This window comes from Pezoporus occidentalis, unplaced genomic scaffold, assembly GCF_034315485.1.
Source record: "Pezoporus occidentalis ecotype Australia unplaced genomic scaffold, CSIRO_AGI_Poc_V1 ctg182, whole genome shotgun sequence".
NCBI lineage: Eukaryota > Metazoa > Chordata > Aves > Psittaciformes > Psittacidae > Pezoporus > Pezoporus occidentalis.
Genome location: NW_026913662.1, coordinates 1,711,362 through 1,783,450, shown reverse-complemented (window position 1 = coordinate 1,783,450; position 72,089 = coordinate 1,711,362). Strand labels below are relative to the sequence as shown.

Below are 72,089 nucleotides of genomic sequence, written 5' to 3'. Positions count from 1 at the left end.
TAAAATTAAAATCAATTCACCAAATCTCCTAAGCAGCATAAATGAAGGAAGATTTGTAAATGATCTGTCCCATGCTCAGCATATCTGTCAGCAATAGAGATGTTCTGCATGGCAATGTTTGCTTCTATTTTTCCAGTTGATCTGTAACTGCCCTGGAAAAGAGTGAAAGTTAGCTGAAATACTTGTATTGCCACTTATTTTCCTATTTGATTTTTGTTTGTTTATGTACTGAACAATAAGGTTCTCCTTTGGGCTTCTTGTTCTATGACTTGTGTAACATGCTGCAGAACAGAAAACATTAACCCCTTGACAGCTGCTGTACTGTCTTATCATAAAGCTGCTTAAAACATGTGAAAGTGAAAGAAAGGCTATCATGTAGAAGACAGACACAGGACAGCTTAGGGTGAGAAGAAGTAATAGCAACACCTTTGCAAAGCAGAGTTTAGTGTGAAGCAGAAAAACACATGCACATGGATTTGAACATATGACTAAGAATAAGAAGCACAAAGATTCTTTTTGTGAGGAAAAAAAGAAATCAATGGGACAACCTCAGCTGGAAGAGCATATTCATTAACTTTCTGGCAGTGGACTCTCAGTGGAATAAAGAAATAGGTCTCATTTCTGACAGGACAAGCCACAGTGATGAGTGGCATAAATGCATAATTCCCTAGGAAGATGACAAAAGCTCTTTAATGGCTGGCTACACAAACAGAAATATTTCCAGTAGAGAAAACCTCTGGCATCATTGCAAGGGGGTACCTAGAAGTCTATTGTTGTGCTATTTGCTCAATATACTCTCAAATTCTAACAAAATACATGGATAGCTGATTCCCAAAGGAGTATGAATTGTCCTGATTCCTGCAGCTTGCACTGCTATCTAATTTTCAAATGGAAGGAAAATACATCTAGCTGGTTCTTTGTACCTTACCCTTTTCACAGAAACCTACTTGGGTCTGAATGTCTGGCATCTGAGACCTGCACTGATTAATTTCCACCGCAAGGTCCTGTGTAGACCTTCCTTCAGGGTGACCATGAATTCAACCAGTACCAAAAGAAGCTCATAACATCCAGTTGTATTACAGAGACAGTAACATTAGCTGCTTGCAGACAAAAAGGGGGGTGTGAGCGTGTGTATGTATCTATGTGTGTGTATATATATATATACATACACATGCACCAAAATCTCCAGTTCAGACTGACCTGATCTATGCAAAGACCACTGTAATCAGTCTGCTGTTGTTTGTGTGGGCATGTCCCAGCATTATGGCAGATGCACCATCGGTGCAGACATTCAAGGCCAGGCTGGATGTGCTCCTGGGCAAACTGATCTAGTTGAAGATATATCTGTTCATTTCAGGAGGGTTGGACTGCATGAGCTTTGAGGGTCCCTTCCAACCCAAAGTCTCATATAAGTCTATGATTTAAACTGGTCATGTAAGTTTGCATCAAATACCATGAGACAGTGGCCATACTACACACTGTGTATGGAGGACCATCTAGCTGTGCTGCCCCCTACCTCCCTACCCCTGGCAGCTGAGGAGAGAAGACGACCCTGGCAGCTGCCAAATCAGTCAAATAACTCCCTCACTGCATGGTATTATCCCTAATGCAACACAGAAATGAAAACTATGCATTTTTGCAAAGGGAGTTTCAGAATTTCTTCAGAACTGGAATAAGAATAGGGCAAAATGGTTCCCCACAGTGTAGAAGAGAAGCTACTTTAATACTGTGGGGCTAGAGTAACAGTACCACCAAATTTCTAGGGACTATTGAGTAATCAGCAACACCATTTCCATGTAAACTCAGACAACCAAACAGGAAAATGACTGGAGTTACTGAATTTCACTCACCAAGGCCAAAATTTGATACTCCACGCAAGAGGACAGTTGTGGTTAGTGCAGAATAGTGAGGGATGAAATCACAGCACCAGAAGTTGTTCAAACTCATCTAATACACTCACAGAAGCTCTGCTAGCTGGTAGTCGTAAAATGGATTAAGAACTGACATTAACTCATTATTGAGGAAACAAAGTAATGTTTTCCTAACCGTGCCTCCATCAGCTCGGGCTCCAACAGCTGGCAAGACTGATGAGGTACAAGCAAGGCTACTCAATTCACAACACAGAAGGGAAAGTTTCAGTGAGGGGCTATGGAGGTCAAAATAATACACATCTACTGGAGACAAGCATTACTTCAGTTCTCATCCTACCTCTGAGTTAGCCTTAGGACCTTGTCTCTTGCTTTTCACCCAAGGAGTTCAGATGTTGCCTGTGGAATGTTTAGTTCCAGCTAAAGAAGACAGATAAGCCCTCTAATACACATACACACTCTAGGTGCACTCCTAAAGGTTTTTTGGCCTGCCAGACTATGAAGAGAAAGTAAATAACAGACTCAGGATGGCTTCTCATTGCAAGCACCCTCTTCAGAGGGTATCAGACTCTGTCCACAACAGCAGAGTGTGTCATTTCCTGGCAGACAATTATGATCACTTCAAACAAGCTGGTACCATTGCTTGTTGCTGTCCTGGGGTGATAGTTTCAGCATTATCAGCCACCTGCATAGTCCCCCAAATCTAACCCTTCAAACTCCACTGCAAGATTTGACAGACAGTAAGATGGGGAGTTGCCATCCCCCCGAGTAAAATGAATCCCATATCTCTGCCTTTGAGGGCAATGACGAGAGCCGGGGTATGGGAACTTCCAACAGAGCTACATTTAACCCTTTTTCCCAAGATGAAAGGAAGGATCTGGCTAGTGATGAGCACAGCAGAATGGATGCAGGAATCTCAGTCTGCTCTTCCCACTTCTTTTTCCACTCAGAGCAGGGGTGAGTCTTGGGTGAGGAGGGGACAGAAGAATTAGGGACAGGAGGCTTTCAGTGTGTAGGAAGCACAAGTGCTGTACAGCCATGAATCCAGGGCTGACAGCTAGCATGGCAGGCCTGTTACGTTCATCACCCTGCCTTTAATTACCTCACTGCCACATCCTTTCTACAAAAGCTCTTTCACACCTTCTACAAACATGTAACAGTAAACAAACTCCCACTATGAGTAAGTAAACTCCACCAAGTGTAAGAAACCTCAAGTAGGTTTTCTTAAGCTGAGGAAAAGTGCAGTTTTGCTGGCCTTTTAAACTGCATGTGCATAAGGACTTTGTGACCTGCTCCCACCTTTCACTGTCCTGTCTTCCCACAGGTTTTTCACAAGTGTCTTGCAAAGCACCGGTTTTACTCCTTTAGAAGCAAAACATCTTTTCTTCACCAGGATTTGCTCTACAACAGGTCAAAGTCATTCTCCATGTTCTACTTGTGGTGTCTCCAAAACTGAATGGAGAATTAAACACTATCATGTTTGGGCATATGCTGAGATTTGGTGGGTACAATGGCATATCCATAGGATGACCCAAATTCTATTGCTTCTTTGATTTATTTCTAGACACCTACAGTGAGGTGGTTAAACATGTGAAAACAATTGGCATTTTAATCCAAGTTTTAAATTGAACATTTTCATCATTTAAAATTGTATCTTTCAATAACATGTAATAAAGTACAATAAATGCCCTCTGACACAAAGCAAAAAACAATCTACAAAAACCCTGTATGTTTCCAGCAACTCAAATGCTGGGAGTCCTTGGGCCCAATGCAAGCTGCATGCACTTTGGTTTGTCTCCTGTTCTTCAGGGTATTTCTGTCTGAGTGTTAATGCTCAGTAGGAATTAGATCATGAAATGAACTGAAAGAAGGGTCAGAGCATCAAGGTCTATATATTCACCAAAAAGTGGTAGAGAAACTGTTGCTGTGAGAAAACACTTCAGCCTTGCAGCTGGAGTAGAAAATAGGGAAAAAAGTTTCTCAAAACTCCAAGAAAGTCCTTTACTACATAGACATATTAAGCTGACGCTGAGTTGAGAAGGGATAAAAGGCAAGGTGAAGACACTCACACAGGAACACCACTTACACCACATGGTTGTTGTATCACCTCTGCTTTGCACTGCAGAGAATACCTGCACTACAGACAGTATGACTGTGGCAGGTCCACACACACTGCTCCTACCAGTGGTCTTTCTACTGGTCAATGAAGGGCTTGGGGGTTGTCTACATGAACTTCTCAGATCTATGTAGCAGCAGAAGCTTCAGGAGAAAGGAAGTCATTGCTTTGTGAAAGCTGGTTGCAAACACAGATTGCTAGTGCTTGGCGCAATGGGTGCTGACAAAGGTACACTTTGGAAACAGTGCCTTGCTTTCTCCAACAAAGTGTCAAGCTGAGGGCAAGATACATACAGTCACTGCTTCTAAAAGGAGGATGTAAGCCTCCAGAAACAGAAAGTAGGGCCACTTTACTGAAGATTTTGGCTGGGAGCACTCCTGCTATAAAGACACTCACCAGTACAAAGGAAAAGAACTGCTTGGTTAACATTTGAAAAGACACCTTGATCTGTCAGAGGTGAGCAGAAAAGGTAGAAACTGTTGAAGAAAAACACCACCTTTACTACTTGAAGAACACTGGGGAACACTGGAGCTATGGCAGTGTTTCAGGTCTTGAAAAGCAGGTGTAAGAGAAAAAAGAGAGCATTTGTTTCAGCTAGACATGGAGTGCAGACTAATTATTTTTCAAGGCTATAAAAGAAACATTAAAAACAAGCAGAAAAAGGTGAAGAGCAAAGACTTTTTTGGCAGGTCCAAATCCACAAAAGAACAGAGATAATAATGGATGGGTCATGAGGAAATGAAAGGATCTAGCAAGCCCTGTCTGTTTAGAGGCTGTCTGGGATGCTTCTGACACCAATGACTCGATGAGCTAACACTCACCAGCAGGGGAGAGCTGGCAACTTCACTGTCCCCCTGCCTTCCTGTGTCACACAGATGCAGGATGGGTCCAGGAAGTGGGAAGAGTTTTGCTGAGGGAACTATCAGATGCCACCATGCTTCCCTCAGATTAGATGTTTGCAGATGTTATAGATCTGTTCCTGTTTGAGAGGGATAAATAATGCTGTGTTTCAAATGGTTTAAGAGCAGGCAAGTTTCAGAACTCTCATCTTTCAAAGAAAGATATGAGCCCAAAATGAAGAAGTTCCTGTAAAACTAACCTATTGAGCATCACACATGCACTTCTTTACAATCCTCTCTGTCATTGCAGGCTTGAAAAAAAATGCAGCAGCTGGACAAAATGTGGCTTCCTTTCCATCCTGTAGCTAAAGTTTCATTATGAAACCATTATAGGATCACATTAACCTTTGCTAGGAAAACTGCAGCATTAGCATATTACCTGATGAAGATATCTTCACTGAAACAACTATAATCATCACTTTTGTAAGTGCAGAGAGGGACAAGTCATGTTTAATATGGCACCTGGCTGTGATTAGGACTCAAGTGTTTAACTGAGCCCTGTAACTGATGGCCTTGTCATCGCCTATGGCACAGTTTAATACTCTGGTTATTGCATACGTGACTGCAACAACCGACTATGACTCCTTCCTTCCTTTACTACCTAAGCAAATAAAAAATTGTTGTTTTAACTAATGGTTCTTCCTCAGAAGAGTCTACCAGAGACCAACGGGTTGCATAAAACTTTACACAGGGAAATTGTGCCTGACCAATTTGGTGGCCTTCTATGATGGGGCTACAGAACTGATGGATAGGGGTAGAGCAGTTGATGTCATCTACCTGGACTTGTGTAAAGCATTCGGCACTGTCCCACACGACATCCTTGTCTCTAAATTGAAGAGACATCAAGTTGATGAATGGACCACTCGGTGGATACAGAACTGGCTGGATGGCTGCACACAAAGAGTTGTGGTCAATGGCTCAATGTTCGGCTGGAGACCAGTAATGAGTGGTGTCCCTCAGGGATTGGTGTTGGGACCGGTCTTGTTTAACACCTTTGTCACTGACATGGACAGTGGGATTGAGTGCACCCTCAGCAAGTTTGCTGATGACACTAAGCTGTGTGGTTCGGTTGATACACTGGAGGGAAGGAATGCCATCCAGAGGGACCTTGACAAGTCCCTCTTACAAGTAAGGTGGGACTGATTCCAACTTCATGAAGTTTAACCATGCCAAGTGCAAGGTCCTGCACCTGGGTCAGAGCAATCGCAGGCACAGCTACAGGTTGGGCAGAGAAGAGATTCAGAGCAGCCCTGTGGAGAAGGACTTGGGGGTGTTGGTTGATGAGAAAATGAACATGAGCCAGCAGTGTGCGCTTGCAGCCCTGAATGCCAACCATATCCTGGGCTGCATCAAAAGGAGCGTGACCAGCAGGTCGAAGGAGGTGATCCTGCCCCTTTACTCTGCTCTCGTGAGACCTCACCTGGAGTATTGTGTGCAGTTCTGGTGTCCTCAACATAAAAAGGACATGGAACTGTTGGAACAAGTCCAGACGAGGGCTATGAGGATGATCAGGGGACTGGAGCACCTCCTGTATGAAGACAGGCTAAGAAAGTTGTGGCTGTTCAGCCTGGAGAAGAGAAGGCTGCGTGGAGACCTCATAGCAGCCTTCCAGTATCTGAAGGGGGCCAATAGGGATGCTGGAGAGGGACTCTTCATTAGAGACTGTAGTGACAGGACAAGGGGTAACAGGTTAAAACTTCAATAGGGGGAGTTTAGATTGAATACAAGGAGGAAATTCTTTCCTGTTAGGGTGGTGAGGCAGTGGAATGGGTTGCCCAGGGAGGTTGTGAATGCTCCATCCCTGGCAGTGTTCAAGACCAGGTTGGACGAGGCCTTGGGTGATATGGTTTAGTGTGAGGTGTCCCTGCCCATGGCAGGGGGGTTGGAACTAGATGATCTTAAGGTCCTTTCCAACCCTAACTATTCCATGATTCTATGATTCAGCAACTTACCAAATAGAATGAGTTCTCCATTTCCATCTATCACTTCATTTCCTCAGTCTTTCTAGTACTAAATTGTTACAAATGTTTCATGCAGGTCCAGATTACATCATCTGTCCCAGGGAAGAAAAAGATAATGTCAGAATAGTGAGAAGATTTTGGTTTCTCAGAAGGCTACAATGAGTTAAACAAGTGCACTGTTCATGGGAGCAGCGTTCCAGTTTGTACACACAGACTGGAGGACAGTGCCACTGCGATGCACATGGTGAGCTGTGTAAACAAGAAGTTCCTGTTCTGCATCAGCCTGCTGATGTGCCACTTGCAAAAGGGCATCTGCAGGCTGATCATTACCAGTCTGCAGCCCAGCAGTTTCCATCATTCCATCAGCACTGACTGTATAAACAGGGAAAAGGCACTGTACCCAACCAGCCTCCTCTGTTCTTTCAGACACGGGGAAGCAGGAAACCTACACATTTATCACTCAGAAATGAACTTTGGTGAGAGAGGAAAATATTACACATAGCCATAAAAATAGTTATATCTTCTACCCAACAACAACATTATTTCAATGTGACGGATAGCTTAAACCAAATAAAGTTGTGTTCAGAGATGAAATTCAGCCCTCAGGGCTCTTTATTAGATATGTAAGTTCAATACAACAGGGCTCTCAAGCAGCTGTTTAAATGTGCACATAGTCTTAATGAAGTCAACATTGCTCATGCTGTGCTTCAAGTGCTCTTTGCTGGATCCACAGAGGTGTTTAATAGGCTACCTGCAGCCACAGATGCCACATAGAAGCTGTCACCAATTTTGCCACCCAAAGGGAGATGGGTGTGTACTGTGGACCAGGTTCAAACTGGATTTTCAGCTTCAGTGAAGCTACTTCTATTCCAAATATTAAGACCAGCATCAGAGAGTTGTGCCTCTTCCCAGAAGTTAAAATGAGCTTAGTTATTGTTCATATATTCTTCACATATTCATCTGAAAAAATAACCCAGAAGGCAAAACCAGTGTAATGCTCAAATGGCCTGTTTTATTACCATCACTAGTAGTAGACTGTATGACTTACACTGTGCATACGGTATCAATATATTTTTTGCTAGGTTATAATTCTCAGTGTAAAACCACACACAGCCAACAGACATTCACAGTGTGGAATATATTTTAGCCGTAGCCTTGAAGAGGGTCACTATAGCTGGCTTTATTATATATATGAAATTCCAGGTGCACATCTTACTAAAGTGCCTACTAGTATTTTCAGCCTGTATGGGATGCCTAGCAGTGATGTTCCAAAACACCTTCTCCAGATTGCTACCAGTCTATGCAGCTCATTCTTCCTTCTTTTCACTCTTCCTCCTTTTATCAACGAGAATAGGGGCATGATTATATTTACACAAGCTCATTTGCCATCTCAGCCGGGGAAAGACTGAGCTCAAGATGAAGAACATGCCTGTGACAGTGTCTAGTTGCTTGACCTGCAAACAGAGGAAATCCAGCCAGTGCAGGCTCCTGGAGTCCAGTGTTCTAGCTATCCACCAGATAAAGCCTGCTTCAGACAAGCAGAAGCTCTCTCTTGGCTCCATTGGTCATCAGTGGGAGCTCCATGGCTCAGTTCAGTTGTCTAATTATGGACATCTGATGCCATCTGAGATTATGGAGGATTTCCCTGCTTTGGCTTTTTACTGCTGCTTCAGAACAGCGCCGTGAGCCATGCCTGTAAGTCCCTACACTTGCCTGGGATGCCCTAGGAAACTCACCGCTTATTTATTTCAAACTTTCTTGCTCTAGAAGAGATGCTGTGTGTAAAGGACCAGAAGATTTTACTATGTCCTCACAAGAGAGATGTGCCCAGTGTGACACGTTTACCACTGGATTATCCGATAACAGAAGTAAGAATGGTCTTTGCTTTGAAAAAGAAAATGCTATACCAAAATGCCCTATTGTTTCTGAGAGCTATTAGTCAAGCTCTGGTTTTAAACCTTGGGGGTTAACTGGTTTCTTAAAAACAACATGTCTAATGGTCAGACAATCAAAAAAAAACAATACTTTCAAAGCAAGTCATTCACAATATCTAAAGAAAGTCCACTTTAAATGTATTGATGAGACTGTGTCCTCCAGGCCAGCAAGAGTTTGAGACATTCAGCAGTCCAGAAACAGAACAGACCACGTAATTTATTTATCTGATCTATGCAAGCTAACATAACTAGGAGTTTAAATAGCAATTTATTCATAAGCACCTATTTGTGAGCACCAGAGTCCCCTGAGATATGGCATACTTCTTCAGACATAAGAGGGCAGAGAGTTAAGACAATCTGAGAGAAGAGAGGATGCAAACACATGTATTCTTTCACATTATTTTTACAAAGCAATATAGAAGACACTGAATTAATACTAAAATATCACTTCTCTATATGGCACAATCACTGTCCAATGTTCTGTTCCTGGATGCATGCCTGACCTCTAAAAAGCATTTTGATTTGCTATACTTCAGTTTCTTCAGTGGAAAATAACTATTCTGATGCTATGAAAAAGAAACACTATAAGAATTTTTATTAAGCTAATAATCTATTATCTCTAGTTCTGCTTACAGCCAGTGAGGTTTGTTGGCACGGCAGACTTCTGTGGGTCAGGAAAGCATTCTGTTTCCCTGCACAGGCCTGGAATGATAGTTTGCAGAGGTGGGTGTGTGGGTTTGCAATTATAGTGCTGTTGGCTCTAATCCATCTGAGAAAAGACAGCATGATTTGTACATAGCTCTGAAAAGAGTCCTTGTCAGGCTTGCTACCATCTGGGTAAAGAGTCATTCCTCAAATGGAGCCAATCTCATCAGCTGATCGGGAACACTAACCAGAATAAGCAAAATTTATGAGAGTAAAGCACAAATGGGTAGGTAACTAGTTTCAGGACAAGCAGGCTGGCAATGTAACCTGAAAAGCTACTGATGACATGCAAGGAGATAGCTGGACATTCCACTGCCTGGTCAAGGTGAAGACAGGTAGGAAGGTGGGCACCTTATTCCATGAAACTAAAACCCAGGCAAAACTGATCTCTGCTTAGATTTGATTACAAGCATGAATCTCAGGTTAGGTTTATTGAAGTTCACTGGATATGAGCCGAGTATTGAATGAAATGACCACTCAGATTTCCAGCAGAACTGTTAGTCATCCTAGCCTCTAGGGTTGAGGATCTATGGCTGCAGAAAGGAAGGGACTGAACCTGAGTGGTTTTAATCAGAAACTAGTCTAGCCTAAGATCTGGAAAAGTGCTGCTTTCTGTTTTTTGGTTATATGAAGAACAGAACAGTATCAGAATGAAAAAAGGTTTACTAGTAGAACTGCTTGAAATTGGAGACCTGTATGATTTTCCTCTGCCTTTCCACAGGTTTTGGATATGTGTTCAAGTCTTTGTTAGCATACACTGAAAATTGGAGGGGAATTCTGATTTGTTTTGTTTTGTGGGCATTGTTATGTTGGCATTTCTTTGGCTGCTATCCACTTGCCAAATTTGGAAGTTATATCAACATTTGCATTTTTTACTCTTGTTTTAAGCCATATTGCTTTTAAACGCAGGCTTGCTTCAAGGCTAGGGCTTGAGATCTTATGTGTATTCCAACCCCCCTTTTTTTTAATTTGATTGAGTGAATTTAACTTTTCTGATTACAAGAAGAAAAAATGGAATATATTATCATTTTAACAGACTTTTCCTAACTACATATACCTAGCAGAGAAAGGCCCAGAAAGGATCACATGGGTTTTGCTCCATCAGGATTAGATACACCAGGAGTGTGCACATAGGAGGCAGTCTTCCAGGCATGCTTCATGCAGTGTCTCACGCTTCTTACAGGTATGTCTCAATTCTTTTGTTAACATCTGTCGCTATGTTGACATCTATGCCTCTAGCAACTGAATAAACAAATTGAGTCAACAGTATCCCCCCTACAGAGATCAGCATGGATCCCACCTCTTCATTGCACCCTGCTGTATTACATGCTATTACCAGCACCAAGAGGGATGCTAACTGTCTCAGGGTAAGGTGCTCCCTTTTTCTCTATAGCTGATGCTCCAAGCCTCTTCCAAGCCACATTGCTGAAGCTCCTCATGTGTCCCCAGCAGCCTGTAAGAGGGTGCATAGGGACAGTGACATTCCTGTCAGGGAAGCAGGAAAACAGGGCTAATGTCTTTCCCACTTGCTGCCACAAAATCTACCCACAGTCCTACAGAATATGCTGTGCATGTGCTGAGCAGCTACGCAACAGTTGAACAAGCACTGCAAGTGATGGGCTTCAGAAAGCACTGCTAACCTCTGAAAGACAGCCTGGGGGTGATCTAGTGTAGTCAGAAGAAAACACAACAGGATTTTACTGAAATCCTTCTACACCTACAACCTCAGAAGACTGTGGGGGGAATGTACAAAACCCAGTGTCTGCTGCACATGGATAGAGCTTGTCACCTTTCATGGAGGTTGTAACAGAAGGGTTTTCCTTTGCTGCTCATATTTTGGGAACACAAGAGCTCTGCACATTCTGCAGTGCTGCAGATTTCATGGGGGTCAGCTGAACTCAGTTGAGCTGTTCACGCTTCTGATGTCAAACCATTCTAGACTTGGTGTTTCAGGAAACTGCTGTCTAATTCATGGAGATCTACTTCATCAACATGGGCTGCTTCTGCTTTTTCTGACTGAACTGTGCAGAGCACCTGTTGCAGTGCAGCATGGCCATTTGTCTGGAATACCACCTATTTATGGTTTTAGATCACTAGATGGCACTCGGGTCAACCTCTACAGCCAACCTCACCAGGACAAGGTGTCTAAAGCATCTCTATAAAATCTTCAAGATTGGTTTTGATGTAAAGGATACTGGATGTTTCTGCTCCGGACTTCACCTGGACCTCCACCAACAAACCAATACTCAGATTGCACTTGCTGTCCTTCCTATCTTTAGTATAACAACACCTTCCCTTCACCCCAGAACTGTATGTGCTGAAGCTGTGAATATCACCTGGCTCCATCCACCTTCTGGTTTCCATTTGAGCAGAAATCCATTCTGATCATTCCAAACATCCAACATGCCCATTCCTGAACTGTGGGAATGTCTCCAGCAAGCTGCAGGTACATTGTGTTCACATCTCCAGAGCACAGCAGCTCTCTTTAGGCTTACTTTGTCATTGCATAACACAGCTACCCACAAGTCAGAAGATTTGCTGGAAAGTAAGAATGGGCAGGTAAAGAGTTCAGCTCACCTTCTGCTCACCTGTTTTGCCCTTGCTGGATGACTGAGCAGGCAGCCCTAGCATGCTGTGTTCACTCGGCCTCACTATGTCATGTTTTATCCAGTTCCCAGAGGCAGTGATAACACATTGAGAAACACACCCTGTGGTTTGTGGGTTATGACTACCTGCTCTTAAAGAACAGTCCTGCCTTTCCTCTGCCCAGCCACATTTCACCCCCACTGTCTGTCAGGTGTGCTACCACCATGTTCTCCACATCTGCAACCCCATTTCTGTGTACACAGGATCAAGGAAGCACTCCAGTGCCATACCTGAGCTTCCCCTCCACATTCCACTCCCACCCCCTCCGCAGAGTTGTGCTGCTGCTTCCCACCAGCAGAAGGTAAACTGCAACACCGGCATATAGTGGTGTAAATAGCATGGCAGGACAGAAGACATGGACCTAAAGTCTCCCCTGATGACCACAGCAGTCTGCAGCAGCCTAATTGTCTCCAGTACTTGAGGTCTTTGCCTGCTGGAAATAATCGATAAAGAAGTATCCCTTGCAGGGTAAAACCTCTGACCATATAGTGACCTCTGTTTTAGTTTCCATCATCTGTGAGGACAGCACTGCTCTGGAAAGCAGTTTGCCAAAGGCTGTGTTGTGCAGAGCAGAGTTCGTCCTCCGGGTCCACCACCAGCCAGCCAGTCCTTTATCCTCAGCTAACATCCCTTTGCTGTGCAGTCTGAGAGTCCTGGTAACCTTGAGGCTTTTCCTCCATGCTCACAAAGCCAGGGTTGGCTGTCATTCATACAATGTAAATTCATGCAAATTCAGATTTCTTTCTTTGATTCCTGTTTCCTCTGGGGCTGCTCCATGCATATAGGCTTGCTTCAACAAAGATAGAATAAGGCATAGATCTCCCAACTTCTTTCAGAGCCCTTCCTGTCTTTTCTTTCTTTTTAATGCTTTTCTGGCATTTCCGCACTACCTAGCTATTACTTTTGCAGGACCCATCTCCCTTCAACTCTAACTTATTTCACCTTTCCTTATGGCTCCCTTTCTAAAGTAATTGTTTTTGGCTTTTCTAATTAATCTCCCTGCAATACTGAGATGCTAGTAAAATCAGAGGGAGAAAGGATTTTGTGGTACCCACAAATCGCTTGAAAGCTAACAACCTTGCTAAAGCAGATTTAAGAGATGTTAGGTACAAGCTTGCTCTGTGTGCAAACCTTGACTCAGCACATATGCAAACAGGATCCAAAAATAGATTGCACTTTCCCAATTCACATGTGATGCATGTGCCGTATTTCTGCACTGTGCTTTCTAAAAATAGCATTCACACACGATTGGTTGGTCTAAATCTGTGAGTGTTTAGCTGCATGTTTTTTCAACACAGGCATCAAAGGCTACACAGCCTTATCATAGAGGGATTTTTCTCATGGGCACCTCCCCCTCTATTCACAAAAATCAGGGTTATGTCCCCTCCCCTGTGCGATTGCTTCACATCCCTGTGGCAACTGCACAAATGCCACACGTGTAGAACTGACATGAGGTATCTGCTGAAATGTATTTTTAGCTTGTTTCCATGTTCTTTAGCGGCTGGAAGCAAAGAGGTAACCCATTACCTAGAAGCTAACCAATTCCCCTGGAACACCAGCAAGGGCTCTGCAGAGCAGTAACCCAGAAACTGCAGTCTGACATGCAGAGGTTGTTTGCACACAGATCTGAACAAAGAGCTGGGTTAGAAACTGAACGAAAGGCTTTTCTTCTGTACTTCAGGGGAGCAAGTGAGTTTCTGGGTTATGTGCAGATGTCTGACAAAGAGAGACTGGGAACCAGGGCTGAACAGGCAAAGCACTGGTCTGGTTAGAGGGATCGTTTCTTTTTGGAATAAACATTTTTTTTTGTGGAATAAAATAGAGAGCTGGGGAGCAACAGCTAGGCCACTGCCTTAAGGATGACCCTAAATCAATGTCCCAGTGCTAGCATGTTTGAGCGGTCTAGTTAGAAACTGCGCAACTCCAGGGCATTACAGATCAAAGGGATGCCTCACAGGTTCCCAGCCACACTTCAAATGTATCTCTGATAGACACCCCCTATACTGCAGGCACAAGAATATTACATAGGAAGAGCCTGTACCTTGTGTAGTAACACTACAAATATGCCTTTAGGAGTCCTGGTGCTAAAGCAAAAATGGCACAACCACATCACAAAATCATGTAAAGTTACTATGCTCATTTGAAGACAGGCTGAGAAAGTTGGGGCTGTTCAGCCTGGAGAAGAGAAGGCTGCGTGGAGACCTCATAGCAGCCTTCCAGTATCTGAAAGGGGCTTATAAGGATGCTGGAGAGGGACTCTTCATTAGCGACTGTAGCAACAGGACAAGGGGTAATGGGTTCAAACTTAAACAGGGGAGATTTAAGTTAGATGCAAGGAAGAAGTTCTTTACTGTAAGGGTAGTGAGGTACTGGATGGGTTGCCCAAGTAAGTGGCAAATGCTCCATCCCTGGCAGTGTTCAAGACCAGGTTGGGCAGAGCCTTGGGCAAGATGGTCTAGGGTGAGATGTCCCTGTCCATGTCAGGGGGGTTGGAACTGGATGATCTTAAGATCCTTTCCAACCCTAACTATTCTATGATCCTATGATTTGAATACACACCAATATGTACAAGATTAATCACATGTTGTCAAGCTTTGTGTCAGAGTAGGTGTTACTCTTCTTCCTGCAACTACCAAAAGCAACTGCCTCACCTGCTATCTATCAATAGGTCAGCAGAAACATGATAAACATCAATAGCTGGTTTCAGACCCAGCGGGTACCGCTAGATGATCCAATAATGCACGGATCCCATATCAGTGGTCATTAATTGTGCAGCCACAGCCTGAGGCGAAAAGGACAGAGGTGATATGTGGCGTATCACTTAGCATATATGGTCTTCAAATGCCACAGTAAGAAGGACAGATATCGATTCTACTACAGCAAAGTACACTTGATTATCTAAACTTGCCTCCCACTGGGCAGGTAACACCAGTAATGTATGTCCTTCAAGTCTGAGGAAAGGAATTTAACTCACAGGAAATATAGCCTGGGCCAACTTTATCTGGGGCCAGCACTGCAAGGTGCCAAGTACTTACTAACAACATAGCACACCTCCCTTTCCTTTATCTAAATAAGCTACTACCACTACTTCACTTATCAAGTGCCGCTTTACACTTCTTGAACTCAAACAGCTTTACTCCTAAATACACGGCATACAAATGTGCTGGCATGACTCAGAGCTGGTATCATTGGTGGTTTTTTTCTCATGTAGCAGGAATGTTTAAAGATAAAAATTAATGCAGCTATTCTGGGGGTAGAGAAAGAAGTCAAGGAACTGGCAGCTCAGATCCCACTAACTGTGGGTGTCTTTCCTGACTTATCACAGGCTGTGACCAAGGGTCATTAACCTCTTCTTCAGCACATGGTGGACATGATTAACTCTTACAGACACTTAAGAGGAACCTTCTCGAGGGTTTACAGTTCAGCCATCTTTACTGCAACACCAACATCTAACACAGCATTGTTTCCCAGGAAAATAGTGAATTATTCCTATCCTTCCCGTCCCAACCCATTGATTGCCATCAGACTTTGAGCTTCCTATAAACCAGTACTTCAGAAAAACAGTGTTACAAACTGCTGATATCTAGTTTGCAGTGGAACAGTGCAACAGCAACATGGGACTGCTGACTGGGCATGCATCGTGAAGGGTATCTAAAAGGAGATGCCCAAGATGGAGGCTGTGCACCATTTCAGCCCTATTCTGCTTTGAACAAAGCAGGTTCATCTATTCATGAAACACCTCTGCTGTTCAGCAGTGCAGACTGAGCCAACAGCCCTGCTGAGCTGGCACAGACTGTGGGGTGAAGCAGCACAAAAGAGTTGGTGTGTGACAGACAGGCTGTCTCCTCCACTCCTTGGTCACTACATAGTGCTGGGATGTCAGCCTGCAGATGTGGGTGGGTGTGTGAGCATACTCTTGATTGCCAGTCCTGCTGAGGAAAGACAGCCTGGTATATGCATAGCCCTGAATAAATTCCTGCTAACCTCACAGCCATCTGCCATGGCAGTTGTAGCTTCAAAACCAGCCAACCAGCTCGGCGGCCAAGAGCATGAACCAGCATTGGTGGCTTCTCAGAGTTTGGGGTATGATGCCAAAATAACTTGAAGTCAGGCACTTCTATTGGGGGCTTTCAAATGATGGCTCTTTGCCTGGTGGGATAAGAAGAAGGATGTAAGGAATCTGCAATGAAATGCAAACCTGGGCAAACCTCCTCTGGTTTGGTTACAAACACAAGTCTCTGGTTAGGTTCACAAAAGTTCACAGGTCTCCTGGTAAACTTGAGATGGGACTTTGTGAACAGAAACTGAATGCTAGGCAGCTTAGAGCCATCAAGCAATGCAGTGGAGTAAAGTTATGAATGAGAAGGCAACAAATAAAGGGGCAGTTTCAAAGAAGAGGAGGTGACTCTCCACGCGGGAGAGCTGAGCTGTGGGACTCCTTGCTGCAGCATGTTGTGAATAGTAATTGTTTACAAGAGTTCAGCAGGCAGTGGGACAAATTCATGGAAAATAAATCCCTTTGAGGTTTATAATTGAGATGAATACCACCAGCCTGTGAAGCTCCTGGATGTTTCATCATTCAGGGAAAGGACTGAGAGCAAGGACTGTGAAAATAACAGAGCCATTCCTTGCCCAGAACCAATAGTGTATACCAGGATTCAAATGTGCAGAAGTATTTATGAGCTCAAATTCTACTGAAACAAGGCAGTTTAGGTTCCTAAATGCCCTTGCAATTCTGGGGGAGGGTGGCTTACCATGTCTTCCCATGACATTCACACAAGAAGCTGATTGAGGAGGTGCTCTGCACATGTCTTTGGCCTATAGACTTGGTTCTCAAAGGTACAGATGAGCTATTACAGCTCAAGGAACCATTGCACATAGGTTGAAGAGCAAGAATTGTTCTCTTGGGCAGTGTTGCCTTCAGGAGGCAGTATAGAAGAGACACTGGGTTAAGCATCAATGAAAGAGCTTCAATACATTGTCTGTCATATTTGTGAGGGTATCAGAGCATGGTATGGGCAAATATTGTGTTAAGCTGCTGTGTGGTAGCTTATGAAGCCACCATAGCTCGCTGGCAAATCTGAGACTGTCTTCCCTTGCAGACAAATATTCCCCCACATCAACTAGTTTGACTGACATCAGTGGAGCAGTGCCAGCTTACACCAGAAGTACATCTGCTCCCACATCTTTACATAACTGTTCCTGACTTTTTCCTTTTCTTTTTTTTTCTTTTTTTTTTTCTTTTTTCTCCACACAGGTGAAAAGAAGCTGTGGTTTTGCTGGATTCATTTGAGAAATGACACTGAAATTGATGATATCACGATGATTACTACTAAATATTTGCTACTGTTCATATTTTAAGTCCTTCAAATTCTTTATATTGCTTTCAGAGCTGAGCTGTTTAACTCATTCCCAATATAAAAGGCAAGAAAAATAGCTTTATGAAAACATTAAATGTGCTGCAAGGCTTGGACCAAACCTGATTTACAGTCACTCTAGATGATCTAATAATGCACAGATCAGGTTCATGCAGCAATGAGCAATCTGACGGTCAGACCAATGCTGTTTCAGAAAAGGGGAAAGTCATGAGGCAAGCAAAAGGCTGCTCTGCGCAAATAAAACACTTCACAGTGGGGACGTATTTGCAAAAACATTTTTCATATTCAACAGTAATGTTTTTCTGCTTTAAAACATTACCTATTGCAAATGATCGGCTCATTTACTGTAGGCACTGTGTTGACACCACCCTAGAGAAAATAACAATGGTTTGGCAGCCAGCGTAGCCTTTCAAAATTAGGCTGTGAAACCCCTGAGAAAACGTCAAGCTCTAAAAATAGGAATGGAGATGAGGGAGGGAAAATAAAAAAAAAAAAAAGAAAGGAAAAAAAAAAAAAACTTTTTTCCTGATGGTAAAGCTCAGGGTCAGCTACAAAACCTGGGTTCCTTCAAGGACACAATGAATCCACTGCAGTGCTATGCAATGAATAAAAGGTTCCTCTCTGATTCTCTCCTGTGCTGCACTGGTCCCTCAATGAGGGGAGAAGGGAGAAAAAGGCAGGATTTTAACAGATTTCAGCAGGTGCAATCTGGGGATTCCCTCCTTTACTGTGCTCACCAAGCATTTGAAAGTGGCGTGAATCTATCTTTGCTTCTGCCGTGGTCCTCTCTCTCCACACACACCCCAGCCCCTGCTAATGCTTCTTCACACAAAAAGGATTTTATGAGCACATCCTTGCTGCACTGGCACAGAGACAGACCTCAGGAGGCTGAAAAAATCATTGTAATAACCCAAATAATTTTAAGCAAGCGTCCCAGATTCTTGATTGTTCGTGATACAGGAAGCTGGACATCCAGTTTTCAATTTGCATGTCAAGCATTAGGATAAGCCATGAGGCTTCTGCAGGATTTTAGACCCCCCTGTTGACCCACAGCAACGGTAATTTTTAGTATCATTCTGTCATGTTTGTGAAATAAAACTGGAGCCCTCCGGTGGCCAAAACTGCACCAGTAACCTTGCTGGAGGCTAACTGGAGATGATCTCCAGGTTAGCTGACCTACTTTACTTTGGCACAACAAACAGCATGGAAAGGTCTTGACAGCTCAAGTCGGTGGGATGTACTGGGGCAGGGAGCAGGAAGTGCAGACAGATGTGTGGACTTCAGACTCATATGGGTTAAAATCCTGGCACATCTATCAAATCTGAGATTCACCCACAGATTACCCCTGGCCAAATTTCATTCTCGTTTCTAATTGAGAAGACACCAGTGGAAAAGGTGAGCCATTTAAAATGGCCATGGTCACTTGTTAGGGATAATCTGATCCATCTCTCAAGAGACTTGCAGAGGGGACAAAACCTAGCCTGACTTCTTGTTAAGACTGCAACAGAAAGGCAAGCTGGTACAGGGCAGGTTGTACACCCCCAGAAAAGGCACTTTGTCACCTTTTCTGAGAATAGTTATGAGCCTTCAGGGCGTTACCTCCCTTTACAAAAGCCACAAAATTCAGCCAAATGAGGTTTTCCCTGTGCTTGTGGAAGCTGCTTTACAAACTGCTCACTGCAGATCTGTTGTTTACTTGAGCACTTACTAAATGTACTTGTCTTTTGCCCAACACAGTGTGATATTTACCAAGGAGTGGACTCCACAAAAGTTGGGCCTCGTGTGGGAGCCACTCTGGGTCACAGGGTCTCCTAATGGTGGCTCCTGAAGGTGTGTGTCATGGTCTAAGCAGAAGCCAGGACAGTGTGACAGCCGTTTGTTTATGGTATCACCTTGTTTCTGTGACCAGATGCTGTCTAATGCAAAAGAAAGGTTTTCTTGCCTATGGTCTCCTTCCTTGAACTTTGATTGCCCTAGTTTTATTTTTTCCCCCAGACCCGTAAGAAAATCGAGTTAACCCTGGAGCCATGGAAGTTAAGTGATGTGCAGCCTCCCAACCTCCCGTGATTGCTGCTGCGCTCCTCACAGTGTGGGGACTCTGAGCAGCAGATCCAGGCATCTCTGGGGTTCTCCAGCTAAAGAATGTCATAGCAGTGTCCTCCCTCACAGGCTGCTAGTCTGCAGGCCTACGTAAACCTCAACCATGCTCCAGCTCTCACTGCTCCTGGGAGAAACACTACAGAGGAACAGGAAGCTTCACCAAGCCTGGAGCAAGCTCTCCCAGGGGAAAAACCAGTTCTTCATCTTCATCTGTGCTACCCACCCGTGCAGAGGACAGGGTGACTTCACCTCCTTGGGCACATTTGAGAGCCATTTACTTGTGTCTCTGCTTGAGGCTTATTGCCTCCAATGTAACTTCATTTCAACAAAAATATCCTAAACTCTTGAAGCTGAAAAACATTTAAGCAATTCACTAGTCACTTGTTTCACCTTGCAGCAGTCACCCTTCTCCAGAGGTCCACAGGCACAACTGGTTCCACACAAAGCTCCAGCCCACCCTTTCCCTGCCCACTAATAGGTGCCAAGAGCTCTATTCTACAGAACTTCTGCCCAAAAGGATGATATTCCCAGCAAGCGCAGTGGACTGGCACTGTTGGGCACCAGAGGTTAACCTTTCAGCCCACATTAAGGCCTTCTCTCACGGATTTTCAAAATCAAGCTTACTGCATAGATGCAAAAACCAAACATAAGACACATGAGCTGAATTGTTTCTGAGAAACCTCACTATACTTAAATATTGCATGTAACCAAGGGGAAAACAATGGAAGATAATGGAAAAACCTATACAGTTGTGCCGAGTTAGGAAGCCTGGTACAGCTCTTTGCAAGTGAAATCCCAAACCACAAGAAGGTTGGTAAGAAGACTCATCTATCCATTCTTTGCTTCCTCTGCCACGGAGGCCCTTGGTCAAGATGAAAAAATGATCTTTGCCTTTGCCACAAGCAATCAGCACAATGAAAAGGGAGCCTGCACTTGGAAGAATTCAAGGAAGCATTTGGGACAGTTTCTAAGACAAAAGGAGATGAACCAGGTGGGGAAGAATAGGGAAAGATGGAAGAAATTTTGAATATTACAAACGCATAGCTGGAGAAACTTCCTGGTGTGAAAAAACACCACAAATGGCTAGGATAGAAAATGTTCAGATGTATTATATCCTGCTTTGAGATCAAAAAGGCAGTGAGGATAAATGAACATAATTTAACCAAGAAAGCAATTAAAGTGTTTTCAAAGACCTTAAAACAAACTGTCTCACTGCAAACTGGAGTTATTCTTATTCTATAAGGTACTATTTACTACAATCTAAGACAATCAATCACTATTTCAAAAAGAACAGCTTGTTCACCATGCATAGAGACAAAGTCAATCCAGTTTAATGACTTGCAGTACATGAGCTCTAGAGACTTCCGGCCGCATTATTCAGCACTGATATACAGCCCTCAGAAGAGCAGAAACAAGTCCTTATGCCAGCAGCATACAGATGATGTTCAGGTGGGCGGGTACAACAGATAAGCAATCACTCAGGAAATGACATCTGAAAGGCAACACCTTGGCTGTGGAGGAAAGCCATCCCAATGCACAGCCTTTCAGCATGGACTCCTCTAGCTGCATCCGTGGCCAGCACCTGTGAAAGAAGTTACCTCTAGTCTCTAGAGGAAATTGTTTAGAAACCTTTCTCCTGGTGCATATCCCATTCATGCCACTGCAGCCTTTAAAGGGAAGGCAAGGACTAAAAAGACAGCTCTAGAATGAATGCCGGGCATAAATCCCACGTGTTGGATGAGACCACTGGAGAGTAACTTGACAGAGACAAAGCTCTGCCATGGGTCTTAAGAGGACATGTTTCATGTGCCCTTAAAAAAAATTCTTTGGCTAGTAGCAAAGAACTTTGTGTTGCTCTAATTAACAGCTTTTGTCAGCCTAACTATCCCTAAAAGATGGTTCAGACAATGACAAGATAACAAACTTTGATGCAGTCTTATTGGTATAACTGAGACCCTACACAAGGCATGTTACTAGAGGTCAGAGAGGAATCAGTTTCCTGCATTGACCCCCACACAAGTGTTGGTGGTGACACTGTCAAATTCAGCAGCAGTGCTGCTGATGCATTTGGTGTAGCCTACTTTAGCCAAGGTAAGAAAAAGCTTTGATCCCTACTTGGCATGACTTATGAAGTAAAACACTAGCTATTTCTTGTTAGCTCCTTGAGAACTTCTTCACACCTTTAGATTCTTCCCTGTCTGAAACAGTTTGTATTTTCTGGAGTAAAACAATCCCTGGATCACTACATGAGGCCATGCTTACTATATTATCCCTAGCACACCTCAGAAGTGAGCTCTGACTGAGTTTGGTGGATTTGTTCTGCTCTCTCTTGCTATACAAGCAATGTTAACTGGAATCGGGTCCACTTACCTGGTTTGTATCAGCTATCCGGAGCAGAAAAATCTAGAATGTCCCACCAGCCCCTTCTCTCAGCCTCTGGATATGTCCTTGTCTGTCCCATACCACCTTAGCTTTTCCAGGCTCTCACAATAGGACGCGGCTGCTCCTTCAGTGAGACATCGGTCCTATTCCACAGGAATCAGCCACTTTCTGACACTAAGAAAGCTTTTAAACACAAGGAGCTCATCAGCCCAGTTTGCTGTCAGTCATTGATTCAATTTGTATGCACGTGATTCTATTCACTTAACTCCCACTGTAACCTGAAGAAAAGATTTTAGATGTGCCTAAATATCTATTACTTCTATTCCCTCCGAACACATTTCCTTCTCCTAACAATTGATTTCCAGCGAAGCCGAGGTGATGGAGCCGCCTCTCACACGCTGAGAAACGGTTGGGTATCCCCTAGTGGCACTAAATAGAATTTCACTCATTAAAACCTGGATGTCTGTAACAGCTCACACCTTTCCCATATTAGCACACATCCTTCCCTGATTATTCATTATCCGCTTTGCTGTGGTCCCTAGCATCCCCAGTCATGGGCCACAGTACCAAATTCTGACTAAGCTCATTTGTAGCAGCAGAAAAGAAAAAGAGTCTATCTAAACACTAGATGTGTTAAGACACCAAGGGTCTGGTTGTTTTGTACTCTCTTGCTGAGTGTGAGCCTGGGCCATACTTGTGTTAGTGGCTTTTAGGAATAATGTTTGTATTCAAAGACCTATGTGACTATGGGGCAAAGACTTGCCAAATACCATAACAAAGGTATCTGTTGCCGCTGTTGCAGGTCCACCACAGTAGCTGGTGTCAGATCAGGGCTTTCGTCCATGCAGTCATCATCCACAGCTAAGAGGAGTAAAGACTTCAGTGTCAAAAAAGCAGAACAGCACCTGCTGCAAAATCTCTAGGCTGCAAATCTGTCTATAAGGAAAGTTCCTGCATTTCCTTATCCATAGAGAGCTTCCTTTCAGTCATCCAAAAACATACGCTTTAGTGTTGGCAAGGTCAGTTCTATAATTACCCAAGTTCCAGAGGGTGAGTGGGAAAGAATAACCTTTCTTTAGCTTTTTTTGCTTCATTCTATAACCTTTAAATTGGAACAGTACCCCTGCTATCAAATTCAATGGGAGATTTCATACAATTTTTTATGAGACTCATTATCTAGGGAATAATCTGCCATCAGTTTTAAAGCCGGAAAGGATTGCCATGATCATGTAATGTAATGTAATTAGAATAGGGAAGGAAACAGTGGAAGCTCAACCTACTGGCAAAGCAGCCCTGTAATGCAACTAGCTCTTCTACAACTGTCACCCTTGCACCTTTCCTGTCCTATAAATCCACAAGTTACTCTAAAAGAACAACCTCAGCAGGCAGACACCTTATACTTCCATCAGCGATGGCTTGACGCCCCAACCAGTGAGGCAAAGCACCCGCCTTTTACCACTGAAATGTAGTTACTAAAGGAGACGCAAATATAGATCAAACCTAAACTCACAAACACAGTCATGTCAACTTCCTTTTCTCACTTCAGGAGTTTTAAAACAGCTGTGCCCCATAAGGACGGATACATGGGCAGCTCCATAGACACTGTCTAATTCATGAACAGCTGGGAAAAAGAAGTAAGAAAGCAGACAGCTACTTAGACTGTGCTAAAAAAGGGAGAAAGAAAAATCTAGAGTGTCCTAGAGGCAGAGCCTGTAGGGACAAGTATTTACACGTCTGAAATAGCGCTGCAGAGGAAAAGGATAAAAGAAGAAAAAAAAGGGGGGGGAATTAAAATCAGGCATTCCAGCTGTCTCCATCTCATCTCAGAATGCATCCTGCGCCCTCTCCTGGAGCACTGCGTTTATCTCAACCGAGCCAGGCCGGAGGGAAAGCCTGCAGCACTTGCAAGAGGTGTGCCACGGGAAAGACCAGGGAAAAGGCTGGGCCATTTAGAAGGGAGGAAGCTCGAGGGATGTAATGTAATGTAAAGCTAATACATGAGTTAAAAATGAAGCACTGTGCAACAGCTGATGTGGGTGAGCTTGTTCCCTACATGGTGCCTTGAGGGGAAGGGACTGACAAACAGATTTGGGGTTCTCTTAGCTCAATCCACAGCAGTTAAGTGAGTAGGCTGCAAAATTCGGATACTACAGCGGAACAGGTAAGCAGGAGGGGGATTCAGGATTGCAAATTTACTAAAAACTCGAGCAGAAGGCTCACTACAAATGATTATTCTCTTGGCAGCAGCAAAACACACTGTAAGTTCACCTAAAGGGTGAATTTTTCTATTAATAAATAAGAAAATTATTCCCCTACAAGTGTGCAAATTGCTACTCAGGAAATGGCCTGGGCTATTAGGAGGTATTAATGTGCACAAAATCAATACACCAGCAGATTGCCTGCTCCATTTAGAGGCAAACACACCAGTCACACTGGCTCAGCTTGGTCTGGGGATGGAATATGAATTCTCCTCCCTTCTAAAAGAGCAAGAGTGTGCTGTACAGCTCTTGTGTTACCTGATGGTATCACCAAGAACATTATCACTTCAGTTCAATACTTTGGGCATGGTATTTAGTGAAGACAAATTTGGCCAAGTCACAAAGTCAGAGAGATCTAGAGCTCTCATCTCTCTCTTGTGAGCAGTTCTCATCACCCTTCTCCATCAACTTCAGACTCCTGCTGTTGTGTCTACTGAATTGCCAGTTTCCCAGTAGTGGGTGTCTACTGCCTACAGTACATTTGAAAAGTAAGGATGAACTCTACACAGTACAGGTAGTATCTATCAAACTGTTGTTCATGACTCTTTAAGGGTCTGTGGACAAATTTTAAGAAGTCCATAGGGGTCACTAAGAAAAACTATCTATTTGTCAGTAATCTGGTATTTACTGTACTGATATTCTCATATCGACCAATAATATTTAGTAGATGTGCAAATCAAAAAAGGGTGGAAGACAGTCATCTAGCTCCATCAGAGCTTGGAAAAGGTAAGAGCTAGGTCCTGTCAAAGGGTCAAAGCTATATATAACCCCATTCAATATCAATTACTATTGAAATCAATCTGATTTTAGTCTAGATATAGGCTTTCCATTCCTGCCAATTTCTGAATATTAGCAAGTCCAAAGAATGACCTCAAGTAAATATCCCAATAAAAGTAAGACCAGAAAAAATTGTATATGACACTCCCCCATGTTTTAACTCTTTCTAGTTCTCAGAGTCTACTGAACTGGAAATTTTTGTTAATTTATAATCTGCAATCAATCTCTTTTACTAGTGTTTATCAATTCTCTTCTTATTTCCATGTAAATATCTTGCTTCCTCACCATTCTTTCTCAGAGAGCTCCACAGTTCTGTTCCTGTCTGCATGAGTACCATCTCCTTCTTTGTATTTTAAACCTGAATCCTAATGACCTCATTTGATTACTCCAAGTCTAGTTACCCCAGAAGAAGCAGGTAACTCTTAAACCCTACTCAAGCTCTCCCTGCCATTCATAATTAGACCTCTCTCTTGCTTTTCCCACCATCCACGGTGCCTTTTCCAGGTGGGAGAGTGCAGCCCACTCAGTCACTCCTCAGGGCTGTTGCTTACATTGATGATCCTCCTTACCTTCTCCAAACATTGTCTAGTTAGGGTCTGAAAATGGGGTACCAGGACTACAGGTGGTACTCAAGCTCTTGGCAGACTTACATTTTATTTGCTATTTAGATTGCTGCTGAGCGCTGAGATGCAAAGAATTTTATCTGCCTTTTCATTGTGCTATCACTCAGCCTTGTAAGTCCTTCTGCAACTCTTTACAGTAAGTCCTTTTCCTTACTGCTCTGAAGAGCTTTGTATCATCAGCAAAGTTGATCACCTTATTGCTCAGCTCCTCTGCCAGGTCATTTATGAAAGTGTGGAACCACGTTTCAGGACAGGCCCCATCCAACAGTGACTTCTCTCCATTCATCAGCTGGCCAGACACTCTGCCCACTGTTTCCCATTTGTAAGCATGCCAGGATATTTCCTTTTATCCTGTGGCTGTGCAGTTCCCTCTAAAGCCTTTTGGAAATCTAACCTAACCAAGTACACACACCATTATCATTGGTTGCCCCTTCAAAGAAATTATCTATCTAAGGAAAAATCTTTCGTAGCAGAAACCATGTTGAATTTTTCCCAAGGAAACTTTTTGCTTTTATCAGGCATTCACTGATTCAATTCTTTGTTATATTGTCTATTAATTTGCCTAGCACAAATGTCAAATTTGCTAGACCACAGTTCCTTAGATACCCTTTTGGCAACCGTTTTTAAAGAATGGCACCATGCTTGCAACTCTGCAGACTTCAGGAACCAATGGAAGTTTAAGTGAATTATATAGTGCCATAAGTAATTCCACTGTTTCTTTTGAAACTCATGAGTGAATATCATTCAATTCTGGTGATTTGTTAGCATTCAGTCTGTATTTCTGCAACAAGATATCTGCCAGTTATTTAAGAGGAGAGATGTTAGTCTGTCTTTGATTTCATTTTCTTCTAATTCAATGACTCTGTAAATTGTATCCTCTGTTGGGATCACTAATTCACTTCTAAGAAAATGATTGTAATGGGCCAATTATGATAGCACATATAAATGCTGTACTCAAAGTTAATATGTCTATACTCCTCACTGCTACTCCTTCTTCCTGCTGTTTCTTTTATACCTCTATTACCCATGTGTTATTCTGAAGTGGCATTTTTATTCTGTAATTATTTACAGGAGCAGAGATCTGGGCTAAGCTTACAGAATGACTATAAATGCTTTTACCTTCATCATCCACTTAGACTTCTGATGAGTGACCACCTAGATGCAGCCTGAGAAAGACAAGATGATCAATCCTACCTTGGCAGTACTTCAGGTCTTTGTTTTCTGCTGGATAAAATGCACATTTTCATAGGAAAAAAAATTTTTTTCTTTTTTTCTTCTTTTTTAGAAGCAATTTGAGCTTTACTTAATTAAAAAAAAGGATAGAGGTGGTGATGATGGGGATGTAAGGGGATTTGCTTCACTGGACATGGCTAGATCTGAACTATAACCTGAACCTGGTTATAATTGATTTTTTTTTGGCTGAACAGATGATTTATCTGATAGTATTGCCTATAACATCGCCAGACACAATGCATCTACCTGTAAAATGCTTTGGCAGTTATGAACAATCTAGTTTCTACATGTTGCTGCAGGTTTTGACCACTGCTGATGCAAGGCTTGCAGTGATAGTGTCCATAATGATGGGAACCAAGAGACATTTTGGTTCCTCAATGGCATACGTGTCATTCACTTTAATGCAGAGGGTTTGAGAACAGCAGCTTTCCTTTTTCCTCCTAAAAAGGAGTCAAGAATTATCTCAACTGAAAGAAGAAGGGAAAGATATGAAGTAGGTAAGTGGAGTCAGGCTGAGACTGTGGTCTGAAATAAGGTAGCTGAGAGAGCAATGGCTTTGTAAGACAAACAAAAGATGAGTGTGAAGTCAAATTTGAAAGTGAGATTGTCCAGGGCTCAAGGAATTACAAAGACAGCCAAGGACCTTATATAATGGTGTATGGGGTTGTGATTAGGGACAGTCATGGATGAGTGACAGGGAGCAGACAAACACATATACTCAGTAGTAATAGTGTTGTCACAATGTCAAGCTAAAACAAATGCCGCGTGTGAACTGTTGCCCTTGCTTAATTTAGAAAGATACAGACCACTGCACCTAGTGAGGGAAACAGAATATGGCATTTTCCTTGACTATGATTTTATCACCCTCTTTCAGTGTGATTGTAAAGGAGAAGAATAGCTCCCCAGTGGATAAATTCCACATGCATGGACTTACTTTTGTGGCTGCCAAGTCAAAGAGCAAGCAAAAGATCTGGGAATTTATTTGGGCATTATCATTGAACATTCCCAGATGTGGTGAGTTTGATAGAGCAAACTAGGTCTCCTGGGAGATGGCAACAGATTGATTTTGACTAGGTTTTCAACAAGATCCAGAATCTGGGAGATGCAGAAGCATCTCAGAGGTACCCTCAAAAACCTTTCCTGAGGTACCTTTCTTGAGCAAGGGCTGAAATGAAGCCACGCATTGTGTAGAAAAGGACAGTTCTTTAAAAAGCATCCATCCTTTGGTATCTGTAGGGCCATGAGACAAGAAGGGGAGGGACAGAGTTAGTAGCAGCCAGAGTGCAGTGATCGCCTCTGAGGAAGAAAAGGTGCTCTTCTGCAAGTGGCTGTAAACAATCCCAGGTGAGCTTCACAGTTGTATTAATTCCACATCAAATATTTCATAGGAACATAATAAGGTCCAAGAGTGCAAGCAGTCTTTTTGATATAAAAACCACACCACACTTTACAAAATATTGATTTTATTTATATATCTAGCCTATTTAACAGTGGATCACACCGGTAGGAACAATCACAAATATCTAGTTACATGTTTTCATCACGTTCTGGACTGTGCAACATCGGGTTTGAGGCAAGCACATATTATGTCATCACCAATACAGAAAATGATTGCTGTTCAAAGCTCAGTTGAGTCCTGTCTCCTTGGTCAACTTCCAAGTCCAATAACCTCTTCTAATACTGTGTGTGGGATTGTCTACGAAGAACTTGTATTCTCAAGGTCTGAATCCAACAAACAGCCTACAGCACATGCTCCATCTGTTTACCTCATATACTTTATTTGAACGGCTTCAGGTTTTCAGTACAACAAACAAACAAAACCCCCTACCACCCACAATTTCTCAGAAATGTTGGACCACACTTGTATAAATCAGACTAGCTTCAATAACAGAGCTGCAACTTTTTATCTCACCACATGATCTGGCCTGCAAATCCCAACTGTCTTCTTTGAGATAATGCATCGGAGCAAGGTTTCACAGCAAAAGTAAAGCTATCCTGTAACTAACATCCCTGCTGTCTGTGCTGGCACACAGTCCAGACTAAAGTCTCTGACCTGCTTGCCGTGTATCTGAAGGGTATCCACAGACTTCTGCAGTATATCCATACTTTATTAAACGCAGCCTACACTTAGGTTGACTCTGAAGAGTCCCAAACAGTATCAGTGTGGAGTGAATGTTGCCTCCAAAGAGCTGTGTGCTCACATCCACACTCAGGACTACTGAGGAGTTTGAATCTGGCACCTCAGGGTTTCTTTAAGCCTGTTTTGAGTCACTGGTAGTCAGGAAGTCACAGCTCATCAGAGGATCAGACCCTCAGCCAGCAGCCACGAGGAGATATTACAGCCTAAACTGTTCCAGGTGCCAAAAGCTGCCAAATTAGGTTGAGCTGCCTTCCATCCTTTCTCCCTCACACACTGACAGTGAGGACTGGCAAACATGCTAAAAGTCATTTATGTGTATTGATAAAGAGTCCTAGGGAAGTTGGATGTCCAGCATTCCTCAGAGTACCTTCCGAAAATCCCAGTTGTCATGCTCAGGGTATCTTCCACTCCACACTTCCTCTCAGCCTCTCCCTTCCCAGAATCCATTCTTCCTAGCAATCCTCCCACTCTCCTATGCAGAGCTGGCAACACACACAGGGTGGATCCATCTTTGGTTATAGGCATTTGGCTGCATAACTGACCTTTCCTGCTGCTAAAGGGAGGGTATCCCAGGCCACAGTATCCCACTCTGCCCTTCACTTTTCTGTGAAGGGTTTTCTATCACTTTCAGCACTACACGGCATGGACTTGTGGAGCTTGAAAAGCAACAGTTCTTTATCACAATGGTGCAACAGGAGAAGACTTCGGAGCATTTTCTTAGAAATCTGCAAACAATTATATCGCGTTTTTAGAACTGTCTGGCTATTGTGCCTCCTAAATCACATGAAAGACTACAAACAGTGCTACTTCAGTGAAACTCTACAGCCACTGAAACTAAATCACTGCCTCCTTTGGAGGAGCAATGGACTCACATGTTCACCACAAGAACTGACTGTACATACGCTAAAGCAAGACACTTCCTAGGTAAATGAGAAATACCTCTGGTTTGGGCCCATCCCTTAGATATCAGATATTAGGCACAAACATGATGATTACTACTTGTAGAGCTATGTGAAACATCTACCATTTATTTGAGTTATGAAAACACAGTTTTAAATAGCACAGTAATCCAAGGCCAAAAGACAGGCAGACAAATGGGCAGACTTTGGCCACTTGTTAGATCCTCTAGTGAAAGCTATTTGCTCTTATAAGGGCTGACCTTATGCATTCGCCAGGACTAAATGCTGCACTTGAAAAAACATTTAAAGTAAGTTTCAACAATGGAGTCTTTTGGAGGTGCCCAGTGTCAATTTCCAGCTTCCCACAGCACTCAGTGCTTGACTGAGGCTTTTGATGAACAGCTCATAAATTGCTGTTATTTAGCCACTGGCAATTGAATCCAGCTTTATTTAGTTTTCCCAGAAATCAGACAAATTTGAATCTTATATGGGATTCTCCCTGCCTCCTCCCTCCATCCCCATTCACATCTAGTTTCAGTTTCCTGGAACTAAGAGTGTTAACCCCTTTAACAAAGGCCAGCAACAAGAAAACCATAAATCAAGGAAACCACTTTCCTGTCCATAAATGTTGTATTCCCTGCACACAGAGAAACTTCTCCAACTCTGCAGTAAGAAGATGCAACAATGTGTTTTGCAGCATCCTGACAGCCTTGCAGCATCCAGAATCCAGCCTAGCAAGGGAAAAAAAAAAGTGTTACATGTTAAAAAAATGCCCAAGACAAATGTATTATTTTGCACGGATCACAGTTAAGAAACATCAACCTAAGTGTTAATTTCTTAATGACTGAAGAGACCAAATTTGATATATCTTATCAATATAACTACCGCTGTCTACAATGGAAAGTGACACAATTTTTTCCTTATCTTGACACCTAGTGGAATTTGATTTATGGGGGATTTTTCCTTCTGGCTGACAGGAATTATACACATCTCTTCTTGCAGGAGATGAAATATGCATATTAGAAGGTTACAAAGTTTGTTAAGATGCATTACAGTGCTGTACTGCTCCAAGAATAGAGACCCAAGGTCTGATCTTTACTGTAACAGACACTTTATTAATTCCTGAAGCCATTTTCTTTGTGTCTAATTTTAAATCCTTTTAAGGCAGATCTACATTAACAATTTGGCTGAGAAGTCTTTTCCCCCATGCGAGGATCAGGAAAGCCCATCAGAGCAAGAGTGGCTTTTTTTTTTTTAATAATTTTTTTTTAATCAGATCTAAAATAATTTATTGAGACAGCGAATGGAAACTATGTTGGGTCTGCAGGACTTTTCTTCATTTAGACACTTCTTCATTGTCACACTTCGATGCTGTCCATTCCAGTTGCATCCAGGTCCATCTGTGCTGGTGACACATGAAACCTAAAGGGCTATTCATAAGTTACTAAAAATATCTGCAGTCCTCCATGACAAAAGAGAGGGAAAGGGAAGACAAAAGTGACTGGAATAAATGTGGCACTTGAACCTTCCTATAAAAGTCTGTTGCAATCTGAAACATCATACAAGAGTTCCTCATAACTTAAGCAATACTTACTTTCCTTTTCCCTCTTTATGTCAACAGTGCAAACCCTCAATTCTCCTAGCCTAACATGCCCCTAAGAGTTACCTGTTGCATTTTTCTTTACATAGGATGGCACTTATGTGTTCCTACGGTTACCCTAAGTAGGCTTTGATTTGCAAGGTTTTTGTAGCAGAGGTGGTTTCTGTGATAAGCTGCTAGAAGCTTCCCCCATGTGTGACAGAGCCAGTTCCAGCCAGCTCGAAGATGGACCCACCACTGGGCAAGGCTGAGCCCATCAATGATGTTGGTAACACCTCTGGGATAATGTGTTTAAGAAGGCTTGAAAAAAAAACACAAACCCAAAACAAAACAAAAAATTGCACAACTGCAACTAGGAGAGAGCAGTGAGAACATGTGAGATGTTTTTGTTTCTTATTATCCTACTCAGATTTGATTGGCAGTAAATTAAACTCATTTTCCAATTTGAGTCTGTTTTGCCCATGATAGTAATTGGTGAGTGATCTCTCCCTGTCCTTATCTCAACTCAGGAGCCTTTAATTATATTTTTGTTCTCCCCTGTCCAGCTGAGGAGGGGAGTGATGGAGCAGCTTTGGTGGGCACCTGCTGTCCAGCCAGGGACAACTTACCATAGATACACGCTTAGGATGTGATATTAAATTAATCATTTTAGGATTCCTGAGTCCTAAACAAAATTCTGAGGTCCAGACTTAATTTAATTGTGTGAGTGCTTGAGAGGGCTCATCACGAGCTTAAAGAAGTTAAATATGTGCCTGCCTAAATGTCATGAATAGCTCAAGCCTTGCACTGCAAGGAGTTTACACTGTTTATAGTTTTACACAGTATTTTCTACCAAAACAGTTCCATTTCCCACTCACTGCAGAGTGTGAAAGCAGCCTAATGCAGTATGAAGACCATACTCTTTCTAGTCCTTCCGCTCCCGCAATTCCTGCTACTGCTTGACAATGACTCAAGTATCCAGGAGAAAAAAAAAGAGCAAGAACTGGCTATAAAAAGAGTGTACCAGTGAGAAAGGCCTAAGCCAGAAGGTTGGTTGCAACATTGCCAAACCCCACAGGAGGAGAACGAAATAAGCGGGAGAAACATCAGAGACTGGAGAAGCCTACAAAGTGAACAAGGTTTGTCAAGAGCTCTGTCTAGATTCAGAAAGGAGAAAATGCCAGTGGTACATAAAATATATAAATATGCATGCTTACATCTATATAAACACATTCACAGTCACACAGAAGCTACATATTTAAGCAGACTGTAGATACCTAGAGATGTGTAAAGTATGACAAAATTTGTAAAATGCATTCACTTTTCATAAAGTTTTCTAAGAATAAGACAGCTCTGCCAACAAAATGTACGGCCTGCTTGCTTTGAGTTCACCAAAGCTGTGAGAAATCCGATTTGCAGGCTAAATCTGTGCTGATCTTCAAAGCAATATTCCCTCACTGAAGTTTCTTTAATGTAAGCTTTTCCCTGCACATTTTTGTGCTGAAGAGGGGAGTTTCCAATCCAAGGATTACGAAGACTGAACAAGCTGGTACACATACAAAAGCTAGCTCATAGTTTTAAAAATTTCAGAGCAACAATGGTTACTAGAGATTGCTTGGAGTTTGATAAGTCAAAGACCCCATCAAACAAAGGCACAGACAGATGTCTGCAACAGCTGCATTAATTGAACCTATGACAAATCACAGTGGGGTTTGTTGGTCTGATTCTACTTTTAGTTTAATACTGATGTATTTGATGTGGATCTTCCCCAAAGTCTGTAAAGGTGTTCCCCTGAAAAAAAAAAAATAAAATAGAAGAAAAGAGTCTACATATTCTATATTTGATATCTAGGATCTCCTTTTAACCATAGTTTACATTAATAATCCAGCAAATGTTTAGATATTGTAAAATATATTTCCTTAATAACTCAAGTCTGCCATAAGCCGCCAACACCCTATTGCAGCGCAGGTCGTACATCCGAGTGTTATCTTGTCAAATGCCTACATGGCCCACAGGATGGCACTGTGCCACCCCGCAAACTCGCTACAGGCTTTTGGTGGCTTTTCCTGACAGCAGCAGTCAGTATAAGGCAGGCTTTTTCACACCACAGGTTTTTTCCTCTGAATTTTCAGGCTTTCCAGAATTCAGCATAATTCCACAGATTCTCCCATGCCGGCACACCGGCTGATCTTGTGTGTCTTTGCTCAGAAAGATCACCATCTGCTTTCTGTGGGCATTTTGCTTCAATAAACAACAGTAAGCTAACCCCTGAAAAGGTTTACCCTGGTAGCTACACAGCAACCTCCAGAACAACTGCTTCTTTTTTGCTGCCGATAAACTGTATTTGATAAGCCTGAAACTAATTAATAACAGTGTATCCTGGGCTGCATCAAAAGGAGTGTGACCAGCAGGTCGAAGGAGGTGATCCTGCCCCTCTACTCGGCTCTTGTGAGACCTCACTTGGAGTATTGTGTGCAGTTCTGGTGTCCTCAACATAAGAAGGACATGGAACTGCTGGAACAAGTCCAGAGAAGGGCCATGAGGATGATCAGGGGACTGGAGCACCTCCCGTATGAAGACAGGCTGAGGAAGTTGGGGCCGTTCAGCCTGGAGAAGAGAATGCTGCGTGGAGACCTCATAGCAGCCTTCCAGTATCTGAAGGGGGCCTATAGGGATGCTGGGGAGGGACTCTTCATTAGGGACTGTAGTGACAGGACAAGGGGTAACGGGTTCAAATGTAAACAGGGGAAGTTCAGGTTAGATATAAGGAGGAAGTTCTTTACTGTAAGGGTGGTGAAGCACTGGAATGGGTTGCCCATGAAAGTGGTGAATGCTCCATCCCTAGCGGTGTTCAAGGCCAAGTTGGACAGAGCCTTGAGTGACATGCTCTAGTGTGAGGTGTCCCTGCTCATGGCAGGCGGTTTGGAACTTGATGATCTTAAGGTTTCTTCTGACCCTAACTATTCTATGATTCTGTGATTCTATATTCAAAGTACTGTACAAAACAAAATCAGTTAACAATCTTGCTAATTATCACATAATTCTACTTAAGATCACTGTAAAAGCTTGGAATTTGCATGGCCTAGAGCTAGCTATCATGGACCGGAGGGTGCTCAAGCCTTTACACACACATGCATGGACACACTTGGCACATATGCTGCAGCTCAACTGATACAGCATCCACAGAGTTTCACAATCCTCTCCCATTTATAGGTCAAAGATGGAGAAAAACCACAGACATTAAAATTTGGACTGTGGATCAGATTTCAAAGCCTTCTCGTCAGTGTTTGAAGATCCTGTGACACAGGGTTTAGATTTTTCCTTAGACTCACAAAGCATCCCGTCAAGAAAAATATTCTGGGAGAACTGCAGAGTCACTTACTCTAAATTAAAATTCAACAAGATACGCTTGTCTTTATTACGAATTTTGAAAGGGGTCACCAAAGTCATTTATTTCAGCCTAAAGTATCTGAGCTGATGAAGTAACTTGAGTTTTACTCAAGTTGAGCCTAAACTTCTGCATCAGCTTTAACTTCATCTGCTTGCCCTTGTTAAAGCTTTATCTGTTTCATCTTCACTGCTGGTTTAAATGCTTCTTTTGCAGTATGGATATACCCAGGGAGGCAGCATACAAAATCACAACAAAATACTAGAGCTGGGTCTACAGCAGAGGCAAAGAGAAAAGTTGCCAAGGACAACAGGCTGACAGGGACAGCAAAACAGCCATGGTCCTGCCCTCTGCTCTGCTTATACCAGAGCCCTGGGAAGCAGGATTGCAGCTGCTGCTGCTAAGTGTGGAAAGGGGGTTGGGATAAGGAAACTGCTGCTGTGGCTGTGGCCATGGTAATAGACACCTCTGCTCTTTACCTCTTCCCTCCTCTCAAGGGTCCCCATGGCCCCTCTGTTTCAGATCTCCTTTCTCTCTCTCTCTGTTCCTCCCCAAAGTTTAACTCTGGCCCTACATATGCACCAATACTTGATTTTGCCTTCGCAGCTGAGACATCAGGCTGGCATAAAACATTAATAAACTGAAAGCAACCATATTAATCTATAGGAAAGTTGCCAGGCTTTGATGAAGTCATGGAGTTAAAGGAAAGCACTGTGAGGGGAGGTATTGTTCTGGTGGACTCTATGCGTGGAAGTGTGAATGGAGGTGGTGTGGTGCAGGTCATATACCCAAGGGATCACCAGAGCAACCATCACCTGGACACAAGGAGTGTGATCAAAACCAGCAATGTAAATACATGCAGAAAGTTAAATTTACAGCTCACTAGTCCCTAAGAAGTGGGTCATTTGGGTTCAAAGGATCCTTTGTTCCTGTCACTCTTTCACTGTCAAGTACTAATCCAGTTTAGAGCAAGAGGTAGGATTTTCAAACGTGCTTGCTATTGGTCCAACTCTGTTTCACAATCACTAGAAAAAATTCCCAACAGCCATGGTGTGTTTAAGCTTTAACAGGCATTTTTAAAATGCTATCCTCTATCAAACTTCTGGGAGATATTTATAGTATCTTATGAGTGTCTGACTTGTTAGTTAAGTATGTATATTCCCATTATAATCACCTGAAGACCTACTAGTCAGATTTACAATTATTGGTGGAGAGAAGTGTATGGGCACAGGGAAATACTATCAGAGACAATGTCATTGAATAAGTAAAGAGGGTCAACATCTCATTTATCCTATTTCCAGCTGTGAAAATAATGATACCCTTTATGGAAGTTACAAGCATGTGAAACCAGAAAGAGGCTTATAGAGAAGCTGACTGAAGGTCCCACAGTAATCAGGTGCCCCAGCTGAAAACCAGCCCCGCCTCACATCATCTGCTTGTGATTTCCTGTAGGAAAAAGGGTGATTTGCATTATCTGGAGAAAAATGAGTTTACCAACAACACACTGATTGTTCCTATAGATCCTTATCACTGATAAACACCCAACTGCATGCTGAGGAGAAAAAGACTTTCTTTGGCTTCTACAGTTGTGGAAATTGAGGCATCGGGAAAAATGAAATGTCAGATCCAGAGCCGGAATGTGCCTGTGAGTACCAGTCTGTCTCCAGACTGGTGTGGTGCTGTGGCAGATCCAACAGCTGAAACTCAAAAGCACTCAAATGGGAACTTCTGTTATGCTTCAAAACACTGAATTTTCGTAACAGGTCTCATTTCTTAACCATATGGAAATCTGACCAGCTCAAAAAATAGACTTCTAAAACACCCTCTACCACCCTGCCTACTTGGCATCTGAAGAAAACTGTGCTGATGCATGAATACCAGCTGATAATTTGGCTCCACTTGGCTGAAACTGAGTCTCTGCATCAGCGAGGTGTTCAAATATTTCGGCCATCAAGAAAACTCTTCATGCACCATGGTGGGCACAAAGACATGACAACAGGCCCTCTCCAAAAATGTGACTCAGGCACCTAAATACACTAGAGGACAAGAAGGAATTTGAAAGAGGATTCATCTGGGCCTTTTCACATATGCTTGTTTCTGAATCACCAATATATGACTAAATATAAACCACGAAGAGCCATGATTGCTATTCTATGTATCCTTGCATTCCTCTGAAAAGCCATATAGGAACAACAACTAGCAAAGCTTTTAAGAGGATTAGTTCCTAGCAATATCAGTGAAAATCCATAAAAAAAAAGTGATCTTGCCAGATTCAAAGTGCAGATTAGACTGCTCAGTACCAGTGAGCTGCTGGCATCCAAATCACCTTCGTGCTTGGAGAGCTAATACAAATATATGAGAGAGATGGTGAACTCCTCCCATCTTCAGCATTTTTTTATCTTCCCTGATAGCAATTCAAGGGGTGAAAAAAGAAAAACCTGCATAAATTTACTTTGTTTGGACTAGAGAAGTTGATGTCAGCTTCTTATCTCCATGGCACATTCAACGGGCTTTCAATTTACCTTGCAGTAAGCTAAGCTCTGGGCTTTGTCAGACAGAAATATTTTGCATGCCTTTAATTATAAGGCAGCCTGTAAGGGATCAGAGAGTCACAAATAAGGGGGTTGCACTGAATATTTTGGGTCTGGGCCTGAAAAAAACAGAAATCAAATCAGCATGGCTAAAGCACTGGCCCAAAGCCAATACAGAGCTAGGTAACAGCAGGATTTCCTAGCATTTGGATATATCATTAGTATCATGTACAGGGCCAAATGTTTTTCTGAGTTGGTTTGATCCTCCCCATCCATATGTCAGTTACTACTGTTATGACAGTAATACCACACTGCCTCAGGGAGCAGGAGTCCCCATCTGTGCCTGACATTATATAGGTATTAGTTAAGAGATAGGCATATTCAAAAAAAGATCTTCCTGTCTAAATGGTTTAGGGAAAAGGATCATCTAAATGACATAATACTGTCCCATTAGGTATAAGGAAGAAGTTCTTTACTGTAAGGGTGGTGAGGCACTGGAACAGGTTGCCCAAAGAAGTGGTAAATCCTCCATCCCTGGCAGTGTTCAAGGCCAGGTTGGACAGAGCCTTGAGTGACATGGTCTAGCGTGTCCATGTCCATCCCTGCCCATGGCAGGGGGGTTGGAACTAGATGATCTTAAGGTCCTTTCCAACCCAAACCACTCTGTAATTCTATGATTTTACCGCTGAGGCACTGAGATATGTAGGACATCCAAAGCCCATGTGACAGTACTGGGGACCGCCCCCTTGACTCCAAGTCCAATATTTAATTACAAGACCTTCCTTATTAAGTGGTCTTTTAATTAATGAAAAACCTTACACAACCTTTTGATTGTTGCAAATCAGTAATAAGCAGAAATGCCAGGGCAAGAAGTACCAGCGGGTGTTTTTTCTGCTGAGTAGGTTACGTGATTGGGAGATGAAAAATGGAGAGGAAAGCTGCAACAGTCTCCAAAACCCATCACAGTTATATCACAGCTGCAGCTGGCTTGATCAATATGTATTCAGACATCTTCTATTGAAATGGTGATTAACGGTTACTATGCAAAGAAGAGCTCACTAGTCATCTTTTCTGAAATCCACATAGCTAATGGCAGTTCACAAATCCCCACAGTTGGTTTTTAAAGAGCCAACAGAAAAAGGTAAGTAAGGGGGTGAGCTACAGCACATTGCAGATAGCATCTTCTACTTCCATTCTTCCCAGTACACCCAGGAAATTATCCGTAATCATTTTTTTCTTTTTTTTCTCTTTATTTTCTGTATTACATATTCTAGGAGTAGAAAGATCCCAAAAGGTTACCTGCTGAGTGGAAGCAGGAGGAGCTCAGAAACAGGGGCAGATCACAGTTCATAACATTCCAGCAAGTCAGACTGCATTGTTAAAGCAGTCTGGACTCATTAAACAATTTTTTTACCTGCACAGGTTTTTTAGTTGCAGAAAAGAACAAGTGGCTTGCCTCAGCAATAGCCAAAGCACTAGAACATCCCTTCTGTCACTACTAATACATGCTGAGGTACCCATACCATTTGGTCTGTCCTTTCATCTTTTTAGGAGCATCTGAATATCACCTCACTGATTCAAGAAAGTATCGGAGCTGATACCAGATCCACACTGCTTGTAATCAGGAACAATCAATGGCTACCATTGCATTGCTTGGAAAAATTTCATATTTTACCTTATTTATATATATTTCCTTTAAAAAGATAATTTTAAAAAGCAAAAAAAAACCCAAACATTCAGAACATTAAGAAAATGATCACGCACATTACAAAATTTTCCAAACATGCATTTTCTAAAAAAAAAAAAAAATGAGCTGAAATGGAACTCCTCTCACAAATATTGCTATTTTGAGGAAGAGGCATCTTTTGATGGAAATGTGTCCTACAGAAATGTTTGTAATCCACCAACAGAAAACTGTAATAGATCATCTAATAACAGACTAATGGATAAGCAGTTGTGAATACTCCCAAAAATCTTTCTGAATGTCCTTGTGCCATCTGCAAGGACAGACTACAAAGATCAATTGCTTTGTGGGTATTATTTCGTAAGCATGAAAGACTATAGTCTACAGTACTAAAAGGAACGTACTTGACAGTACTATTTGGACACATTAAAATATAAGCACAGTTGAGAGCTTGAGAAATATACAATATATCTGTGGCATTTATCTAAAAAAAAATAAAATTACAGCGATAAAGTAGATGTTCTAAGTTTGGCCGACACCAAACAGGACCAGTAGAAAAACAGATATTCTGTACCCTTCTGTTTTACGCACTGATGACGAATCATAGAATCATAGAATAGTTAGGGTCGGAAAGGACCTTAAGATCATCTAGTTCCAAAGTGGGATTCAAACACAAAGCAGGGCTGTTCCTCCATCACTGACAAAGGAGTTTGTACACAGAGCTCCTGACTGTTTAATGACAGGCCTACCCTTAAAAATATAAACCCATGTCGTGGTTTAAACTCTAGCCAGACAGCTTGTTCACTCACTCCCAGTGAGTGAAAGCAATTGAGGGCCCCCCCCGGGGGCTCTCCCCTTCCCCACTCCCGGAGGAACGGGGAGGAGGATCGAAAGAGTGCAACTCCTACGGGTTGAGACAAGAACAGTCCAGCAACCAATGTACAACACAAATCACCACCGCTACCACCAACAACAACAGTGATAAGAGAAAATAACAAGGGAAGAGAATACGATACCACCGGCCAAGAAACGAGTCCCACCCGGAAGCCCGTGTCCTTCTGGGTGACTCCCAGTTACCCCCCACCCCGGGCATGACGTGCTGTGGTATGGAATACCTCCCTGGCTAGCCCGGATCAAGCGCCCCGTCTCTGCTTCCTCACAGCTTCCCCTCCTCCCTGGCAGAGCATGAGCCTCACAAAGTCCTTGGTCAGGGTAAACATCACTTAGCAACAACCGAAAACATCGGCATAACCAGCACCGTTCCCAGGCTGGAAGTCAAAACACAGCACTGCACCAGCTACCACGAAGGAGAAACATGACTGCTACTGCTGAACCCAGGACAACCCATTATGAGAACGAAGGTCCTGACTGAGGAAGATTTAAAACTGAAGCATGGAGAGGGCAAATAGGGTCAGAAGTTGGTCACAAGTTAAGAGCATGTTAATGCTTCACACACTGGATAGAGTGTTCTTGAGCTGTTTACTTTGCAGTGCAAAGCCATGAAAAGAGAATATATGTAAATAATATTTATGCATAAATAAATCAGAGTGGCTTGAAGATTCACAATAAATGCATCTCCCATACTTCTTACACATCCTCATAAATCAACATAAATTTACTTGTAGGATTTGCTCCTGTGCTCTTTAACTGTACTCCCTGTCAAAGTCGACATCTCCTTGCTAAAAGACAAGGTTACCAGGGCAAAGAATATGAAGATTTGTTCTGTAGCGTTAAAGGAGTTACGGATTCTGCTCATTTAGATGCTTGCTTTTGCACCACTCTCAAAAGCTAACTGTACCTTATTCTGCTCCTATTATAAAATCAAAATGCTCTCTCACTATTGGAAAGATCTTGAAGTTCCAAAGAGGTATACACCATTTTAATCATACAAGCCCTCTCACAAGCTTTTTGCTCTGTGTTTGTGTGGTGATTGCTGCAGTAGGATCTTCACCATTAATGTGTTATAAGCCTCAGCCAACACTGTATACATAACAGCATTGCACATGATATAACAACAATAAATTAAGAAGCACATAAACATATGCTGATGGTGGTTTCTTTCATGAATTTCAAAGTGAACTGATCTCAGAAACAGATGCGACACTAGGTTCATGGTTCAAATGAAACTCATTGCCTCATTCTGTATTTTTCTGATTCCTTTCTGATTTGGCCCACTGCCATAACTCAAGAAATTATGCCAAGCACTGGGGACAAGCCCTTAAGACAATTTACAGACAACTGGATTTGTGTGCACTATCCTGCTAATGTAATTGATAAAGCTCAAATGGTGTCCATATTCATATGCTTTCATAATCTGCATGGTTATTTGTAAAATCTCCTGTGCTTCTCTTTTTCTTTTTTTTTTTACTCAAAGAAGAAAAAGCAGAGCTATTTCTTCTCTTAAAGAGTAGAATAAGCAAGCCAAAATATAGATACAAACCACAAGAGAATGGTTTCCTCATAAAAGTGAACAAAGAGCAGCAACAAGCTAGAAGGCTCAAGAACAAAGTATAAGGACAGGCTTTTCTTGGTGCTTTTCTGACATGGAATTGGATGGATGGGTAAAGCTCACATCTAGGTAAATGTCTATTCTATCTGCTGAGCTTAACAGGGTATTTTGTGACTTTTCCACAGCATGAAATGAAATGAAAGAGGTAAGCAAGGAAAAGTGAAGCTTTATTCTGTCTCTGCCACAACAGTGCCTAGATTAGGAAATTATTCTGCTACCCTCTTGAGACCAGAGTGGCCATTGTTACCAACTGCTCTGACCTTCCATTCAACAAAAGTTGTTGAAGATCATACATCTCTGTTGATTTCTGCATCCAAATCAGATAACCTGGCTGAGCTGTAGCAGAGCTGGCTTAAGGCTTTTCTCAGAATTAGGTGCAATGCACTGTTCCAATGATTCCAGGGAGCTCATGGTAACAAGGACTTACCAGAGACCCCAGGAAGAAGGAAGGTCATCACAGAGAGGTCTGGATAGGGAGAAAAGATCAGACAAGATCAGCAGAGGTTCCAGGTTGAGAGGAAGAGCAGTGAACAGAGACTGGTGTTTTTTTTTAAATGGCGTGAATTTTACTCTCTGCCTCCAGACTAGTTCCTACCGTGATTTGGTACCCTCAGCCCCAACCTACCCACTCCTAGGATTTCTTTTGCTTCCCCCAGTCTCAGAGAGAAAAAACATCTCTCAAGACTTACAGTTCTTCCCCAGTTCCCCCTCCTACCGCCCCCCCCCCCCCCCCAGTATTAAATAATAACATCACGAGGATCTGGTGGTACACAGCTAAATGGGTAAATGGGTGCAGTATGGCAAATGAGCTGGAGGTAACAAGGAATGAGGGAAGATCTTAAAATTTCTCATTTATTCAGCATCTTAAATACATCCCAGGTGTAGGAGAGTGATTCCAGTAGACAAAGTCACTGAACTTAGACTGTTTCCATTGCATGTAACTACTTCCATATTATCCCTTTAATAAATTTAACAAAGTCCATCTGGAAAAAAAAAACAACTGAACCTGTCTTTTGTCTTCATTTCTACTATCCAACCTGGAATGAGCTTTCATTTCTCCTTCTTTGCCTGTTATATTAGAAATCATCCTCTTCTTTCCAGGATAAATTTAATCATAGCCAATTTGTGCTCTACTGGTCAAATCCACCATTGCCTTTTAGCTTACATAGATCCTACCTCTTTTTGGCAACTCTGCCCCCAGTATTTTTGTAACTACAGGTCTTGTCAATCTTTTGCTGGCCTAGAAAATCAGGCTCTTCCAGCTGCCTCTTGCAGAGCAGTTTCCATTTGCTTGATCATTCTTGCTGTTCTTCTGCACATCCCTCCTGATCAAATTTAGGTCACCAAAAACGCACCCAGCATTCCAGATGAGGCCTTACGGAATGAATATTTCCCAGGTGGTACTGAATGTGCTCCTTCTGAGACTTTCAAAGACTTCCACCTGCAGCTTTTATGGCTGCATTACTCTCGTGGTTCAGTAAGTGACACTGGCACTCTGGCTGATCTGAAAGCATCCCCAGTCTTTTTTGTTGTCTGTCTTCCCCAGCTGACAAGCTTGCCACAAAAATCCCTATCACAACATTAATTTCTGTGCTGTTTAATGTATTTCTTTAAGTCAATTACTAGATTCAGGAATCTAGTTCTGTGCCCTAATATACAATCTTGACGATGACACTGAAGTTGCTTCATTACTAAATTTCATAGTCTCAGCTCTACAGATAATGCTTTAAACAATCCCAGAACTAACCCTTGAGGAACTCCTTTAAGTAGCTCCCTCCTGTCTCACACAGTGTATTTACTCTGTTCTTTACTTACTGTATTCCTTCCGTTCACCCTCATCTTCCCTGTCTGAAGTGGTGTTTTTCACCATACAGCATGCTAGTGGCCTTTATATGAAGTTCATTGTCCAGTTCCAGGGAAGGTATGATTAAGATCAGCAAAGATAGAGCAGGAAGGAAGTAGCCAAGTTTGTTTAAAGTTAGTGTTCCCTGAAAATGGAGACTCTGAAACCAACAGATTTGTAGCAAATCTGCCAGGACTGCAACAATTTTTACATAGCCATAGTAGCAAAAAACTGCAGGAGGGTTAGAGTTTGTCTTCTACCTACCTCTGCTCCCCTTCTATTATTATATTACTTAAGACTTGCAATTACATTTATTAAGCTTAAAAACCTCTCACTCCTCGGAAAACATATCCAAGCATGAGGCAGTTGATGGAAACTGGAATAGGAAACAGGTCAGGAATCTAGGGGCAGCAACTGCTCCATTCAACATGGACAATCTGGTGACCGTGTACACCCCATGGCAGACCTGAATTCTGCTCCAGTCAGGCATGCAAGTGCAATGTCAAGGACACAAAATAGCTGACCATGGCACAGCAGACAGACACTCACCTTCCCCTTATGGTACAGTAATGGTGCACCTTCCTGAAAACGCCAGAGTGGATAAGCAAACAAAAAGACTGTGGTCCAGTTCTGCTTTCACCAGGGATAAATTTGGAGTCACTTCACTGACGTCAGTGCAGTTATTCCAGAATTGCACCAGTGTAAAAGAGGGCAGCATCTGCTTTCTGAAAATGGATGCCATCAAGCTAATTGAAAACAACAGATGCATCAACAAACAGCAAGAGGAGACAGTAATGTTCCCGTTTTCTTGTAAAATACCATTTAATTTCTCTCCAGAGAATATAAGAGAATAAACCAATATGTACTCTAAAAGTGAAATCTTCTGTTGGTGTAAAATTCATACAGCCTTTTAGGTGAATGCACCAATGTTTATCTACAACACCTAAAGAGATCTACTCTACACACCTGCATTTACAGCCCTTCTTTTTGGCACTCATTCTTCTCTCTCAGTTACCTAAATCAGGAATCACACCTTCATATTCTTAAGGATATGTTTATCTAGCCTTGGGCAGAGAGCAGAATTGGGACTGCTGTTTTCTTTAAACAAGCAGTGGCTACAATACCATTTAAATTTGGTTATTTAGTGACTACACTTGGTAACTAAATTGAGAAATTTGTGATTTAAAACATTTTTTGACTAAAGGTCTTCCAAAACTTTACACACAACTAAGTGTTTTTATATTCATTTAGTGGAAGTGAAGCTAAAGAAGGACTTACTGAACTTTCAATTATATTTTGTAAAACAACAGAAGTTTTCCACGAGTCTTGTCTCTAATGAATAGGCAACATGGCTTCAGTATTTAGGGTGACCAGGAAGCTGATGAGCACTTTTTCTCCTATAAAACATTTCCTTTCTTTCACTAAGAAAAAGTTTTACACAGGGGAAGTTCAATCTATTGCTCCAGCCCCTCTTAGCTTGCACTACAGAACACATGGATATTTCCTGTAGTGTTTATGAATGAATGTTTATGCTTTAAACGTAAAGCATAAGCATAAACCCCACACAGATCACAGTTATGGGTTTCCCAAAGTGTAAAACTATGCTATGATATTCAAGCTTTGCGCCAGCCAACAAGCCCCAGACTTCCCTTGAGCAAGTAAAATCCAGCCACTTAGGAAAGGCATATAGAATTAATGCGTACTAACAGCATAAGCAGCACTGAAAAAATGACTGTTACTGCAGTTCCTGTCTGCTTTTCCCCCAAAACACTCTTCTGGGTTTATTTCCCTGACTAAGGTCTTGCCTTATTTAGGACATGACCCTGCAGAAGAAGAACTCCATCTTGTAATTGGTATGCAATTTCATCATCATCTCTGGTGGCAGCTAAAGACACTCAACATTCACAGGTTCATTTTATCAGAGGATTAAGTCTTTTCATCCTGCAAGCACCTGCTCTTCTCCTTAACTTCATGTGCAAAGCAGATGGCTGCAAATCAGGGATTTGACTGTGAGCCTGCTGATAACATGGATACAATTGTCTTCAGAATAGGATTTGTCTAGAGTGTGAGCACCGAAAAGTAAAGATGAAGAGCTCAGACTGGGCTCTGGGTTACAGCAATGTGAATAGAGTTATCTTGTGCTTACAGGGCTGCAGCGGAGGGCAGAATCTTGTTTAGTCTTAAAACTTCTCTATAAATTTGTATGCACATCTCCACCACTGAGAAAATAAATAAATAAAATCCTGCTGCTCTTATTTTTGTCAATATAACCATAATGAGAAGCTTAACTTTGCTAAGTTTGGTAGACTTACTTGGACTCAAGTCACATGAGAGCTTTTGGGAAAGCTGTGGTTAACTCCTGCTGTAATCTGCAGATCTCTTCCCTGATATAGACAGGACCTCAAGAAAAGAACAAATAAAAATAAGCATTTTAAGAAATAGTACATATGTTTTGACTTGATGTAAAAGATTGAAGTTGAAGCCCAGTATAAACCAAGGTAGTTGTACTAAATGGAGTTTTGCCAACTTGAATCAGCAGATGGTGAGAATCTGGCTCATACTACACTGATGTATTTCATTATTATCTTCCCTTTTTTCACCTAGAACCACATTCTCTCTTTAGGCTGCAAATCTTAATTAGGAAATCCTGCCTCATTAATCCCAAGAAATTCTCAGTCATTAATTTCACAGAAGAAAAAGAAACCTTACCTACTTCTGCGAAAGCAGCAGATGCTGGAGCTGTTTGTTCCTTTGCTTTTAGGATGGGTGCTGTTCTTTCAATCACACTATGGAAGACACTTCAGTCCTTACCCTGTCTTTTGCTGCCCTGAATTTCCTTTGTACTCATTCTTCTTCATCTCCATAGGACCTCTGTACACTGAACGAGGGGGGCTAGGACAGAACACCAAGTCCGATCACCTTCACTCCCATAGCTGCTGTAGCAGTGACTTTTTACTCATGAAAGCTGGATCAGAAGGAACAGGGCCAAACCAGCAGTCCTGAACTACGACTTTTTCCAAGCAAGAGCAAAACAGGAATTTCATCTTGGAGGTAAGTGCAGAGATACACCAATAATACAGGCTTTGAAATATCACATAACAGCTCTTAATGCCTTTCACACTTACTGTCTTTGATGTGGTCAATGAGTTACAGACAAAAAAAAAACAGTGTTCTCAGTAAAATTCTTCCCTTTCCTTCCTTTCCCACCTAAAATGAGATGCCTTCTGCCCCGTCTTGCTTTGGTGTAAAACACCCCATGGGAAAATCATCGGGGGAACTGATTGTTGCAGAACAGCCTAGGGTTCAGGAACAAGCAACAGCCTCTTCCACAGCAAAACTACTTCCTAACAAGATTGTTGAAAAGGAAGTATCTGGGTTTTTTAAACTGATGCTTTAGCTTGCATTCCTTGCCACCAGGCACCCAGTTGACTCTACATTCACAGGCCAGGTGCCCCTCAGCTCCTTGACTGCAAGTGCTCAGACTGTCCTTCACACGCTCCCCACCTCTCTGTGTGCAAGAATATACAAATATAATCCCCTCTCATCTCCTGGTTTGCACTCTTTGCTTTCACATGCTGAAAACTGCCTGTCTGAAGTTGGACAGGACAGTTGTACATGATATAAGGTGGTGGGATCATTTTCAGTAAGCAAAGAAACAGCTGTAAAGACAAAGTGCTAATATCTAAAAACTGAAAATACGCAATGAGTGCTTTTGCTTGTAGCCACAGTCACAGGGTAAAGAGAAACAGTCTGGGAGGTTGTTATGGAAACAAGTCCCTGGAGGTGCCTACTTTGCTTCATGAGGATGTGCTCTGCCTTCAGAAGGAAACAGCTAGACAGATTTGGATTCTGGACATCCAGGAGTGAGTGCTAAGGACTGAGAACTTGAGGTAAGATTTTTGAAAGTGACACTGTGATTTGACGACATGAGTCCTCTGTGAAGCCAGTGGCAGAGGTGCCACTAAGTCCCATCAATCACTTGAAAACAAAATCCGAAGGCTCCTTAATGAAAATGTTGAATTCCAGAACTTCTATAGCACAGAGTGTTATTGACGACTCTGGGATTTCACTGCCTTGATTTTCAGAAGGTGCTCAGAGAAGGATTTGCATGGCTAAATGGAAGTCTCAGGGTTAGTTTCCAAGCTTCTGTTGGCTTTTTGTATTTCTCTTGGCTCTAACACAGAAAACCCAGGGAGCAAACACCATTCCTGTTTTCACATTTTCATTTACACTTTCTTTTCAGAACTGAAAAATGTGAATGGCAAAAAAGTACACAAAGCTGCCTGGTTGCAACAGAGCTCCTTTGCATCAGTGCTTTGGGTGTGCATCTGTACACATGCATGCATTTGTATGGACATTTTCAGAAACTACAACACTTCAGCTACAAACTCACTGCTGAATTTCACCTGAGAGCAAGAAATTTCTTTCCAAGAGCATTTTTCTTAGACATGCTGGGATTATGCTACCAGTAATGTTATCTCTAATCTTTCCTTTTGCCAGAGCCTCTGTGCCCAGGCATCTGTCATGCTGGCTGAAAGAACAACCTGTTATGAGCAGGGAGGGCTCCTGCCTGGCAGGGGCAACAGGGTCAGGCCCAAGGGAAGAAATGAGCACAGGAATTTTCTGACGTAGGCTCCTCCTGATCTTGTGCTTAACCTGAGTTTTTTATATCTTACTTTGGGGAAACTTTTATCAGCTGACACAGGCATAAAATAACCCCAAACATGGGCATTCTGCTAGGAGACAGCAGGAGCCTTGAAACATCCCTCTTAAATAGCAGGTTCTTTTGCTAGTTTCTAGAACATCTGCTTGAGCAACACAAAACGTGAAATGAAGTCATTCCCATGCACTCACAGAAAAGATTTCTTTATAGTGATCCTGAAATACAGCTAAGAACAACAGCCTTTTACTAAGTAAACTCAGCGACCAAGACAACTTTTTACATAAAATCAATAGACATACACCACCGTGCTGATCCTTTCTCAGTCCCACTTACTCACCAGGATTACTTAACCACCAGCTGGTTACATGCTTCAAGGGATGCAGAATGGCTCCCAAAGCCCAGACCTTCAGGCATTTGCCTCAGTCCCAATGAAACAAAGAGGAATTAGGCACCTACACATTCAGGCAAACTCCTCATCACATCATATATGTCTCCCAGACTGACCTGCAGTAACTGAGACAAGTGACATTTTGCTACTGATTTCAGAGAGAGAGAACAGATATTTTAATATAAAGGTTGTGCATTGACCCCAGGGGAGATCCCTGAACACTAAAAACCTCTGAGAAGACAACGGGACTCTGGAGAAATACAGCAGTTAAGATTTACACAAACAACTTCTACCGTATGATCAGAGCCCAGATGAAGAGAAGACACAATAAAAGCACTCTAGGCATGGGGCCAGATCTCAAGACAACAAAAACCAAGCAGGATAACAAAGATGAAAACAGACTGAATCTCACAACCAGTTCTATAGCCTATTCTGACTATATTACAGTATAGTCCTTTAGCATTCTTAGTCTTATGGTTGAAAAGCATAATATAAAGTGTATTCTATATATTTTCCATCTTGATAGTATGTCTGGTTTATGTATTACATGAGTCACATGCAATATGTAGTACATTCTAATACGCATATCACACAGTATGATGCAAGGCATTAATGGCTGCCTTTGCTTTCATACACATGCACACATGTGAATGCAGAGTATACACTTAGATTTAAAACAACAAAGACTTTCCCTTGCAGGCAAATTTGCCAATAGAATCTGAAAACATCCATTTCTCCTTCTCACCCACTGGCAGCTTTTGAAACACTCTAAGGTTTGGGGTAAGGCAGAGCTGATTAAAAAAACCTAAAATGATCTGGGAAGCAAAATGTGCATTTTAAGATGCAACCCCTTGGTCCCTTGGCAAACCCAGCACTGCAGGGCAAGTTACGCATTTTGCATTGCTAGCATAGATGGCTCTCATAAAACCTAGTTCATGCAAAAGACATTCCTGTGCCTTCTGTCCATGAAATACCAAGAACTGGCTAGATGAGTAATGCAGCAAAAGCATGTCTCCTAGGCTAGCTGTTTCTCCCCTCATTTGAAAGGTCTGGGGTATGCTGTTGGGTTTGTGCAGATGGCTTAGGGAAGTTTGTATCTGTGCCAATTTCAGTCTCAAATGCTGACACACTTTACCCTGGGGCATTTTACGCTTGTGACCCTCTAAATCAGTGCAGGCTTTAGACAGCAGAGGTGCAGCTGTCTGTGGTCCAGGATTTTAGCCATGTCAACAAAATACCAACAGGCAAACTTCCCTAACCTATACAAATGCTTCAATAAATCCACAGTGAAGTCAATTGCTCTCACATGCCTGACTACAGAACTGAGTATCTGAAGCACAAAGCACATTTCATTAAACAATATTGTGTGGAGATAACAAATGAACTTACTCAAATGTGCCTTGCTTCAGAAGGCACTTACCACTATGAAGATTAAGTTGGTACAATAAAAGCCAAGTAACATCAGGGCACTGACAAAAATATGGCTGAAATAAGCTGAAAAACACAGAGAATCTTCACCAAGCCTGTTGATTTCTATAAGCCTGTTTTTGATAAATCATACATGGTCACAAGTAGCAAAGAGCTTTTAGTTCTATGCATCTTTTTTGAAACACAAACCAAGAGGATCTTCAGCATGCCAAGTGTTGCAAAGAAGGCAGGCATCTACTTGCTGACTTTCTCTTACAGCTGCAGAACTCACTGTGATGCTGGATACAGCATTTCCATTATTCAAAGGCAATGGCATGGCAGGCGTGACTTATTCCACAGCCAAGGGCACTGCACTGGCACAGGAACCATGGGCACAGCTCGAGGCAGATGTTTGTAGCCCCTTTAACTGTTTACTCCCTTCTAAATCCTTCAGCTGAAGTAGTGTTAAGGGCTTCTCTGCTAGCGGAGTAGACAGGCAAAGTTTCACCGCAAATGGTGAATTAAAGCAGTCTTCAAAAACAGAGAAAGAAATTCACAAGGGAGTGGCGGATGACAGTTAGCACTCCACAGAATAAAGCAAGAACATTTCTGGCTGCACATGGTAATGAGAAACAGCAAATCAGGACAGAAGAGCCCATTATCACGATCATTCTGTTTACAGTATCACAGTTCACAGTCTGGCATGTAAATGCTGAATAGATCCAGCTGCTAGTAAGAAGACGGCTGTGCAGCAGCTTGCAGCTCCATGTCTGGACCCAGGCTAACAAAACTGATCACACTTCTGTCAGCATTTTCTTCTCTTTATAACCCTGGTTGTTGGGAGGAATGAAGTTGGAATATTTCATGGACTCCAGGTCTTCTGCTTCCAGGAATTCAGATTTGCTCAGAGATTGATTACTGTCCCCCTTCTTGGGCTCAGAGAAGGGTGACTGCTGTTGGCCACAGGTGACATGGGTGTACTGGCACTGCTCTTCATGATCAGTCTCTCGGTGGTAGAAGTAGTTGAAGTTGGACACGATGACAGGGACAGGGAGGGCAATAGTGAGCACACCTGCGATGGCACACAAGGAGCCCACAATCTTGCCGCCAATTGTCATGGGATACATGTCACCATAGCCCACGGTGGTCATGGACACCACGGCCCACCAAAAAGCATCAGGGATGCTGGTGAACAGGGAGTCAGGGTCATCAGTCTCTGCAAAGTAGACAGCACTGGAGAAGAGGATCACCCCGATGAACAGGAAAAAGATGAGGAGGCCCAGCTCCCTCATGCTGGCCTGGAGGGTCTTCCCCAAGATCTGCAGCCCCTTGGAGTGCCTGGAGAGCTTGAAGATCCTGAAGACTCTGACCAAGCGGATTACTCTGAGGATGGCCAGGGACATGGCTTGCTGCTGGCCCCCATTGTTGCTGCTGCTCCCAGGCTGCTGCTTCTGTTGTTGCTGCTGGGCCAGCTCGGTGCCCAGGGTGATGAAGTAGGGGATGATGGCCACGATGTCGATGATGTTCATGATATTGCGGGAGAACTCGGGCTTGCTGGGGCAGGCGAAGAAGCGGACGAGGAGCTCAAAGGAGAACCAGATGATGCACAAGGTCTCGATGAGGAAGAAGGGGTCGGTGAAGAAGGGTCCGGCGCCTGCGGCAGTGCGCAGGGGCGGCGGAGTCCCGCTTGGCGCCGCCGGCGGTGGCAGCAGCGCCTCGTCGCCGGGCGGCGCCGCTTCCCCAAAGCCGGGCTGGGGGCCCTTGGGCTCCTGCCGAAACTCAGGCAGGGTCTCCAAGCAGAAGATAACGATAGAGATGAGGATGACCAGCACGGAGACAATGGCGATGGCCCGGGCTGGCCCTGAGCTCTCGGGGTACTCAAAGAGCAGCCAGACCTGGCGCTGGAAGTGATGCTGTGGCAAGGGCTTCTCCTCCTCTTGAATGAAGCCCTCGTCCTCCCGGAAAGTCTCAATGGCCTCCTGGCCCAGTTGGTAGAAGCGGATCTCCTCCAGGAAGATGTCGAGGGGCACATGGACCGGCCGGCGGAGCCGCCCTCCGGACTGGTAGTAGTAGAGGATGGCGTCGAAGCTGGGCCGGTTGCGGTCGAAAAAGTACTCGTTGCGGAGCGGGTCGAAGTAGCGCACCCGGCGGCTGGGGTCGCCCAGCAGCGTGTCGGGGAAGATGGAGAGGGTCCGCAGCTGCGTTTCGAAGCGCAGCCCCGAGATATTGATCACCAGCCGCTCGCTGCTGCAGCAGCTCCCGCCGCTCCGCTCCTCGCCCGGCGCCTCCGCCTCGCCGCCGCCCGCCCGCGGGGCCGCCAGCGCCAGCGGCTCCTCCGCCCGCATCCCTCCCGCTCTGCCCCGCTCTGCGCCACCGACTCGCCCAGCTTCGCTTTCAGCGGGCGGTCTCGCCGCTGGCCGCCATCGCCCGCCGCCACCCCTCCTGTTGCGCCTCGCTGTGGCCGCGCTCGCCCGGCGGCTCGGTGGGGCTCCCTGCGCGGCGCAGCTCCTCCTCCGGCCGCGGTCCCGGCTTCGTCCCCGGCGCGCTGCTGCACGGCGCTACCGCCTCTGCCCTCGCTGCCGTGCACACACACACACACACACACACACACACACACACACACACACACACACACACACACACACGAGAGGGGGGGAGAGAATGTGGAGGAGAGGGAGGTGTGCGAGTAACACACGTTACACAGAGGCAGAGGAGAGGTACACGCAGCCACACACCGAAGGACAGAGGCAGGCAGATAGAGGCAGCTCCAGCACGGACACGCTCAAATACAGAGAGATGCACGCACCCACCCGTGGAAGTGCGCTGACGCTGGTGCTCGTACCCCTTCCCCGGACCTCGCCGCGGCAGCTCCCGCCAAGCCTTTGGGGGTTACCCCCCGAGGGGAGCCCGCTGCGGGCTGCAGCTCTCCGGACGGGAGCTTCGCAACAGCTTGCCCAAAGGGTGGCACCTCACCCGCCCTCCTTCTCCCCCACCTTCCTTCCACCTGGAAAACCTGCCCCGGCCCTGCAGCCAAAACCCCGACGGGGACTGTCAAACGCCGCCGGCTCCGGTCTGTGCTCAGGGCTCAGCCGTGGGTCTCTGTTGCTCCTGTCCGTGCCGGAGGCTGTAGTTGACCTTGAGCCAGTCACTCCATGCCGGTGGCTCGCGAACCTCCCTTTATAAATGTCATTGCCATATGATGTAACCGCGACAGTGGCATCAGACCATCCACAGATGGAGACAACCTGTCACACAGTGAACAGTGCAGCTGGGGAAAGACACAGGTAAAAACAGCTTCTCTCCTCTCGTTTGGGGTGGATGGAGTTTGCTCCTTCTCCAAGGTACCATGAGCTTGCTCATTTTTTTGTTCATCACCACACAGCGTTTAGTCTCCCTGGGAGCCAAAACTGCATTTCACAGGCAATAAGGCTACCAGCTATTTTGGCTTTAGAAACCTGTGGCTTGCTACGTCCCTGTCATGCTTGGCATCTAAAAGAGAGAGACTAAAGACAGTGTTCTTTCTTCCTCTGAAAATGGGGCTAACAGGTGAGGCTGCTTCCATCCTTTGCAGGACAAAAGCCTTTCTTTCCCTTGAATGCTCTTTGTCGGTGCTAAATATTATTAACCAGGCTTTTAGCATCATAGTATCTGATGCCTTTGCTGGCTGTGAGCCATATGCTTAGCCTACACTATGTCTTAGCAGCGCAGATCTAGAAGAAAACATTCCGCTCATTACCCCTCCTCCCAGTTCCTCCCTAACTAGCTGGCAATATTCAGTTACTACAGGCTCTGGACATTTTGACCAGCTGACTATGGCTATCTTGTCTGGCTCTGTCCTCAGGAAGGAGGTGAATATACTCTTAATTCTTTTTCCTTTCTCACTCATTAGCACTGAAGATGGCTGTTGCAAAATGAAGCGTATTTTTTCATTTACATGAAGATGGCTGTCACACAGGGAAGCATATTTTTCTTTCATATTATACATAATTAGGGTATGGTAGTCAGATGAAAAAATACTTTGCTGTAGAATATACCTTTTCCTTAGAAAAAAAGAATCAGTATTTACCTTTGTAATAGTAAAATGCTTCTTGCTGAGATTCCTTTTGCAATTATTACAATGAATTATTCATTCAGACAATTATTTGAATCATTATTATGATTTATTCATTCATGTGGTTAACTATTGAAAAATCCTTTAAAAACCGCTTTTGTGAGGGATGGAAAATCTCCTGAAGTTTATAGGAGGATAGAAAGCATGTCTATTGCAATCACTGCTGTGATTGAGCTCATTCTGCACTGAGTTTAAACAAGCAGGATTATAGCAGCATAGCAGAGACAGCATGAAGCTCTGCAACGGTTTGCAGGACAGTTTTCCAGCCCACGCAGACATTTCATGCTGCCACAGCTCTGGTCTTCACGTTACCTGAGCTAGCAGTGTTTCAGACGGCTGAAGTGTTTCCATGTGAGCTTCAGCCCTGCTCAACTCCTACTGTGGTCCATCTCAGAGTAAAAATGCAGGCTGCCATATATTACCTCTGCTTGCTCCTGAAAGCCCTGGAGAAGCCACTGTATTTCCCTCTGTGTACTTCAGCCTCAGTATTAAACCCATGAGCCTTTGCAACATGCAACTACACTCATTTTAGCACACAGCCTGTTCCCAAACTGCTCTCTCTGCACTACACTGCCTGTGCAACCACACCCCTCACTTCTATATTAAGAGGCGATGCCAGCTGCCACCATTCAGCCTCCATGCAGATCTTGCTGGGCCAGCATCTTGCAATGGTACACAATTTGCAAAGTTGGAGAAGAACAAGGGAGATCCAGAGATGTCACGGAGAGGCAAGAGGGCAAACCTGAAGCAGCACTCCAGAAAGCCACACAGCAGTACCATAACACTCTCTGTGGAGTGATATGGCTGCTAGTTTGAAGCCAACACCACAAGACCAGTGGCACCTTCAGGTGGCACTAAGCTTCTCTTTGAGGTAGTGGCTGTGTTCACATCTCCAAGCTCATGTATGCTATGTTCAAGAGTTTATGATGGCCATATCCTCCCCCAAGCTATATCAGTCACTGATGTGATGTGCACAGAAACCTCTTCATAGATACATGGGGAAAATTGTTTCTGACTCTAGCACAGCAAGACACCTGATTCTAGGCTCTCGTCCTACTCCAGAAGCTGGAGGGAAGTTGCCTCCCCCAAGCATGGTCCTTATAGATGCTTGTCAATCTGCCACATGGCAATTCAGCTTCAACAAGCCAAAGAATTTCTTGGATGTCTTCTGCATCCCGAGTGTGGGTCAGCATTTTGAGTAACGCGGTGACCCTTTGGATTCCATTTAGCTGCCTTTCGCTGAACTAGTGTTGATGTTCAGAGAAAGGGAATATCAACATGTTGATGTTCTCTCAACATGATGTTGATGTGCGCAGTACTTCAGCCACCATAAAATTATGAGTACATAGCATTTTCTTAGGAAAGCCAAGCTCAGAGACCCTCAAGGTAAGCACTCCAAAACTAACGTACCTCAAGTGGGTATCTGCATTTTTGTCTAGAACATGAAGAACTTCTTATCCACTTCCTGCCTTTCTGGATTTTCCAGTCTGTCTTCTGAACTTTCCAATTGTCTCTTCCATAGCTGCTGTACTATCCCTATCTCTTGCTTCCCACATTTTCCCAGTTATGGACCATCTCCTCCCGCTGACCCTACTAGTTTCTTCACTCTCTTGCAGGCCAGTGGAGCCCAGTATCAAAGTCAGTATATTTTTCATATCCCTTTTCCAAAATTCCTACTGGGACTGAAGGTGGTGGGACTGAGCACTGAAGGTGGTGGCTGACTGCCTGGCTCACTGAAAGGAGGCTGAGCAACCAGGAGAACATGTTGAACTCTTGTAATACCATATCAGATGAAGAGAGCAGAAGAAAATCAAACAATCCTTCATACCTGCAGTGACTCTAGTGAACTATGGATCTCTGAAATCACGCATCAGCACCTTAACATGCAGCTTAGGAGGTACAACATAAACTGCTCCATGCTTGAAAGCCCTGAGGTAGAATTCATCTCCCAGGAGCCAAAATATTATGCAAGTAAAACAAATCCCAGTGGTTTAACAAGAGCAATAGACTGGGAAATTTAAAAAATGTAATAGCTGGCAGAGCATCCACATTGGAAATGGTCATTTATATTTATCCATAGTACCAATTACAGCCAACTTCATACCTCCCTTCTTACTCAGAGTCATAAATCTATACGTGAGAGTGCTAAACAGGATAGGAGAGAAGAATTAGCTTATGCTCTGAAGCTGTGAGCCACACCGCTCAAAAACAGAAGTTCTCCTGTTTTATTCTCTTAACCAGAAACCAGGAACAAACCTGTCTGTTCACTAACACCCTTCCAGTCATCAGGCAGCCAACTGGTATCAAATGTTAATGGCCAAATTCTTTGGTGCCTTCAGCCTCTTTACACTAGTCTGAAGTCATAGGACCGAAATGTTGCTTTCTTCACGTGGTAGAATGCTGGATACATGCTAGGAAAGAGGAGAGACTTTGCTGAATATGGGAAATGGAACGTTGGCTTTTGTATTCACATTAAACTGTAAGAGGGAGGAAAACATATGAAGAATTCTCAATTTATGCAAATGCAAATCTCAAAGCATCAGATGGCAACAGTGTGAGTAGGGTTTGGGCATCTAACATCACCCATGTACCCATGAAGCTGCATTTTTCACCATTGCCACAACAGGCAGTTACAAGACTTCCCATTTTTCCCCAGACAGAAGGAATGCTGACTGTTCCCTGATAGGAAAGCATTCATCCCAGTTCTGCTGTCTGCTTTCATTCTTCCATATGAAGTTCCCTCCTTTCCCCGTTAGTTACACATTTCAAGAAAAGCCAGCAGACTTGAGTGGAGATGTTATTATAGAGATATAACATCAGTCATAGCACAATGAATTCACATGTATGCACACACACATGTTCACACATGCACATTTGAACTGTCTCCCTGTAGCATTAAGATTACAGCTATAATTTTATAACAAAGCAGTGTATAGTTTCCAATGCTTACACGTTTACAAAATGCTATACAGGCTGTCTTTACACTATGCTTTGAATAGGTTGCTTGTGCTACTGTTAACTGGTGGAGGAAGAATTACACTTTTGTGATAAGCTGAAGATGAAAGTTTCATTCACTATATCACCCAGGACTATTCCTGGAGCACAATCTTCTCTGTGCATTGAATGAAGACAGGTCCTTGTACTTGCAAAAGATAACACCACTGTGTAACTAAAAACTGTGTTACAATACTGTGATAAAGGGAGAAGGAGAAGGGAAAGCAGGTTGTACCGGAAACTTTCATGCAAGCATTTCCTAGCTTTCAGGTACTTACCTCTGTAAACCTAAAGTGCTTTTAATGCTGTGGTTATCTTGGACTTTCAAAAAACTAAGACTGAAAATAAATTCCCCAAACTTTTATCCTATCAATGAGTAACTTTTAAACTTCTTTTAAACCTCTATTTCCAAACCCCTTAAGTGTTTTACACACAAAGCTGTTTTTTCTTGAATGCCTTTCATAGGGAGACCCCTTAGAAGTGTTTCAGGGACTTCAGGACACTATCTGTCGCAGAATGAAAAACATGCTGGCCTGAGAGATGGTCACAATTTTTAGGCTCACAGCACAATCCTATGTTGTGTGAGCAAACAAGTGAGTAGGGCAGAAGATAACAATATGCAGACTCACCACCAGAAAAAGATGGAGGGTTTCACACCATTTGCTATGCACCTTAGAATTACTGAGGCATACAAATGCTATGTCCAATGTCAGGTTATGCAGTATCAGACTTTGAGATGTCTGCCCACCCTTCAGCTGGACTTTGGCCTCTTTGGGTTCTGTTCAACCCGTTTTGCTCTTGCACACCATCATTCAATTTCCATCCCTTAATTTATTTGTGTCTTGCAGTCCCTCAGTTGATACCCAGTGTTCATCCTGCCACCCTGTGCCTTGACTCCTGCCCATGTCCCATCCTCCTTTTCCCATCTTCTACCCTCTCCCAGCCCTTTCAGTTCACTGTTCTATCCTTCCTCATTTCCCAGTCCCTTCTGCTCCTAATCCTTCTAAGTTTTGCTCAGTTCCTCAAATCCTAAATATTTCAACAGAGCTCACTTCCCTTGCAAAAAGGGGCATTATTTCCAAAATGACAAACAATTATTTAAAATCCTGCTGTGGCATTTGGCAAAACTGCATTTTTGTGCAAGTGACATTTACAGCCCTTCTAGTTCTTCCAAATGCATAGTGAGTAAAATGATTTTAGCTCAGGTACAGAAAGCCCTTGGTAGGAGTCCTGGCTAAGATCAGATTGCACAGGCTGCCAGTGGCACCTCTAACGCTTTTTAGCTGGTGGTGATTGCAACAGAGAGTTTTGTAATAGATTTATGCTTGCATGCATATAATGCAATTTTGGTTTGAGACAGCAATATTGTATAAAACACCACCACTGTCAGTTATTCATTATGGAGCTAATATTAACAAAGTGAGAATATGTAGCTGTATGTTGGAAAAGAGAACTAGGTTACATGACCTTGTAAGGGATCCTGTAACTCTCCTAAGTGGTCCAGTTAATAATCCACCTCCAGCGTTGTACCCAGGAGAAGGGAGGTGAAGAGAGAGGAGAGGGTATAGCAAGGTGTGCATCATGTGTGAGCAGTTGCTGATGGCATGCAAGCCCTTGTCTGACACAGTCCTGTACTGATCACTGCAGTCTGTCCTGGCTTCTCATTAAACCCTTCCTTCACTCTCTCCCTGCCCCATGTGTGTCAGTGCTGTAAGGATGAACTGCCAGCACCCAGGGGCACCCTGTGAGGGGATGTGGAGTCAGCTCTGGAGCTGGAGAGGCTCAGGACTCCCATGTGGTGCTAGGCATTGAGGTGGGTGAGGAACTCAGCCCAGTGCCTGGGTCGGGACCCATGTCTGTGTGTCCGGCTGCTGGGGGGACCAGGGCAAAAGAGGAAGGAAGAGATCAGTGATAAGTGATGAGTGATGAGTAGGAGGCTTAGCATCTGGAGCAGGACCAGGGGTGACAGCCTGTGTGCCAGGTGGTGGTGGGAGAGCACTCGGGTCTTCCCCAGCCTGGGCTGCACAGGCTGAGCATGTGCAGCTCCAAGCTGCACTAGCCAGGGAGTATGAGGCCCTGGGGCTGGGCAGGGGATTAGGTGCACACAGGGGCCCTGCTGGTGTTTGGAGGGAGTCCCATAATTGTGGAGTTCCTGTGAGATGAATGTCTGCTTGCTGGCAGGCACTGAGCTGGACCCATTGGAGCTGCTGTAGATGGTGGCCACTTACAGTGATTGTAGTGATAGGACAAGAGGTAACTGGTTTAAACTTGAAAAGGGCAAGTTCAGGTTAGATATAAGGAAGAAGTTCTTTACTGTGAGGGTGGTGAGGCACTGGAATGGATTGCCCAAAGAAATGGTAAATGCTCCCTGGCAAATGGTCCCTGGCAAAAAAACCCTGGCAGTGTTCGAGACCAGGTTGGACAGAGCTTTGTGCAACATGGTCTAGTGTGTGGTATCCCTGCCCATGGCAGGGGCATTGGAAATACATGGTCCTTTCCAACCCAAACCATTCTATGATTCTGTGATTCTGTAGGTTCCCTTAACACCTATCCCTGAAAGCCTGGGGTCAGCAAATGGAACTTCCTCTGAGGTCATCTCTATGGACACATGTACATGCTGCCAGTTTAAACATTATTTTAAAAAAACAGCCAACCAAAAAAAATCCCAGAAACAGCGCCCCAAAAAACCTGTGGCAACTTGTTACGTTGGAATTTGTTACTTCTTGTAAGTTGTAACAGGTCAATAGATGTTGCCTGTATTGTAATGTCACCTCCTTTATTTTATGCCACCACTGTATGTCACTAAGGAGTGAGAATGATAAAGAAAGGTTTTAGTGAGATTTGTATAGTTCTGATGTGAGCTCACTATCCCTAAGGTATGCCTCCATACCATATCCCACACACACAGATACACATACATAGGGCTGTAAGGACAATCCTCTCTGCACAAAGGTCTTCCCCCCAAATATGGTTCCATGCAACCCGTTTGTCCCCAAGTAGCATGTCTGTCTGTCCTCATCCTATTGACTGATAATCCTTCTGTACATGTAAATGCCATGTCTCTGAGCCCCACATCTGCCCTGACTTGTAAGGCATCTTCACTATCCTGTGTTTGATTGAGAGTCTGCATAAAGGTTGTCTTCCCATTTTTCTCACTAGGCATTGTTAGGGTGAGTGGAGGCAGTAGATTGTTGCACACCTGAGGAAAACCTGACAGTTGCACACAAGAGGGAAAACAGAAGGGAACAGTGCTCCCTGGAGCCATACAGCTCTTTCTGCTTGCTCACCCTGTCCATCCAAATCCCACCTGCAGAGAGGAGGGAAAGAATGTGGCCTTTCTGTAACTTCTAACTGCCTTTTCACAGGGATTTCTGTTCACCCATGTAATGGAAATGATGAGACTTCCAGAGCTCATCTGGCCAGCAAGCGGTCATGGCACTACCCATGAAGCTGGCAGCATTGCATTCCTTCTCTCAGCTCAGGCTGCCTCTCCTTTCATCCCACTCCACCCACATCTATACCTCACGCACACACACTTTCCCACTTCCCGTTGTCTTGCCTGCTGGCATGGAAAGCACTGGAGTAGCAGCTCTCATGTCTGCTGCCCGTTATCCCATCCTTCTTGCACAGAGAGGAGCAGCAAGGTCTTGGTTACTGAGTACAATCCCTCCCACTGACATGGGAACATCTGGTCTTCTTGATGTGAAGAAATCCTCAAGGATTTTGGTAGTAAATCTCTGACAAGCCTCTAAGGAAATATATGTTAAAGAAACGAATTTAGCAAATTTCTTCAAGGATGGCAAAAAGCACATCATGACATCAGAACAGCCTCCCTGCCAAATGTTCTGTCTCTGCTCAAAAAGTAGTAGAGCTTTGCAGCAAACTGAGTGTAATAATTTTTGACAGGCAAAGCAAAACATTTTCCACCAACTTCATTTCAGAGGAAGCCAAGTATCTTTTTTCCTTTTTCTGTTTTAGCAGCAGCTTTCAAAATGTAAACAAACAAGCAAATTTACCCTGAGGTAGATAACCAACATGAAAAAATGTCATTTGAACAGTCTTAAAATCAACAAGAAACCTTCTAGCTGGGGTGGAGAGGGCTTTACCAGATGCTTCTAAAATAACAGTAGTATGATCGTTGTGCTTAGTGGCAGTATTTTGGGATTGCTTTCACTAAGTATACACCAAGTAGACACAAAACTCAATTAAAACCCAGCAGAAGAACCTGGTGTGCAAAAACCAGTAACCAGTACACAGACTAATTCCATTCACACACTCCTTCCATCTTAATTGCTATAAAGAACAGAAATAAATTCTTCTCTTCTTGACCACTGGAGCAATAAGATGATCTTTGAATACGAAACAATAAGAAACAGATGTAGGCATCAGCCTTGTAAGATGATCTCTTCCCCTGGATGAAAACTGCTGAAAATCAGTGGGGCATTGCAGAGAAACTGAATCAAAACTGTAAGGACCAGTGATAACGAGAGGATGAGATGTCTGGTAGGAATTACCCATGCAAAACCATCTCTGTTCACTTCTGGGCTTTCTGGACATCACTAGAGTACCACAAGCTTTCAGTCTGAATCAGATTTCAGGGCAATGGGAATGGGCTCCACAAGCGAAGAAGCAGAAAACGGAAGGCTAATAGATAAATGATCCCATCACTCAGTGAGGCAGGGGAGGTGGGAGCAAAGGACAAAGAAAAGACTGAGGTATTCATTGCTTCGGGTTTTTCGCATTAGTTGTTACCAGTGAAGGCGGACTTCGGGCCTCTGAGGACACTGACCCTAATAGCAGAGTCTGTAGGAGTGAAGCCTTACCCACAGCAGAGGAAGATGAAGTTAGGGAGCACTTAAGCCAACTGGATATACACAGTTCTATGGGATCAGTCAGGATGCTTTTCATGGTGCTGATGGAGCCTGCCAATGTCATTCAAAGGCCAGTTTCTATTATGTTCAAAAGTCATGGTGACCTGGAAGTGGTTCCTGTTTTCTGAAAGGCAAATACAAATTCCATTTCCAAGAAGGGGGATTCAGGCAGCTTCACTTGCAAAGGTTCCAGAGCAAATCCTGCTTGAAGTCATTTCCAGCCACATGAAGGGTGAGAAGGTGACTGGGAGAAACCAGCATGAATTTATCAAAGGCAAATCATGTCTGACCAACTTTATTTCTTTTTATGATGCAAAAACCTGGTTCACTGTAGGAGGAGAAAGCAGTGGATGATGCCCACCTTGTTTTATCAGCAATACAGTATTCCTTTGTGCCTAAGATGCACATGGTATAGGAAACAACAGCCATTACCCTTTCCTTGCTATATATACCACCACTCTGCTACAGTTTAGTGAATCCTGAAAAATGTGTTAAACAGCAATGAAATAGAGACCTATACTGCAGATCTGTCTATATGAGTCCTCTTACTTCAGGATTTTTCAATACTTGGAGCTTGGCAGAATCACAACTTTAAGCATTAGATGCAGTTTAAAGCCTTCATCTGGGAATCAGATCTCAGATAACTTTTTTATAAAACTTCCTGGAGAGTAAGGAGTTCCAAGGAAAGGGTATATTCTCCAAGCTCCAGCTGCTCCTTGCAGAACATGTCTGCAACACTGATATCTATTTATCTAACTGGAATGTGATTAACTGGAGACATTCAGAAAAGGCTCCTCAAAAGGGGAGGAAGAGTTTCAGGATCAGCAAGAGCAAAGGAAAAAAGCAATCTCTCCTAGTCCTGGTGTCAAACTATAGATATGTATTTTGGCACCTCACACCAAATTAAACCAAGTATTTGAGCTCTGTGCACAGCTCAAAACAATGAATCACACTCTTTCCATGACATCTCTGCTATTAGAGCTGTCTCATCCACTTATATCCAACAGTTTTCTAATGACTGCCAAACCAAGCCTCAGCTCTTGTGAGGAGAAATAATAGCAGGACCACTCTTCTTTTAAAAACCACTGAACACAGCAGACGCTGCCTGCAAAATAAAACAGGGACCTTCCTGAATCACCCATCAGAGTTTAATGAGATAGAGATACAGTTAACCTTGTATATCCTTGCTGGGTCAAGGCTTGCTGTGAAGATGTCAACACCCAATGCATTATGATTGTCACAAACAAATATTACAATCCTGTACTCGGGAGAAGCCTTATATAGTAACTTAGGTACAACTGTAGGCACAGGCATAAGAGCAACTTCCCTTAGCTAATGGTACCCTGCTAACCTCTTTGGGATCACGCACAGGAAGCCCAGCGTGTCAGTGTTCATGGAGATGATAGGATTTAACTTTGGTGAGGGTTTTTCTGATGAGCAGTGTTGTAAAATGCTGTCCCAGCACAGGGGTTGTGCTCATAAAGGTGTCAGACAAAATGCCTTAATTATGTTGATGCTTGCTTCTTTAGAAGGCAGGGGATAGAAAGGAGGTAGAACACATTCTTGGAGCCTCTGTTCTCTCTCCCAGAACTGAGTAGATTATAATTTTTTACTCTAATAACCAGAACTATGAAAGTCTTTTTCCTCTCAAAATATTGAACATCTTTTTAATAACTTGTAATGAAGAGGATGTGGTTAAATAATGCAGTTCTTTTTCCCCAGTTCTGATACTTTTTTTTTTTATAGTGCTCATCTAAGTCACTAAAAGGAATTAATATTTTATTGCTTTCTATGAAAAATGCATAATGCCTCTCCCATAGCTTTTCAGCAAAGTTTCAAACTGTGGTCGCTGCAGTTCAGAAAGGAATTTCTGATTTTGCTCCCACTGGAGTCAATTACTCTCTGTGGGAAAATCGCTGAATTATTTGCTAAGAAATTAAGAGGGGCCTTAAATTCATCATCTAAACTGGTTTTGAACTTGCACAGTTAAGCTACCGTCATGTTTCAGTTTCACAGCCCTGAAAAAACAGAAGTTTCAGTTTCTGCTCATGCATATCACAGTATACTGACCCTTTCTAGAACTCTGGATTGAGTAGCTTCTGATTTTTAGGAAGAAAGCTTTCTTTACAAAAATATGAACTTCTAACTCTTTTCCATTGTATCCTGTCAGTGGAATAAGCCAGCCAAACCCTGAGAAGCATTTGCAAATAAGACTTCATTAGACTATCACTGTCAATTATGAAAACATAACCAAACTGACAGGTCTACGTAATTGAAACTATCATTGACATCTTGACGTTGGATAAAAAATAAGCAACATCACTTGATTATAATAACTTAAGCATCCCTAAAGCAGCCAGATTCATTGCCAGACATCTAAAAATAAATGAAGTATTCTAGGCTTTTAAAAACAAACATACCCCCTTTCATATCCAATAGGTTCTCAGGAGCAGATTCTCTAAGATTTTTCCCCAGTGAAATGTTTCACAGAATGATAGTGATTCCAGTCCTACAGGTTTTTACCCAGTTGAGAAATGTTCCTTTAGCATATATAGCATTAACATGAAGAATGGTTTGATTATTATTAAATACTCAGTAAATGTGGAATGTTGGACTTTAGACCGTTTATAGAGATGTTGCTATTAATATTTAAGAATAATAAAAAAACCTCCCCTAGATTAGCTCAGGACAGAAATAGCACTAACTGTATTTCATTTTGAGCTGTCATCAGAGCCAGCTATTGGAATGAAGCCTTAAGGATCCAATCTATTTTTGTGAGCCCAAAGTGGCCAATAATTCTGCAACTGCTGTGGTAGTTCTGCAAATGCTGAGGTGTTTGCAACACCTGATGCCCAGGCTGTAGGTACCATTGTAGCCCAGTAGAAATGCTCAGTGTGTGCTACCCAAACAATGTGCAAGGAAGGTTAAAGAAAAAAATAGAAGGCTAAGGAAGAAAAGGTTAAAGAAGGTTAAAAAAGTTAAAGGTTAAAAGGTTAAAAAGGTTAAAAAGGTTAAAAGGTTAAAAAAGGTTAAAGAAGAAAAGGTTAAAGAAGGTTAAAAAAGAAGAAAAGGTTAAAAAAGAAGAAGGTTAAAGAAGAAAAGAGCCCTGAGGAGGGCTGTTGCACAGATTTGTGCTCTCTACCAGTGCTCTCTCCCAAGCAGGAGTACCCACAACACATGTGGATATTGTAAGGATCATATTGCTTTCCACTCCAGTGGGCCTCCTTGGCAGATGTGTCTGCAAGGTAATGCAAGTATATGCTCTGAAGCAGAACTGATCTTCCTCCAGTGCCCTTGACATATTTTATAGACAACAGTGACCTGAGATTCATTCCTCTGCCTGTTTTATTAGGAAGACATCAGTGCTACCGAAAACCTATTAAATAGATTTGCTTCCAGCATTCCTTCAATTACATGTAAGCTTATCCAGCTTACACAGTTAGATTCAGAGATACCAGTGGCCATGCTGTATATTGGTATGAGGAGATGTCTCATCTGCTGTTCATATCTGAGTTATGTGGAAAATTGCAGATGCATCTGAGACAGAACACTGTAGCAACAAAGCAATATCAAGCTGCACAGACTGATTTTGCCTCATGTCAGATGAATTCACCTGACCTCTTACACCCAAATAGATGATAACCTGAAGGAACACTGTGCCTGTTTTGCGCTTTTTCTTAGTTCTCTGCATTAGAAATACACTAGTGGAAAATCTAACTTACTAGATGCATGAAATGAAGGCATTCAGTGCCTTATCTATACACTTAGGTTTTCCCCTATTTTCGCTGGATGCTTCTATGGAGAAAGACAGTTTCAGAGTAGTTCTTTATAGGCGCTATAAGGCTGAGCAACCAAGTCCTGTGCCTTTCTGTTTCTTCCCTTTCCTGGTGCCTGACTGACAGGGGTGCCGCTGAGTGGGGCAGGCAGGGAGGTGGTTGCTGTGCATCCCCACTTGAGAACTGCTCCGGAGTTTCCCTGTTCCTCTGCAGCTGGAACCTTATGAGCAGACAACCAAGGATCCCTGCCTCCAATCATCCTAGGGGAGAGACGGGAAAATAAAACGTTTTCTCCCTCTAAAATCTTGGTGTCTGATAACACGCATTTTCCATTGGAAAATAGTTCTTACAGAAGATTCCCTGTCAGCTGTTGTTAAAATGTATTTTCCAAATCCTTGTTTAGGGGCTACCATCTTCATTGTTTGAAAGAAAGAATGTCTGATCCTCATTTTTTAGTTCACAGGAACACAAGTGAAGGAGTAAAAAATTGCTCATTTTCTGAGCCCAGAGTGTTATCAATTATCCCTGGGTAAATATGCAGAAATCTGACTGCAGCCATCAGGATTACTGCAAGTCAACATTAGTGTAACTGAGGTCCAAGAGACCCACAGAGCACTGGAGAAGACTGCACACAGTCCCTGGATGATAACCGTATGCAGTATTTGATCCTAGATCAGAAGTGAAAATGAATGGACTAGGACCTTCTATGAGACTCAGATTTAAATTAGAAATATAAACTAGGTATTTATTTAGAGCCTGGCAGAGGGCTTTCTCTAGAGCCCAGACATCATAGATCTTCTTTTCAAGGGTATTGTAGAATTTGAGGTAAGGTTACTGAAAACTTTAAGACTTCTAAGAGTCAGCATTTGTGTGCACCAAAATCATAGCGGCAGGTGTACTGCACATATAATCAGAGGCACAGACCAGTATCGCAGTTCGGATAAATGGGTAAGGAACAAAAAGTAGGGATCATCATGAAATGGATTTCTTTCTCTGCTGTTCTCAAGCAATCACCATTAACTGCAAAAGCAGAAACACACCAGGGAATTCCATAAGGATTTCTGAGCACCACAGATTGCCAAAACATCTTATTGATTTCTTAGGAAGCATACTGATGTCTCCACAGGGGAAAGGGGGAAGGGAAAAAAAACAGCTAAAGCAGACACTTACTTTTTTCCTTCTATGCTTATTACAGAGGCACTACGCTTGGTCTCAAGTCCAAATTCATTACCCCAGACACAAAGAATATTGCTTCCAGAGAAGACTGAACTTATGCATGAGCCCATTAGTACATTTCCACAAGCAACTCTTGCATTTGTGTGTTCTTGGTACATGCGAAAGAAAGGAAGTCTGATTTTCAAGACAGGTTCTTATCACTTGTCAAGTTACTTGAAATTAGACATTCAAAATAAATGCATTTCTGAATCATTAGTCCTTTCTTAAAAAAAAAAATGAGATGCACAAATCATCCCAACCTGACTGGCATTAAAGGGAACATTCTGCCAAGCACAAAAATCTTCTGATCAAGTTATAAAGGGGATAAAACACTGTATCTGTAAAGTGACAGGAGGTTAATACCTCAGGCTTTATGTAAAACAAAAGATGCATTGAGTCTGAATGCATTGGATGAAAGAATTATTTCATTCTGGGGTAACTCAGGTACAAATTAAGTGAGTAAGCTCTTTCTCAGAACATAACTGTCTTCTCTCTCTCTGTTATATTCAGTCAGGTCAGATTCTCTATTGAAAGTTTTCTGGAACTGTCAGCAAGTCCCTATTTTTAAAGGGACTTTTCAGAAATAATTATTCCATGTTTCAGTAATGTCTTCCACACAAACTCATTAACTCACCTTTAGAATTGCTGTTGGATTCACCTTTGCTCTGTCCAGACACATAGGTAGTTACTAAAGTCAAATAACTGTAGGGTCTGTACAGTCTTTAGGTGTATGTGGGCATGGGGGACTGGAGCACCTCCTGTATGAAGACAGGCTGAGAAAGTTGGGGCTGTTCAGCCTGGAGAAGAGAAGGCTGCATGGAGACCTCATAGCAGCCTTCCAGTATCTGAAGGGGGCCAATAGGGATGCTGGGGAGGGACCCTTCATTAGAGACTGTAGTGATAGGACAAGGGGTAACAGGTTCAAACTTAAACAAGGGAAGTTTAGATTGGATATAAGGAGGAAATTCTTTCCTGTGAGGGTGGTGGGGCACTGGAATGGGTTGCCCAGGGAAGCTGTGAATGCTCCATCCCTGGCAGTGTTCAAGACCAGGTTGGATGAGGCCTTGGGTGATATGGTTTAGTGTGAGGTTCCTGCCCATGGCAGGGGTTTGGAACTTGATGATCTTAAGGTCCTTTCCAACCCTAACTATTCTATGATTCTATGTTTATATGCATATGTTTGGTTGCAGGGCTGTGCTCATTTACAGAGCTAATCACTGGTTGTAGAAATACGTACCCTTGTAAATGTATGCATGAAAATGTTTTTTTTCATAGTTTAGGGAGGTTTTGCACAATGTATCTAAGAATGCATGTTGCATTCTTAGTGTTGCATTCACTATTCACTCTTCAGTCTTTCTTCAGGAAAGTGATCACTTTCCTGCTTTAGTGGTTTCAAACATTGGAAGAGTAAATGACCAATACATAGCAAGAACAGTGAAGGGTAGAAACCTTTACCTTAAAGTAAGCAGTTCAAAATAACTGTAGAATAACATGACTTCACATCTGCTTTTCACTGCAACGTTTCAAGTATTTATTTCAAGAGAAATAAGGAGTGAATGGTATATTTATTCCATAATTTACTCACAGAAAACAGTTCACGAAGGTTTAATTCTAGGCTTTAGAAGACGAGCACTCGTGTTTTTGGTGCAGGGAAACTCATCACTCTCCATAAGTTAGCCCCATTGGAACCTTCTCCAATTAAACTACCAAACCCCAGATGTTTCCTTAAAAAGCATATGGCTTTGGAACAGGCCAACCTTAGTGATGGGCCCCTTTTTTAGATTGGGGAAAGACCTAGCAAGCTGAGGGAGGGCCCAAGGACACAAAGCTCATCAGTGGCAGAGTGAGCCCTGGAGCCGAGGTTATCTTTGCCTCAGTCCAATGCTCTAATAAACCTATATACATGTGTGGCAATGTGCCATCACTGTGTTGTCACATAAAGCACATCTCAGCTGGCCATTCTTGGATGCATTCAGCCCAGGGACCTCTAGCTAGAGGGTTGGAGGCAGATAGAGATCTGTATCTTCAAACTGGTTTTGTTTCAGAGAAAAGCTTATCCCAAAAAGACTATCCCAGATACTCTCACCACCATCCCAGATGTCCTGTCCTCCTTCTGGAGATCTCAAATTTGCATGTGTCTTTCAGGCAGGGAGAAAGATAAAATACTATAAAACTAAGAAATCTTTCCCATCCATTAATACAAGCTGAGGGAAAGGCAAGAAATCAGCTATTAGAAGCAAGGTCCTGCCTTCAAGCCAGAGAAAGATGTTTTTCTTGTCTGACAAATGACACCTACTCGCATTTATACCAGCATCAGTCAGAAGTAATTCACCTGCAATAATCAGAGCAGGATAAGTGCTGAACACACTGAAAACAGGATCAGGCCCACAGGCTCTTTAGAGGACAAAGGCAATAATATATTTTGAGATTCGACTCCCATTTCACCATAGCCGGATGGAAAGAAAGCGAAGCCTCCAAGTCTGCCACACTTCTCGGAGCTTCAGAGACACTAAAGAGAGTGTGAGAGCACCAAGTATAGGTTTGTAACTTAATTTATGTTTATTTTGGTCCAAGGTTGAGGTCAACGCACAATGAGGAGGTTATCAGATGACTCATATTAGCCCAAGCGCTGTGCTGGGATAAAGTTAGTACTGTGCCTGCTGGGAAGATGTAAGATTGTCAGATGGCCAGGGTGAAGCCTTATATAATTCATTTCTATTCCTGAAGTAATTTTCTTGACCAAGCCTGAGAAGGGAAGGAACATTCTTTTGTAGTGGTGTGTGTGGGAGAAATTTGGATTTTATGCGTAATGTGCTCTGTTGAATTGACAGGAAAGCTAATTCAGTTGCATTATTAATGTAAATGACTTGTTTAACACTTACCATGATGATAAGACATATATAGAGATATCCAGGTTGTTTTTGTACCTGACAAAACACGGATGTGCATTTCTAAGCAGCACTTCCTTACTGTTTTGCTTAGTTAATAACACAAGCACCAGGAGTAGGACAAAATCTTAAAGAACATATCTTGGGGGAGCTTCATTGAATTCCAAGGCAAAGCCCCTGTGTTTTCACCATGGAAACAGAATACGACTCCTGGGTGTCATGGGGGGAGACACAAAAAATAAAAAGATGACCCAGACAGAATGTCAAGGAATTGTGAAATAGATGCTGTGCTCGTATATTTGAATATAGGCCTATAGGAAATCCAGTCAAAATGTTTTAGACATGATTATCCATCCTTTTAGATGAAACATAAAGAACTCCTAAAGCGTAAACAGTTATTTCAGGGAATCTTTTAAGAATAGATTAATGTTCATCAGGAAACAGTACCTGTGGATGTATTTTTTATCAATTGCCCAGAAGATGTGTTGTTCTGCTGCAGCGTAGATAGGATCATCCTGCTACACAGACTGTATTTTTGCTAACAGGTATTATGCCAGGCTCACAGTACCAAGAGACTGAAGTCCACAACATGGATTTGTCCTGTGTAATCAATCTGAAACTCCCCAGGTTGAGCTGCTCTTCAGAATCGGAAACAGGACAGGTATGACATCTCTGTGAGGAGCTGCCCTCTCCAAAATTCTCTGACTAGACCGCCCTGGTTTCAACTGGGATAGAGTTACTTTCTTCCTAGTAGCTGGTTCAGTGCTGTGTTTTAGCTTTAGTATGAGAACAATGCTGATAACACACTGATGTTTTAGTTGTTGCTAAGTAGCACCCCCATCAAGGACTTTTCAGTCTCATGCTCTGCCAGTGAGGAGGGGCACAGGAAGCTGGGAGGGAGAAGACAATACACCTGACGCAAACTAGCCAAAGGGGTATCCCATACCACAGTATGTCATGCCCAGTATAGAAACTGGGGGTAGTTCCCCAGAATTGACCCATCAGTGCTCGGGTCAGGCTGGGTATCAGTCAGCGGTGGTGGTGAGCAATTGTATTGTGCATCTCTTGTATTTATTGGGATTTATTCCTCTCTCCCTCTTTTTCCTTTCATTACAATTATCATTATTATTACTATTAGTATTTACTTCAATGATTAAACTGTTCTTATCTCAGCCCATGAGATTTACCTGTTTCTGATTGTCCTTTTCATCCCAAGACCCGTCACTGGGACCTTCACTGGAGGTCCTAGTGAACAACAGACTAAGCAGGAATCAGCAGTGCACCATAACCATGGGGAAGGATAATGATATACTGCCTATGCTGTATTAATAGAAGCATAGTCAGTAGATAGAGGAAACCCATTATTTCCTTTAACAGATACTCATGAGACCTCATTTGTTTCCAGGTTTGGATCCTTCAGTACAAGAAAGATAGATATTGACAAACTGGAATGAGTTCAGTGGTGGGGCAGCAAGACTGTCCAGGGGCTAGAGAATTTGTCTTGTGAGGAGAAACTGAGGGAATGGAGTTTGATTATACTGAAGGAGAATGATAAAGCTTTGGAGATACCTTAAAACCACCTTCCAATTCGTGACAGGCTGTTACTGAGAATAAGGAGACAGGGTCTTAGGTTCCCCTTAACAGAGAATAACAGATAATGGCCATAAACTGAAGCAAGAGAGGTTCTTACTAGATGTTAAGGTGGAGAAAAAATGCACAGCAATATAACAAAATATACCAACAGGTTGCCCAGAGAAATTGTGCAGTCTATGCCTTTAAAAGTTTTCAAGACCCAGCTTAGGGTTCTGCTCAACCTGGTCTGACTTCATAGTCCTGCTTTGAACAGCAGGTTGTTCTACTGACATCTAGAAATCTTTCCGAACTCAAATCATTCTGTGATGGCTAAGCTATGACCCTCGATCATGACATAAAATGGAAGCTGCTTAGAGGCCCGTGCTGTAATGACCAGTTTTCTGTTTTGTACAAATATATGGAAACTAATAAAGAACAGTATATGGCTCCCTGGCTTCCAAGGCTTCCCAAAACAATCACCTGGAAGCACAAAGGACACAATGAGAGGCAAAGAAAATGAGGCTTTTCCTTAAAGCAATGCATCCATAGTGGGATATTCACATTTTCAGGCAAACCAATTAGGTTTTAGGGCTTTCAAAAGACAGGAAAAAGATCTGGGCCACTCAGTTTCTGAAACAATTAACTCCCATAACCCATCTGCATGTCCTGATCTGCAGTTTGAGGCCTGATTATCCTAAGGATTAGTGGAATAAAAGCCTTTTAATCTTGTCTAGAAGTATAGGTGCCAAAT

At 43.0% G+C, this 72,089-nt stretch overlaps 1 protein-coding gene and 1 long non-coding RNA gene across 8 annotated transcripts; both read right to left on the bottom strand.

Annotated features, from left to right (window-relative positions):
• Positions 1 to 29,426: 29,426 nt before the first annotated feature.
• Positions 29,427 to 52,864, bottom strand: LOC134162076 (uncharacterized). Of its 7 annotated transcripts, none has more exons than XR_009964185.1 (4): positions 52,718 to 52,864; positions 46,163 to 46,345; positions 45,766 to 45,853; positions 29,427 to 30,650 (listed from the first exon to the last, which is right to left on the bottom strand). It is a non-coding gene; the product is annotated as an uncharacterized LOC134162076 (long non-coding RNA). The 7 variants fall into 7 exon arrangements; XR_009964184.1 differs by having other exon boundaries at positions 52,722 to 52,864; XR_009964186.1 differs by having other exon boundaries at positions 52,754 to 52,775.
• LOC134162075 (potassium voltage-gated channel subfamily A member 6-like) lies at positions 48,908 to 52,509 on the bottom strand. The gene has a single exon (XM_062615539.1). The coding sequence runs from the start codon at positions 52,254 to 52,256 to the stop codon at positions 50,706 to 50,708; it is 1,551 nt and encodes a 516-aa protein (XP_062471523.1). The 5' UTR covers positions 52,257 to 52,509; the 3' UTR covers positions 48,908 to 50,705.
• Positions 52,865 to 72,089: the final 19,225 nt, after the last annotated feature.

Excerpts from the sequence above, each read along its gene's own strand:
- LOC134162075 (XM_062615539.1), bottom strand. The coding sequence starts at position 52,256 with ATGCGGGCGGAGGAGCCGCTGGCGCTGGCGGCCCCGCGGGCGGGCGGC.